Here is a 72089-nt window from a genome sequence, read left to right as displayed (position 1 = left end):
CTCATTTCAAAAACCATTCTCTGCATACACAGTGTAATGTTTTGGATGTGTGGTATCCCACAAAATCTCATGTGTGAGACAATGCAAGAAGGTTTAGAAGTAAAATGATTGGGTTATGACAGCCTTAGCCCAATCAGTGAATTAATTCCCTGATAGGAATTGACTGAGTGGTAACTGAAGTCAGGTAGGGTATGGGTGGAGGAGGTTGGTCATTCGGGATGTGCCTCTGGGGTATGTCTGGCAAATGAAGTCTCTCTCTGCTACCTGTGTGATTTCCTGAGCCACTTTCTTCCACCACACTCTTCTACCATGATATTCTGCCTCCCCTAAAGCCCCAAGGAATGGAGCTGACCATCTTTGGACTGAAATCTCTGAAACCCTGAGCCCCAGAATAAACTTTTCCTCCTCTAATTGTGTTTTTCAGGTTTTTTGGTCACAGCAGCAAAAAAGTTGACTAAAACACATAGGTACCTGTAAGTGCACATTCCCTTTCCACAAATGATGGCATAGTATGCATTCTGAAGCTTGCTTCTTTGACATTGCGTATTTTATGTGGCAGCAGCAATTTTCCACCATATTTAAGTATATTTAGACAAAAACATCCTTAGAATATTTTGAAATACATATATAAAAGGAATGCAAGCTTATAAGTTTCTTTAAAACTACAAAAAAACGTAAGTGTCTTAAATGGTCATTATAATTTATAAGAAAGGATTAAGAATATAATTTTGTTCTAAATGTTGTAACAGAGTTTTGTGATAATTGGCTTCAAGAAAAGTGTTCATAAAAAATTTATGATCATGTTTGAGAAAGAACCCTTCAGTGATATTACCTACACCAAAATTAATTCTCCTGTCATCTGAAAGCCAAAGGTGTTGAAGTCAACAGATTCTTAAACAAGAGAGAGAGAGTCAAGCATGAGATTGAGGTGGAATGTATAACTAAAATAGGGTAGGACTAATTTTGGACACTTGAGTTAAAGCAATCAGCTTAGAGAAGACTCAAGTTGAGATCCAATCAGTATGTGATACAAGCAGGAGGGTATTTCTAAGGAGAATTGATTCCCTCTGGACCTGCTGTTCAGAAGAACCTTGTGTGTCCTCAAAGTCCTCATTAGTCTTTTCCCTCTAGCACTCCTACCCTGTCAACTACATAAAACTCTGGACTCTGGGGTAGAACATCTAATAAAATGTCTGCTTATATAATAGACATCTAACAAACACAGTTTGGTCACATGAATGAACAAAAGGACAGTGCTCGTATCTGGACACTTGACAGCAACTTTAGAAAAGATGAAAACTTTCCTCACCGTAAATGTTTAATGCAATCTGATGTACTTGATTTTTATGTGCCTTCCGGGAGAAATAGTCTTAATGTGTTGTTAATTCAGATGAATGGCTGCCTAAAGAAGGCTATTAGACTCATAATCAAGAATTTTCTGTGCAGTTTGGAGTGAAGAAACAGAATTATAACTCGATATTTTCCACCCAGTATCCCTACTTTCAACAACTATAAATATATGTGATTATAATATAGAATATGAAATAATATAAAAAGTAATATATGGTTTCCGATTTTATGGTTGCTATTAAGCCATATGTGTAGTAAGTTTTAACTTTACATTACAAACACAGAAAAACAGTAAGTTGCTTTCATTTTTATATCACTGAAGATAATCTCTGTTTCTAGCCCTTATTTTATTTAATCCAAGCCTTTTTCCATCAATTTAGATTCCCTCCACCTTCACCCATGTTGTGTCAAATTCTGGGAGCCTCTATATTATCATGAGGTCAATGGGTTTTGCTGGGGTAAAGTGGGGAGTCATGGGGAATCTGCCTTTCCATCATTATCTATCCACTTTTGCACTAAGTGAACAGGGATTGCCATTGTGACCCCAATATTGAAATGTTATTTTAAATCTCAATAAATTGTTCTAATTTTCTGTAGTAAAGGCATTGATAAAGAACAGAAGGAAGAATATTCATCAGTTGATATGTGAAAATAGGTCTTATCAGTTCTTGACTGATCCTTTCTTAGTAGCTAGAGCATGAAGTTTGTATGGGTAAGGATGTTTGTTTACTTGCTTGTTTTCCTGTCTTGTTCCCTGATAAATCCCTAGTGTCTTGATGCCTGGTAAAAAGTAGTCACTCGGGCTGGGGATATGGCTCAGTTGGTAGAGTGCTTGCCTTGCATGCACAAGGCCCTGGGTTCGATCCCCAGCACTGCAAAAAAAAAAAAAAAAAAAAAAAAAAAAAAGTAGTCACTCAACAAATACTAGCTAAAGAAATGCACCTGATGTATGTTAAATTTACTCCCACATTATGTACATATTGCATACCCCTATAACCTTTGGAAGTAATATTAATGATAGAAATAAACACAAAACACAAATTTAGATTCATCTAATCAAAGTCATTTTGCATATTCATCTTTCCAAAGGAAGACAGTTGTAAATTCTTATAATTTGTAGGCCATCTTCCCATTTAATGGATACTTGTGAATGTCATCCAATTCACAGAAATAATCTAAAACATTTTCACCGGTACTAAGTGCATGCTTTGTGTATCTGTTTATCAACCAGAGAAGCAGAACCAGTTGGGGGAAAGTAGATTCATTAGATTCATTACTTAAAAAAAAAACTGATTCATTATTAAATAATTAGCATTATGCATTTGTGATAGCTGCCTAAGCAAATTTGAAGTACAGAGCAAGCAGGCAGGAAGGGGAGCTCACAGAGGCTGGAGACTGACAGATACTAATTGAGTTCTCTGAACTCAGATAATTCCTATGTTCTAGTTTAAAAAGACTTCTCACTGGTTATGTCAGACCTACCCAGTAGTCTCCTCTTTGAATAAAGCTAGCCATTAGAAATTTTAGCAATATCTGCAAAAATCTCTTCACAGTAATACCTGAATTGATGTTCATTTCAATTACTAGGAAAAGATCCTTATTTGTTCAATTTTTGCTAGAAAATGATTGTTGTCTTCCTTCTGTCCTCCAACACTCAGTGTGCTTAGTATAATACAGAGCCTGCCTTGGATAAACTTATAGATAAGAAGGAAATATCAAGGCAAAATAGGGGAATTAACACATTTGTTCAAGAACAGGAAAAGGGTTCTGAAACCATATAAATTTTTATAACTTGAATAACTACCAAAAACATTGTTCACTCCCTCCTTTAATAACATAGAAACTAAGAATCCAAGAAGTGAATAATTTCCAAGATTACATAACTAGCCTAAATGATAAGTAGTAAAGAGAAGGGAACAAGAAATTTAGACATGCCAGGAAACTATGGTAAAATTTTGCAATACTGCACTACATTTGTAATACTACATAAACTTTGCAATAACATATTGAAGTATAGCAGACATTTCTCTCTCAATTTTATTTATCTTTGTTTTATAATTCTTGATAGAAGCTACAATCTACTACAGGGGTATTTTATCATTCTTTGGCAAATTTAAAGCATTAAGGCCACCAGTTTTTAAATAGATTCTCATTTCTCCAACAAAAAGTATAATTCTAAAACCAAGTAAAATATTCAAATAATTATATATCCTAGAAAAATAAATAATACTTTGGTAAAATTTACATAAAATTTTGATTGAAAAAGCAAGCTGTCTCTTTCAAAAAAGCAGAGAAAATATGTATTTCCATAAGAAAAAAATACTACTATAAAAATCCTTAGCTTCTATGTAATGGGAAGAATTAAACATGAATTATATATTCAGTAAGGCAGCAATAGAACAAAATACACTTTCAACTAAAATAGTACTGTTTGCAGAACTTAAGCATAATATTACAGCTTGTATAGTGATTTTTTAATGTCATCTGAATGTTATATCATCTAACTTCTGATTACCAAAAGCAACTAAATATCCCATTAAGTATGGTTTCAACACAGCATTTAGTCTTCTACTTAAAATTGTGGAAGTTGGAGGGTCCAGTGACATTCAGTTGTTCAATCATGTTGTGGTTCTGGTTTCACATACTTGAGATTCTCTTAGTCTTTTCTTTATAGTTGCAGCAACAAGTTTCATGTCCAATGTAAGAAAGAAGAAGTTAAGCAAAATAGAGGTTTTTCTTTTGAGTAACTCTATTGGTCAGGAGAGGAAATTTTTCCCAGCCACTTCACGTGGTAGTTGGTAAGAAAAAAGAATGCAACTCCTTCTATCAAGAGGTGGAATCCATTTCTGAAACCCTCAAAACCCATGCTGCGACTTGCTTTGGCCAATAGAAAGCTCGGAGTGATGAGAGTTTTAAGTCAGACCTCAAGAAATTTCATATTTCTACCACTGGTTTTTTAAACTTACAATGTGAAAAAGCTTACCCTAGTCTGGTTGAAGAAAGACATGGGACCCTGTAAGTCATTCATTTTGCCCTGGCTGACAGATTACCAAATACTAGACATGTGAGCATGGTCATGCTAGATCTTACAACCACCTGCTGACCTGCCAGATGAACACAGACCAAATCAACTGAAACTACCTGGACCAGAACCACCACCAGTAGAATCCTAGAACCACGAAGCAAGTAAATCATTGCCGCTTAAAACCAGTAGGTGCTATGGTTTAGATACAGGAATCCCCCAAAAGCATTGTGTTAGACAGTGCAAGAATGTTCAGAGGTGAAATGATTAGATTAGGAGAGTCGTAACCTAATCAGCAGATTGATTTACCAATATGGATTAACTTGGTGGTAATTGTGGCAGGAGGCAGTTGGTCACTGACGGTGTGCCAGCCCAGAGCAAAGGAGTAGGCCATCAATGGACTGAGACCTCTGAAATAATGAGCAAAATAAATTTTCCTCCTCTAAAATTGTTCTTGTCAGGTTTTTTGTTCACAATGGCAAAAGAAAAGAAAAATGACTAAAACACTAGGTTTGGTAAAGGCTTGTAATACAGCAAAAGTTGCCTAAGACATCTCTGAGAACATCAATGCTCTCTGTAAATATTTTTGGTCAGAAATCAAGTGCTCCCAGATCTAGTGTGAAAAAGGAAGAATTATAGTGACTGAAATAGCACTTCATGCTTCATCCCCTGGCCATTGTACAGCCTACCATCTGAATAAAAAGAGAGATCCATTAGCAAGGAAGTGGAAGATTGACTATCCACAAGCAAACAATGATATCAGCCACTGATATACCGAGGTTTTCAGAGTGAGAGAGGATAAAGTTCAGAGGTGATTAATGAGTCATAAACTTGACCTTGATATAATCCCAGTTATGAGTCTAATACGGAATAACCCACAAGTGTCATTATTTAGAATACAAAAATATTTGATTACTGGAATTTCTGTTAGTTGGTAAAGGCAGTTACTCTCTGCTCTTTCTTGATGACTGTTTAAATTGTTATTTTCTCAAAAGCTGAACTTAAGATAATGTCTATTTTGAAAGAAGTAGATGTAGTGTTATATTTTCCAGAGGAAGAAATACAGGAAATATACACTTGCACACAAATAATTTTCCCATGGTACTTCTCTTTCCAAAAATCTTTGAAATTGAATTTCACATCACATTACTGTATCTTCACAGTGTTCAAAATATATGGTGAATAAAATAATTCTTTTACTAAGGAGAAGAAATGTGTTTTTCTTATAAAATAAAATTATGATGACAAAATTTGTTAGTTTTATCCCGGTTCTTTATTTAATTTTATCAATTTTATGTACTTAATTTCTTACATACTATATCTCATCTTCATAAAAGACTCCTAAAAAAGAGACTCCTAAAAATTGTGTGGCACATACTTCCAAGAATATTACAAATAAACCATATTGTAATAGTTTAAAGTAATATGTTTTCCCAAAATTGCTCATAAATTTGCATATTTCTTCTCCCTTAATTCATATGAATTTAAATGTTGGATAAACTAATATTAGAAAAGTTGGTAGAAAATACATCTTTAAAGAAAGAGCATGGTATATGTAGGTGGTGAAAGATTTTACAACTGTAGTTTGAAAGAAAACAAAAGAAAGAACCCTCATATATGGAAATTAAAATGACAAGAAATTGCCATTACATTTTTGAGAATAACTAAATATATTGCAAAATACTCTTTTCTATTATCTGAAAACTTCAGAAGAATAGTGTATGTGTGTTTTTAGGAGACACATAAAGTACAGTCCCTGTAGTCATCTAGAGGACTTGAAGGTAGAGGCCATGTTAAATGTTAGCTTTGTAGTATAGCCTTCTTTTTTTTTTTCTTTTTTTTTTGTAGTATAGCCTTCTGTAAATTATAATCCATATCAAATACAGCACAGCCCTTCTAAATGGACAGAAGTTTTTGTTAAGGCTCATAATTACAAAATTTTTCGAGCAGAGTTTAGGAATAAAATTTATTCTGTTATAATCAGTTGCACTTGAAATATTCTTCTATTAACTGGTATAGATGATTAAAGGACTGAAGACCAGGGTACAGTATTCAGAGTAAAGAAACTAATGTGTCTAATCTACCACAAAATGCCTTTTTATAGCAAATATATACATTTTAACCCAAGGTGCATTATGACCTCCCTTCTAGTAAAGGAAAACTTGCATTGTATTTATCTGGCTAATAACAAAAACACTTCTATATTACAAGGGAGTCTCTTCTGCCTCTTGCTGTTCACAGCAGCATCTACATGGGGCCACCAAAATTATGATGTTATCAATTTGAGCAAAATAACCAACTGCTTTTTCTATGAAATTAGATATTTTTACTCTTATATTAGTGAAGCTTAGTGGAATGTCTGTCCAGAAATAATAAAATATCATCTATCTAACCCAATAATTAAATCAAGCAAATGATCTGAAGCTAACCCTTGAAAAAACAGAAGAGTAATATTTAAAGTGATGAACTGTCCTCCCCTTGGCCAATAGAGGAAAATAAATATTGCTATGGATTATAGCATTCTACTTTTCCACCTCTTCTTACCATTTATCACCGTCTGAGAATGTTGAGAGAGATTGTATCCTGTCTTCATTCTTGACTGTCTTATTGACCCACTACTCCTGCTACTACAAATCACCCAGATGTGGCTCCACTTCATGTTCTCTTGCTGGTACTGACCACGAACATTAGCAAAATCCTTTTCCTCAAATGTGACTTTTCTCTCTACAAATTCTTCATTCTTTATGGAGAACCTAAGAAAACTCAAAACATTCATATTGCTGATTCCTCTAAGAACTATAAAATTCTTCATTCTCTTGTCAGGTGTCCACATCACTCCTGTCTCTGTCTCTTTCTCTGTTGTCACATTACCTCCTCCTCTTCTGTTAACATTTCTCTGCCTCACCCTTTTTTTTTTTTTTTTTTGGTACGGGGATTGCACTCAGGGGCACTTGACCACTGAACTACATCCCCAGCCCTATTTTGTATTTCATTTAGAGATGGATCTCAGCTTTTGCTGAGGCTGGCTTTGAACTCATGATCCTCCTGCCTCAGCCTCCTGAGTCGTTGGGATTACAGGCGTGCACCACTGTACCTGGCCTCCCTCTGCCTTACTCTTAAGAAAATTTGTCATTGAATTTAGGTGCTACCTAGATAACTCAGAATAAAATTCTTTTCTCGAGATCCTGAACTTTAATCACATCTGTTTACATTATAAGGCTTCTCTGGCCTACATCACCATATTTTTCCAAACTCTTCCTGAAAACCAGTTCCAAAGGATACTGAACCAAATGATCATATATAGTCACAGCAACAGGCTCACTTCTGTTAACAATTTCTCTGTTAGTAAACTTTTTACCACTGTGACAAAAATAGCTGACAAGAACAACTTAGAGGAGGAAAGACTTATTTTGACTTACAGTTTCAGTCCATGGTCAGCTGGTTCCATTGCTTTGGGCCTAAGGAGAACATCATGATGAAAGGACACTGTGGAGAACAGCTGCTCAGCTCATGGCAGGCAGGAAGTAGAGAGAGAAGAAGGGGCCAGAGAAAAGTTAAACCCTTTCAGGGTACACTGCCCCCCATGACCCACTTCCTCCAACTAAGCTCTACCTCCCAGTAGTCCACTCAGCTGTCAATGTATTAACCCACCAATGAGGCCAGGTGATCCAATCACCTCCCCAAAGTCCCAGCTATGAACAGGAGACTCTGGGGGACATTCTAGATCCAAACCATAACTTCATGATACTCTTCTAATGCCTCATGTCCTTCACTTGCACTCTCATGATTTTAACCATCACCTTGGTCCTCATGGTTCCTAAAAATATGATTTCTCTTTATATTTCTTTATTTTCAGAATCATTAATTCACTGGCTGTAAGACAACTTCTCTTTATTACCAATGAACACCACAAAGACCATATGAGAAAATCTAATTTCTTCTACTCCAGACATTCTTATCTACTCACATTGAATATTCAGATCTGCTTAATATTGGATACTCAAATAAGAAAGTTGGACATCATCTAGCCCTCCCTTAACAGTTTATTGACTAAACCTCACTCATTTTACATTCTTACCATTTGATAAACTTGTCCTCTCTCCTTTATTCACTACATAAGGACATGCTACTGAGGCCTTCAACTATGTCGATGAGTGTATGATTATCATTGTGTGTGTGTGTGTGTGTGTGTGTGTGTGTGTGTGTGTGTAAATGCAATACACTAGAATTCTGTTCTTTTTACTCTTACCATCTGAAGCCCACTCATCACACTGCTTTGAAAATGATCTTCCCCAAATCATATTACTTCCCTGCTTAAAAGCTTCATTAAATCTAGGCACAATGGTAAGTACCTGTAATCCCAGCTACTCAAGTTCAAGGTCAGCCTGGGTAACTTAGTGAGACTCTGTCTCAAAATAAAATATAAAAAGGGCTGGGAGTGTAGATGTAGCTCAGTGGAGGGCAGCTCGGGGTTCAATCCCAAGTATGAAAAAAAAAAAAAAAAGAGAGAGAAAGAGAAAGAAAGAAAAGAAAAGAAAAGAAAAAACCTTCTTTAGCTTCTAGACAATGAAAACCATTTTATGCATTACCCTTCCTAAGCTAACGTTCTCTGTTATTATAAATTTGTTTGTTGTGACTTAGTTTCTCTTTATGCTTTATTATGCTACAATTTGAGCCTTTGTTTTCTCAAGCCTGAAATACACATCTTCATATTTTTTAACTCCTAATAACTACTCTCCCTTGAAGCTTATCTTTTCAGGAAACTGTGGAGTGCCACCCCTTTCTGCCACCACAGATTTCTGTGCATATTTCTATCAATTAACTTTCCATATTTCATTTAACATGTTTACACATCTGACTTCTCCTCTAAGCTATAATATCTTAAAATACACAAACTGTAATTCATCTTTGTTCTCTATCTTTGCACATAGCACAGGTTGGTTCATAGTGTAAACTTCACAAATATTAGTTTAAATGGACTGTGGAGATGGTGAATAATTAGAATTATTACCCAAGGAATAACCTCACTCTGTTTGCACAACCCTTTTGAGCCTGCAACTTCGAAATTAATGTTCTGAATTGTTTTTGTGTTCTGGCCTTATTGAAAGGAACCTATTCCTCTGTGTTCCAAAACAAGTGTTTTAACTCCTCTCGATTGGAAAACTGACTTCCTAATGCAGGGCTATTTTAGAAAACAGAGGTCCCCATTGACTACAACTAAGGATACCATGACATTTTTTGTGTATTATCACTAACTTCCCCCTGCCTACAAATTTCCAGCATATAAAAGTTTAATTACACCATGCTGACTATTGAGAAACATCTTGCATTAAATTCTACATTACATTTCTAAGATTGTAGAAATTGAGTAAACTTAGAATTATAAACTTATGATGTACAGGTACACCTAAATGGAAGATTATGAGTTTTGGAATCAAGTGAAATGAAGTTCAAATCTTGTGGATAATCATTACTAGTTGTACAAATTTTGTAAGTTACTTAACTTCCTGAGCCTCAGTTTTCTAGTCTGCAAAAGAAGAGCCTACTATATAATTTTAAAAGTTATCTTAGATGGTTTAACAGGCAACTAATTATCAATCAATTGATACCAGGTAATTCTAATCTTATACCAGTTCTTTTACATAATCTTAAAGAGGAGACATTTCCTGTGCCTGAAGGTACCCAAGAGCACAGCTAGATTTGATAACTCACTAGGAAGATTCACAGAGCTCAGTCTACAGTAATAGTCATTACTATTATTTATCATAATAAACAAATACAAAAAAGTCATAAAACGAAAAATAGCATAGCGTCTGGAGAAAATCAGGTACAAGCCTAAAAGATTCCACAGGCTATGCCTAATTGCTTTGGCAACAGAAATTTGTAACAAAACACATGGAATTTTGTCAACCAGTAAAATTCACTAAAGACTCAGTACTCAAGTTCTCTTGGGACTGGTGACTGTAGACATCATCTGCCTAGCATGAACCAAAATTCCAGACTCCCAGAAGGAAAAGAGGTATTCAGAATTAGTCATATTCTTTAGACACAGTGAGCCACACTTACCTTTGGAAAGATGTGTATCAGCGTAAGAAATAGGTTACCATTTCTCTGCAAATGCCATAATTTTATTCTTTTTTACAGCTGAATAATATTCTATTGTGTATTTATACCACAGCTTCTTTATTCATTCATCTGTTGAAGGGCATCTAGGTTGGTTCCACAATTTAGCTATTGTGAATTGAGCTGCTATAAACATTCATGTGGTTGCATTACTATAGTATGCTAATTTTAAGTCCTTTGAGTATAAACTGAGAAGTGGAATAACTGGGTCAAAAGGTGGGTCCATTACAAGTTTTCTGAGGAATCTCCACACTGCTTCCCAGAGTGGTAAAAATTTTTTAAAAAATAAAAAATTTTAAAGAAAAAAGAAATAGGTTACCATTCGAATTCACAGATATAGCTAAGGGCCAACCTGGCAAGTAGCCCCTTCTACGGATGAGATTATTCTTTTTAAAAAATGGGTTTTTTAGTTGTAGATGGACACAATACCTTTATTTTATTTATTTTTATGTGGTGCTGAGGATTCAACCCAGTGCCTCACACATACTAGGCAAGTGCTCTACCACTGAGTCACAACCCCAGTCAAAGGATGAGATTCTTTTCTTTTTTTTTTTCAGAGAGTTTTCATAGTTTTAATCATAAAGAATTTTTGTAAATCAATAACAAAGAAGATGCATATCTCCAAAGAACATTGAAAAATTACATGGGAGAGTAGTTAAAAGTACTCAACTTTTGACAATATGGGAGGTCACACTAGTAACCAGATTAGTATAATAACACAATGAGCTATTAGTATTCAACTAAAAGTTTTTAATTGTTCTATTTAGTTATAAATGATAGCAGAACGCATTTTGATTCATTGTTCAGGGTATATATATATATATATATATAATGGAATATTACTCAGTCACAAAGAAGAATAAATTTATGTCATTTGCAGGTAAGTGGATGGAGCTGGAGAATATCAGACTAAGTAAAATAAGCCAATCACCAAAAAACAAAAGGCTAATGTTTTTTCTGATAGGTGGATGCTGATACATAATGGTGGGGGGTGGCAAAAGTCAAGGATGAGATTCTTATGTTCACTGAATTAACTCCTTTCTTCCCATTCTCCAAATTACTTTGTGATACGCAGACCATAATGGCTAAGAGCATAACCATGTGACCAAAATGCCTGAGTTTAAGCCCCAGCTTTGTTACTTATTAACCTCTTTATGCCTCACTTGCATAATAAGTGAAATGCAGACATTAACAGTATTTGTGTCATTTGGTTGTTCAATTAATTGTTAAATGTAAATTATTAAAGTTCAAGTATCTCTGACAAATAAAATGCTGGTAGCAAAAATAACACAAGCATCTGTGGCAGTGGTACTGGTGCTTAGGTTTCGAGAAGGGTAGACTGGCAAGTCAGTTCCAACCAGAAACTTAGATAGAAAGATATCTCACAATATTTTAGAAAGCTACAGGTGGCAATGTGTCAAATGCATAACATACCTTTACAAAGTCAGGTTTCCTGCAGTAATAAATGATGACTCCATGCGCACGCACACACACAATGTGTTACGGTATCCTAACATGTAAAATAAAATTTGATAAAATTTAACATCCATTTATGATTTTTAAAAAGTCTAAGCAAACTAGAAGACATTTCTTAACCTCAGAATCACCTATGACAAAAGGCAGAAAATAGTAAAACAGAAAAGGTCATAAAAATTTAAAGGCATTCTAAAAATATGAAACAGAACCTATTTGCTCTCTTTTGAATTTTTGTTCAACATTATACTGAAGTTTCCAGCCAGCACAATAAAAGAATGAAAAAGAATAGGTTTGAAGGTTACAAAGGGCAAAACCAAACTGTCACTATCATTGATATCTAAGAAATAATCTACAAGTTAATATACTGGTGAGAAGATATAAAATCAAATGCAAGATCAATTTTATTCTATAAACCAACAACAAAGGTGGGAGATTGGAGTTTTAAAAATATAAGGCACATGGGAATAAATCTAATTTAAAAAAATCTTCATGTAGCAAATTATAAGATTTCTGAAAAGCACCAAAGAAAATTAAAATACATGAAGATACAAGGAGATACAAGAAATAGAAGATAACATCTTTTTTTAAAAAAAAAAAACAGAATAAATAGAATTTCAATCAGAAATCCAAAGAAAAGTTCTGGGGATGTAGCTCAGTGATTGCCTATCATGTACCAGGGCCTGGGTTCAATCCCTAGCAACACACACACACACACACACAAACACACACATCTACACCATACTAATTACAAAGATCCCAAGACAGTGTTTTATAGAATCTAAGAAGCTGATTCTAAACTTTTTATAGAAGAGACAAGATATCTGTGAAGAAAAAGAATAAAGTGACAGATCAGTATACCAAAAGGTAACTATAAATTATTATAAAAAGATGCTGTGGTATTAACAAAAGAAATATCAAAAAAAAATCAATGCAATAAACAGCAAGCATGGAAATTGATTCAAAACGTGCAGAGGTGTTTTAGTCAGCTTTTTGCTGCTGTGACCAAAAGAGCTCACAAGAACAATTGTTGAGGAAGAAAAGTTTATTTAACAGCTCACAGTTTCAGAGGCCTCAGTCCATGGACAGCAGGCTCCATTCCAGGTCAGGCAGAACATCATGGCAGGAGTGTGGTGGAAGGAAGTACCTCACATGATGATCAGAAAGCAGAGAGAGATGTTCCACTACAGATACAAATATATACCCCAAAGCCATGCCCCCAGTGACACACCTCCTCCAGCCTATACCCTGCTCACCTTCAGTTACCATCCGGGGATTAATTCACTGATTGGGTTAAGGCTCTTATAACCCAATCATTTCTCCTCTAAACCTTGCATTGTTTCACACATGAGCTTCCAGAGGACACAACACATCCAAACCATAACAAGAGGAGTTTACTGTGCCATAGAACATAGACTGAGGAGGAAAGTGTGTTATTTGAAATATTGGTGATTTTTGTCAGAAAAAAATAAACTGGATTCCTCTTATTCATGCCAAACACAAAAATTAAAAATTTTGAAGAATTCAAATATGAATGGAAAAGCAGTAAAACAATTGTTAAAAAATACAGAGTCAGGCATGATGACTCAGGCCTATAATCCCAGCTACTCAGGATGCCAGGAGGTCCTTAGCAACTTAGAGAGATCCTGTCTCAAAATAAAATAAAAAGGGCTGGGGACGTAACTCAGTCCCTGGTTTTTATATGTCACACACACACACGCACACACAAACACACACACACAATGTCTTTATTACCTTGAAATAAAGAACTACTTTTTAGGACTCTAGCTAGATGTATGGAAAGTAGAAGGAAGGAAAGAAGGAAGGGAGGGAGGGAGGGAAAGCTACACAGAAGCAAAAAACCACAATTTCAGGCTAGCAAATTCTCTGAGGAAGGAGGAAGATGAGATCCAAAAGAGTTACATCAGAGATACCAAAGATACTCCAAGAAAGGCAATCTATATTTTAGGTTGGATAGTGGGAACATAATTTTATTTCATTTGTTGATTTTACTATTATTTTTCACCAAAAATTGTCCACCTATTTTAAACCATTAGGCATTTCTAAATCATTTCAAAAATGCTCTGGGACTGATTACCAATTTCCAGAAGAATGAAGCCAAAAGTCACTACTCTATGTCAGTTAGGGGAGATAATGTTAACATTTCCCCAAATTGCTTTTTTACTCTGCTTTCCTAAAAGGACAAGTAGAGAAAGGTTTTCTGTGGATGAAGTAACATAAGAACTCTCATATATGCTTTGGGCAATTTATTTTAAAAGATATATAGGAGATGAAAAGCTGCAGATTTTCTAACTTTACATTTATGCATAGTTACATTTTTTCTGCATTACAACAACCAGCAGGGCATCGTATTTTATTTTCCTGAAGTCAAATGAACTATTGTGTGTAAAATCTGAGCTTTTACAAACCTTTCAATAGAGTAAAACTCAACCTGCTAGTTTCAATTATTCCTGCTGGATACTTCAGGTAAGTATTTCAGTGTCTACAAGGGTAATGCTAGAGAAATTCCAGTTTGAGAAGAAAATTTAAAAGAGCCTCAAAGAGACAGTTTTAAAAATGCTTTCAATGAGACAATAGAAATTTAATCAAAATAACATTTATCTAATAAGCACCTTCTGTTTCATTTACCATGGGTAATCAGGGTGAGTATGATTTTGCTGACAGCTGTTACCACATTAGGTTTATTCAGTTCTGCTCCTCTGATACTGTAACTCTATTAGAATTCACTTCGCTAAAAATATGAAATTAATATGTAACATAGAGCCTTGATAGATAACCTATGTATCTATAAACTGTCTATCTCCTTAAAGCGTGGGTAGAAATGATCCACCATTATGTACTGAGGGGCTGTCATGAAACCGAAACTTTCCTTCAAATGTAAGAATACAATTAAGTTGCAACCAGAGTAAAATTAATGGCCATCAGATTACTGCCACTCATTTGAATACTGTGAGATGGAAGATTTATAACAGAGTTCCATAAATGTTGAGTTAAATGTATGTCATTCAATTCCTAACAAACACTCATAAGGAATTCTCAAAGAGAAAGCACTGTACTAAACACTAACGCAACGAGCCCAGGCTTTTCCAAAATAAAAAGGTGCAAGTACAACATATCCTGATGCTGCTTTATTGCCCAATAAACTACAAGGTTATAGATTAGTCAATCTGATAAATCCACTGATGGTTTTGTGGTTCTATGATCAGTGTGCAAGAATTTTTATAGCTCAGTAAAACATAGGACAGCTTTACAACCCGAGACTAAACCTGTGATAAAGAGAAAAAGAAAAAAAAAAGCATACACATATTAAAAGAAAATCCTCAAAAGTCACAGAAAGATGTATTTACACATTAAAACCACACATATCTAGAATCCAAACAACTGCAAAGTGCAGAGAATGGGAATTTTTTTTTGAGATATGAAACACACATAATTGTCATTCCTTGTAATAAACCTATGGAATTGTTTAATCCTAAGTGCCTTCAGAAAACAAAACAAAAATTAAGTCTTTTATAGAATTAGTACTTTGTATTTTTTTATATTCTGGTTCTTTTAAAAACTAAAACCTTGTTTTATAATGGTTATTAAAAGAGTCAATTAACCCATATAGCTCATTTTTCCTTATCATTTAGGAGCAATATGACTTTACTTGAGAAATTTGAAAAAGGAATTTTAAAGATGTCCCTTCCAAAAGGAGGAAGAGGAAGAGATAGAAAAGGGGGTAGGGAGAAGGAAGGGGAAGGAGAGGTCCTGGGGTCTGAAGTAGAGCAAGATATACTCCATGTTGTATAATTATGTCACAATGAATTCTACTGTCATGTATAACTAAAAAGAAACAATATAAATAAATAAATTTTAATAAAAGAGGAGAAAGGGGGTGGCAACAAGAATAACTGGCTATAAACCTGCTATTTCATGTCCTTTCAGAAATGCCTACAGTCTTTCAGGGTGGTAGTTTTAGCATTGATGTTTATTAATTTTTAAACATACATGCAAATTTGAAAAATATATTGAAGTTATTGACATATTTGGGAGATTTTGAGTATTCAACCAATTTACCATATGAAATACAAGACCATTTTAAAAAGTGTGTTTATATACATTTTTTGTCTTTTCAAAGACTGTTTGGAAGATGACATTTTAAAATACCATTCATTCCATTTTAAAAATATAGTATTTTAAGAAAAGATAAAACAAGTGAAAGGAATTATATATCACTGATCTAGCTATTAAAGTTAAAAGGGAGCCTTACTAGTTTTTTCTTTCCAATAAGACATAAGATGAACCTGAAAATGAGATAGCATTATATATGCATATGTTATTTGAATTATGAATTTTACTAACTCTCTAACAAAAGTAAGTGACTGATCATAGAATGCCCAAGGAAAGCTATCATATTGAATGATAGAAGTTCCCAAAATTCCTTTGAATAAAATGTCCATTATTCTTTGGATTATTAATGATAACTCTATACTACTGAAAAATAATGCCCCAGAATGCTTTGTGCTCTCTCTAGAGATAAACTGATTACTCAGAACACTGAAGACATCTATTTTACTGAATAGGAATGAATCACCTAAGGGAACCAAGAACTCACTACCTGGAAGAAGTATTGTTCATACATTTTCATTCCTGTTAGAAAATTCAACATGCCTGCCTTATAAAATCCCATCATGTTAGATTAAATCAGAAGGGACTGCTTTCTTTATTATACTGCTTTTGCTTTGCCTATTTATACTTTAAATATCTCAGACTTTTACTTTAAATTTCACTTTAGAATATATCATAAATTAACTTGTCAGAAACAATTCAAACCAGAAAACTTAGATATTGTATTTAGAATGAAGCTGGTACACTTAAAAACTCTGGCCTACAAAGATCCATAAGATAAAACATACAGCATTTGACATAAGTAATCCAACTACAAGGGGGTTCTATTCAAGACCTATCTTTTTTTCCTTATTGGGTATGAAATTCACATTTTTCTGAGCCTCTTCAAAACTGAATGAGGGGGCCAGTTTAATACTTTTTAAAAATAGTGTCATACATATATATATTTTAAAGTAAGCTAGTTATCAGCAAAACTAAGTAAATAGCTTAAGCACTTGCAAGTTCTCAGTCAGGATTTTTAGATCATCATCTGAACTCTGCAACATTTGTCAGTGTTTCTCAACTGGTTGCATTCTCTTTAGACAAAAGGGGAAAAAAATGCCATTTTTAATTTGGATACTTTGGTAACAAACATCCTCCAATCTTAAAACTGTTTAGTTCACGAACTAATGAACTCTGAAGAAGCTCTTTCTTTCATTTTGTCTCATACTTCTAGATTTTAAAACTACTTTGATGAGTTTCTACAGAAGAATCTTCTAATTTCTACCTAATTTCTCTGTAAAGTCACCTAATACTGTACTTCATGATATGCTTTGCATTGAATCATTTCCTGATCAAAGTGATTTTTTAGATTTCTGCATAAAACTGTTTTCATCATTAATTACATAAGCCATGAAATGTGATTCTAAGCCTCAATCACAATTCTTTTTGTCTTGGAATCTTAGACTGAAAAAGTGAATTAAGTGAAAATATATAAATGATGGAAACCAATGTGTCAATGTTATTGGAAAAAAGTAATTTAAAAATATATATTCTGCTACTGTCATTTTTGCATACTGTGGTCAGCATCTTCTAAACTTAATGTACCTTGAAATATGATTAGTAAAGTCAGTGGAATATTTTTAACTAAAGTATTTTTAAATTTTATAATTCTCAATTTATCAGCTTGCCTGATAATAGTAAGAAAAAGCAGCAGATTCTCAGTATCTCAAAATCTGTAGACACTGACAGATGAACAAGTTTAAAGCCCTAGTCAAACATAGCCCTTTGCTGTCCTTTTCTTAAAAGGTAAATATCTTGTAAATAATTATCAAATTTTCTCCCTCCTTTTCCCCTTTATGTTCTAAAATGCAGAAGTTTGGGGGACTTGGACTAATTATCTAGACCAATCCTTTCCCTCCAGATTAAACTGTCCGCTAAAGCTGTTTCATATATTACACCAATTCCAATTAAGAGATAGGAGCTTTGCACTAACTGCTCAGATATTAGTAATGTTCCATTATAACTGAGTGAGAAAGGAAGTTTTATGCTTTTACAAAGTCATCATCTTCCTTACTATGAATTATAAAATTTTCAATTACTTCATTTTTCATGAAGGAATTGTCAATATATTCTTGTCAGTCACAACATGTTTAAAATGGAAAAAGAAATCTTATTCCAGTAGAGAATTTGACAATTCAAAATTTTCAAAGCCAGATTAAATTTTCAACTTTAAATATATTTCCAAATAGCATAGCAAACTCAGGGATATATTTAAAGAAATGAAGAGTATCATCATTATATCATCAAGAAATTAAGAACAATTTAGCAACAAACTCTGGCATCTCCCTGGGGAGTATCTTATCTCTAAAAATTTCCGCATGATGACATAAGTGCAAATCCATTACTATTTTAATTATTTAATCCATTATACTTAAGGCTTTTCTCCCTTGCTAACAATTGGAGTTCTCCAATCTCATGCAAATATGAGCTGGGAATACATTTTGAGGGATCCTTGGGGATTACATAGATATGTCATTTTTCCCAGGCACAAGCACTCATAATAAGGATAAATTTCAAAAATAGCTTTCCTATCTAATGGCAATTTTAGTCCTCTTGGTTGCCCATTGTATACATCCTATAATTCTTAATACTCATGAAAATTGGACCACTGACATTCTATTAAAACTTACTTCTTTCCCATTTTCTTAACATAGTTATACATATGCCAAATCCTGAAAAATAATTTCAATGATATTCATGCTTTCTTTTTTATTGATGTATTCAGGAATCTCACTATGACATACCCGTGGGTTCATGCAGTCTAGACATATGACAGTGTTATAATGAGGCTAAGCTGGATTTGGACTGAATGTTTGCTTCCTCCCCAAATCTGCACAATGAACTTCTGTTCCCCAGTGTGTTGGTTTAGGAGGTGTGGTCTTTGGGAGCTGATTAAGTCATGAGGGAAGAACTTTCAAGAATAAGGTTAGTGACCTTATAAAAGAGATCTTGGAAAGAAACATTGTTTTAATTTGCTAGTGGTTTGATCTTGGACTTTCCAGAATCTAGCACTGTGAGAAATAAATTTCCATTGTTTATAATCCACAGCATCTATGCTGTTTTGTTATAGCAATTCAGACAGACTGAGACATACTGCCTCTGCCACTGAAGTTTGAAGTATTTGAAAATGTACAAAATAAATTTGCCATTTACTAAATTCTACTTAGGAAAAAAATAATCCATTGTATAAAGCCATGTTTTAACATGGGTTTTTCACAGCAATTCAATTAGATAATAGTGAAATGGCAAAAATGAGTATATGCCTCCAAAATGCTAAGAAATAATAATAAACACAACTGGCAAATGAAGAGGCCAGAATTTTATTCCAGAGACCTGCCAAATTTCATCCCAGAAACATGGAATGGTGGATACCACATCCCAATGGGTATGCGAGCCAGAGGATAAATACCTCCAGTTTTTCTGGATGATTGATTTGAATAAATCTCCTACATGTTTCTCAGTAGAGCCTAGTAGAGTGGAGCCCTTATTCCTCAAGACATTAAACTTGAAGCTGTACCATAAAACTGGCTTTTCTTTCTGACCTCTCACTCTCCCCAACTTCACAAGTGCTTCCTTGAATCATTTTCCTGTAAACCACATGCAGTCAGGCCCTGTTCTCAGACTCTGTTTTGGGGGAAATATATACTGATATAGACATGCATGTAAACCATCATCTGCTGCTTCCTGTAGAAACTGATCCCAACAGGATTATATTGGTTTAAGCATTCATCTAATTTTACAGACTTTTGAAAATTTCATGTTGCAAGAACAAAATTCAGTAAAGGAGGTAGATGGCAGTGAAAAGATTGTTGGGTTGGCAGAGTGATAACCTGTAAATACCTTAAGAGGCTTTCAAGCAGTTATTCAACTCTTTTGGCCCCCACTTCCTCATCTGGAAGGATAGGACAACAGTGATATTGACTACTTCCTTCCCAGGACTTAGATTTAATTATTTTAGTCTCTAGAGTAAGAAGGATATGTGTGATTAGTCCAAACTGGAATGCTAAAATGGTAAGATTAGTTCTTCTTTATGATTAGTCAATGACCCATGGTCCAAGTGAGGTGACATGAGAACACTTTACTAATTTCTATTCACTTTTTTGAGACCTTTGCTTTGTCAGTCATAGTGAAATTTAGGGAACTCTATTTCTATGGACATTGTTTAAGAGAATTACTCTCCACAGCTGTATAGAAAGAGAAATACTGCAATGAGATATGCTAAAGTTAAGCATGAGAAAGATGTAAATTTAGCAGATAATATATTTGCCTATACAGAAAATTTTTTGCTGATTATTGAGATGACAAGAGAATAATTAAAGGAAACATTGGTTCTATAACCCCCACATTTTAAGTGCACTTACCAATGGGAGTCTTAAACCACATCAAATTTGGAATAAAGAGAAAGTGGGTAGGAAAATCATTAGACTCACTGTTTCCTAGGTTCTTTCCAGTGGGTCATAAGTAATACAATGTTCCATCTGACTAGAATGAGACTTGTTTCCCAGAAGGCAAGATGATGATGGACTGGACACATTGTAATGGTCTCTTCCAGACAACAGCTTCTGAGATAAAGCTGAAAAATACTTTAATTAATTGAAATGCTACATATCAGTGGGTTTTTTTTTCATTTTGAGATTTGGTCCCCTCCTAATGTTATTTTCTTATAGCATATTCATGATTTTCCATTCTGAGTTAACTTTCTGAAATTTCCACTTCTACTGTAAATAACTTTCCTCTGTTCCAAATTCATGTACCCAACTATATGCCAAACATCTCCTTCAACTCCATAGACACTCCACTCCAGTATGCCCCAAAGGAGTACTCACCATTGTCCTTCAAACCACTCTTTTACTTTTCTTCATTCTTCCAATAATTCCTTAACTTAAAAATGTTACCACCATCCTTAATTTTTTTAGACACTTCAAAGTAATACCTGCATCTGCCTTCTCATTGTCTCTCATAATCTGCTTGGGCTGTTACAACAAAATAACAAAGATCAGATGGCTTAAACTATAGGCATTTATTTTTCAGAGTTGAGGGAGAAGGGGAAACACAATGTCAAAACTTTAGCCAGTTCATTTCCTTCCTTTCTTTCCTGGTGAAGACCCTCTTCTTAGCTTACTGATGGCCACCTTCTCATTGTGTCTTCAAATGGTAGAAAGAGAAAGCTCTGGTCTCTCTTCTTATAAAGAATCCCATCATGGGGTTCCTGCCCATAAGGACTTCATCTAAGCCTCATAACCTTCCTAAAGACCTACCTACAAATAACATCATATTGGGAGTTAGAGCTTCAATATACAACTTAGGAGATACATACTTGAACTTCATAACATTCCAATGCTGATCCCCTCCAAATTCATGTCTTTTTGTGTGAAAAAATATACTCATTTTGTCCCAATCTCCCCCCAAATTTTAACTCATTCCACCATAAACTCAAAAGTCTATAGTCCAAAGTCTGGTTTTAATGTTATTTAAATCAGTTCTGGGTAAGATTTGAAGTGCAATTTATCCTGAGGTAGAATTCCTCTCCAGCTGTGAACCCATGAAACCAGGTGTACTTCCAAAACACAATCTTAAGACAGGCATAAAATAGACATTCCTATTTTAAAAAGGAGAAATCAGAAAATAGAAAGGGATGATGGGTCCCAAACAAGCCTAAAACTTACCAACGTGAATACCACTATATCTTAAATCTCAAGAATAATTCTCTTTATTTTGATGTTCTATCTTCTGAATCTACTGGGTGCCAGTTCCACCTTCAAGGCCCCACTAGAGCCTTGGTCCACCTCTGTGATTCTGCTCGTACAGATAACACCCCCAAAGCTACAAGCAGCTGCTGCCTGGACTGTTGAAATACAAGTTATGCTCCCAATCCTACTGTAACACTGAGGAGACAAACTTGATGATCTCCAATCACCTTCAGGATCATTATTTGTCTTGAAGAATTGTGCATGTTCATAACCAGGTAGCTCTGTGGTCTAGTCTGATAGGACTGAAAGATCTGACAGCCTTCCTTCATTTTATCCAAATTCTGTTCCCTTCTGTTCAGCCTGGCAGTATTTCTGCTGGGGTAGCTCATTAGGGCCACAATTCACACTCACACTCATACTTATTTAGTGTTTGATCATACCTGTAAGTTCTCTACAAAACATTTTTTCTTATTTTTTTGTGATATGAACAGGCCAAGAATTTTCCAGAACTTTGAGTTTCAGTTTCTTTTTCCTTAACAATTCCTTTTTCAATCTATTTCACTCTTCCCATACTTTATTATATTCAGTCAGAAGGAACGTGTAAGGAAAAATGCAGCTCAGTTCAGGACCCATGGTGGTTCCAGTCCCTCCCGCGGAATTGCCACTGTGCACGCTTGTCTCAGTTGCAGCTCCACAATAGCTCCCAGAAAAATTCACAGCGGACACAAGGCCTCACGCAAGAGACTTTATTATGCAGACGACTAGCGCGTCTGCTCCAGGGTGAAAAAAAAGGAAAAACAAAAGATGGCGTGGAGGCTTCTCCCAGATATTGGAATCTCCCAGGCTGGAAGGAACCAATAGCAGAGGAGAATACTTGCAAGCTGACTGATGAACCAATAGCTAGCTAGCATGTTAGGACATAATGTGGGAAGCAGGAAAATGGCTGTAGTGTAGGCTAGAAATTCCAGTAAGTAAGAGGCGGGTGGAGCACAGATTGACAAGTGGTTGGGAGGCGGGGAGAAAAGGCCGCACCTGAAAGAGCGAAGTATCTGTTTTGTATTACAGAACCAAGTCAACTCTTTCAACACTTTGGTTAGCAATCTCCTCAGCTAAATATCCAATTCATCATTGACAAACTCTACATTCCACAAAATACTAGAACAAATATAACCAAAGAGCTTACCACTTTATACCAATAATCACCTTTTCTCCATTGTCTAATTATGTTCCTCATTTTTATCAGAGACATCACCAAAATGACATTTACCATTCATATTTCTACCAATATTGTTTGTGATTGTTTATACATTCTCTAAGATGGACACTTTCTCTCCAGAGCTTCTCTTCTCTGAGCCTTAATCAGAATCCCTTCACAATCCCTTCATAGCAATCTTCACTTTTCTAGCATGAACCTGAAAAATTCTTCCAGCCTCTATCTGTTACCCAGTACCAAAGTCAAGGCCACATTTTTAGCAGCACTCCACTTCTTGGTGTCAAAACCTATATTAGAGTTTCCTTGGGAGAAACACAATCAATAGAATATGTGTAGATTGATAGAGATACAAATATAAATATATAGAGAGGTAGAGATATTGATAGAGATTTATTATAAGAAAACTTGCCCATGTAATTTTGGATGCTGACAAGTCCAGACCAAGAAAACCAATGATATAGTTCTAGTCTGAATCCAAAGACTTCAAAAACAGGAGAGCCAAAATCCTAAGTTCCATTCCAAGACCAAATTCAAAAGTAGGAGAAGATCAATGTCCCAGCAAACACAGCCAGGACGAAAGATAGAGTTCTTTTTATTTTCTTCAGGTCTTCAGTGGGTTGGTTCAGGCCCACCTAATAGAGACAGCAATCAGTTTTCCTTAGTCCACCAATTCAAATGTTAATCTCATTCAGAAACATCCTCACAAACATGCATAAAATTAATGTTTCTGGCTGCACCGTGTTGTGAAACCAACAAAGCAGACAGGCAGCTTCTCTGCAAGGCAGGTGAACAAAAAAAAAAAACAAAAACAACAACAACAAAAAAAAAAACGAAGAGCAGGGGGACTTTACTGGAACCTAAAACTGGACATTCAAAGCAGACAGGGGACACAGGAGGTTGGATATAATAAAATAAGGGGAAATCCCCAGCTGCACAACTGCTGCCATTGGGGCCAGAAGCTCCAACCAGAGAGGGCCCCCCATGAGCATAGTAGAGGGATAAGAGAATTAAAGGAAACTGCGTTTGGAGAGACCCAAGGTGTGTCTAGGTATGGAACATTTAGAGACCAACAGACATTGCCCAAGAAACCTGGAGGATCCGCTGCATGATGTCCATGTGCGGGGAAAGAAGTTGCCATCTCTCCTAACGGCATGCAGAGGAAAAAGGAAGGAATCATTTTGTATCCATGCTGCGGGGCCAGAAAATGAGTTTGGCCTGAAAAACAGGTCCAGTAAACACACACTGCACAGCATACAGTGTGCTTAAGTGACCAGAAGAAAATTGAACTTGGAGAGAGGTTTACACAAGGGACAACTGGTCAGAGAAACCCATGGGGCTTTACACTTCCCCCTCCAATTCCATTGATTGCAGGACCAGCTGTGGGAGATTGATCTGGCCTGGAACTCAGAAGGGCAGGGATGGGCGAAATTGGAGACTGAACCTGAGAGCAGGAAATGTGGGGTCTGCAGGTGACGGACTAAGAATTAGCTCCCCTACCACATGAGTGGAACCCAGGAGAGATCCCTGGGGTAAAGTCTTCCAGTGTGGACCAGCAAGTACTGGGCATTGGAGGTGCCCTGATATAAAATCTCCAGACCAATTAGCATTCCTTAGGTGGGCATTAGCCCACCTAAGCCTAAACCCTGCCTCCAGGAGCTCCATCTATGGGATTACCTCTCTCACTCCAGCAATCCAGAGGGTAGAGTATCACACTTCAGAAGACCCCACCTAAAACTGCTAAGAAGAGAAGCTGAGAATATTTTGAACTCTAAAGGAAATAATTCTTTAACTTTTCATCAAAATTTTTTCTCTTTGTTTATAATTCTTTTTCACTGTTTAATTTTGACCTTAATGTTTCATGAATGTTTATACAGTTCCTTTTTTTCTCATCTCTAGCATTTTTGAAGTCAGTTATTTTACATGATTTAGTTTTTTGTGAACTAGGATGCTTCTTTAGTATATTTTAGTTTTATTTTATATTATTTTTATTTTTTTAATTTTTGTTTTATTTTTTCTCCTACCTTTTCCTTGATTCTCTTTCTTCTGCTAACAGCCAATCTCTATTGTTCTATCTTTAACTCTTTCTTTAATATTTGATTCTGTCTTCTCTCCTCCTCCCTCATAATCATCACAACCTATATCAATTCTGTTCTCTCCCCATCCACCATTTGAAAATGTAAACACTTTTGCAAACTTGCTATTTTAATTATAGGTAATAACTGATCATATCATTTCTGTTTATTGTGATAATTAGCATTGTAGACAACACAGTAGGAACTATTTGATTTAATGCTGTAAACTGTTTGCACTGGTTATTGATCCTTGTCTCCCCATAAACAGTGAGGTACTCAAAATCTTCAGGGACACTATAAGTCCACAAGGTGGAAACTCTACTGCCTCAGATCCATACTGTTAGATGGGTAGACACACAATGACATGAAAAAGTGAGGGAACAAATTAACCCAAGCAAACCAAGATACGCCAATAACAAAATCCATCACCACCACAGTGGAAGAAATGTCAGAGAAGGAGTTTAGAATGTACATAGTTAGATTGATCTGTGAAGTACAGGATGATGTAAGAGCCAATACAGGTAGCAAAAGATCTCTTCAATAAAGAGATAGAGATTCTGGGAAAAAAAAAAAAAAAAAACAGAAATAAAGGAAACAATAAACCAAATTAAAAATTTAATAGAAAGCATCACCAACAGACTAGACCACTTGAAAGACAGAAACTCAGACAATGAAGACAAAATTTATAATCTTGAAAATAAAGTTGACCACAGAAAGAAGATATTAAGAAACCATGAACAGAACTTCCAAGAATTATATGACAGCATGAAAAGACCAAATTTAAGATTTATCAGGATGAATGAAGGCTCAGAGATACCAACCAAAGAAATGCACAATCTTTTCAATAAAATAATATCAGAAAATTTCCCAAATCTAAAGAATGAAATGGAAAATCAAATATAAGAGACCTTCAAGAAATCAAGACTTACAAGAAATCAAATGTGCAAAATTACAACAGACCCACAACAAGGAACATTATAATGAAAATGCTCAGCATACAGAATAAGGATAGAATTTTAAAGACTGCAAGAAAAGAATATCAGATTACACATAGGGGGAAACCAATATGGATACCAGCTGATTTCTCAGCCCAGACCCTCAAAACTAGGAGGTCTAGGAATAACACATACCAACCTCTGAAATAAAATAGATGCCAACCAAGAATCCTATATCCAGAAAAAGTAAGCTTAATATTTGAAGATGAAATAAAAACCTTCCAAGATAAACAAAACTTAAAAGATTCACAACCAAAAAGCCTGCACTTCAGAATATTCCCAACAAAATATTATATGTAGATGAAATTAAAAAAAAAAAAAAGTGAAGACCAGCAAACAGGAAGTACACTAAAGGAACAGTCAATCAAAGGAGATACTAATTCAAATTAAAAACTATAAATAAACCAATGACTGGGAACACAAATCATATCTCAGCAATAATGCTGAATGTTAATGGCCTAAGCTCATCAATCAAAAGACATAGACTGGCAGATTGAATTAAAACAAACAAAAAAAACTCAACAATAGGCTATCTCCAAGAGACTTACCTCACAGGCAAAGACATCCACAGACTGAAGGTGAAAGGATGGGAACAAAACATATCACTCACATAGATTGTATAAACAAGCAGGGGTTTGTATCCTCATATCAGATAAAGTAGACTTGAAGCCAAAATTAATTAGAAGGGATAAAGAAGGTCATTTCATTCTGCTTAAGGGAATTATACACCAACAAGACATAACAATCATGAATATTTATACCCCAAACAATAGAGCATCTACGTACATCAGACAAACCCTTCTCCACTTCGAGAATCAAATAGATCACAACCAATAATACTGGGTAACATTAACATACCTTTCTCACTACTGGAAAGATCTTCAAAACAAAAACTAAACAAAGAAAGAAGTAAATGAGAATAGTGATACCACATATCAAAATCTCTGTGAAACCATGAAGGCAATACGAAGAGAAAAGCTCATTGAATTGAGTTCATTCATTAGGAGAATAGAGTGTCAATAAATAAATGATCCAACGTTACATCTCAAAGCCCTAGAAAAAGAAGAACAGATCAACACCAAAAGTAGTAGAAGATAGGAAATAATTAAAATCAGAGCTGAAATCAAAGGTATTGAAACAAAAGAAACAATTAAAAAATTGACAAAACAAAAAGTGGTTATTTAAAAAAATCAATAAAATTGATGAACCCTTAGCCATGATAGCAAAGAGAAAGAGAAAGAAAATTCAAATTACTGAAATTACTGATGAAAAAGAAAATATCACAATGGGCACTACTGAAATACAGAAGATAATTAGAAACTATTTTGAAAAAGTATACTCCAATAAAATTAAAATTTTTCAAGACATCAACAAATTTCTAGAGACATATGACCTACCTAAACTGAACCAGGAGGACATAAACAATTTGAACAGATCAATCTCAAGCAATGAAATAGAAGATGCCATCAAAAGCCTAACGTCAAAGCCCAGGACCAGATGGATTCTCAGCCAAGTTCTACAAGACCTTCAAAGAAGAATCAACACCATTACTTCTCAAATTATATCATGAAATAGAAAAGGAGGGAATCTTTCCAAACTCATTGTATGAAACAAGTATCACTCTGATACCAAAACCAAACAAAAACTCATCAAGGAAAGAAAATTTTAGACCGTATCATGATGAACATAGATGCAAATGTTATCAATAAAATTCTGACAAATTGCATACAAAAACATATTTAAAAGATAGTGCACCACAATCAAGTGGTGTTCATCCCAGAGATGCAAGGTTGACTTGACATATGGAATCCAATAAACATAATTCATCACATCAATAGACTTAGAGATAAGTCTCATGTTATCCCCTCAATAGAAAGCATTTGACAAAATACTGTACCGCTTCACTAGAAAACTAGGGATAGTAGGAATATACCTCAACATTGCAAAAGCTAACTATGCTAAACCCAAGGCCAACATCATTCTAAATGAAGAAAAAATTGAAAGCATTCACTCTAAGAACTGGAACAAGACAAGGATACCCTCTTTTAACACTTTCATTCAACATCATCCTTGAAAGTCTAGCCATAGCAATTAGAAGAAGAAAGAAATTGAAGGGATACAAATAGGGAAAGAAGAACTCAAACTATCACTATTTTCTGATGACATGATTCTATATTTAGAATATCCAAAGAATTCCACCAGAAATATTCTAGAACAAATAAATAAATTGAGCAATATAGCAGGATAAAAAATTAACACCCAAAAATCAAATGCATTCCTACACATCAGTGATGAATCCACAAAAAAGAGAAATTAAGAAAACTATCCCATTCACAATAGCCTCAAAAAATAAAATATTTGGGAATCAATCTAACAAAAGAGGTGAAAGACTTCTACAATAAAAACTACAGAACACTAAAAAAGGAAATTGAATAAGACCTTAGAAGATGGAAAACCCATGTTCCTGGATAGGTAGAATTAATATTGTCAAAAGAATTATACAGATTTAATGCAATTCCTATTAAAATTCCAATGACATTCTTCATAGAAATAGAAAAGACAATCATGAAATTCATTTGGAAAAATAAGAGACCCAGAATAGTCAAGACAATCCTTAGCAAGAAAAGTGAAGCAGTATACATCACAATTCCAGACTTTAAATTGTACTACAGAGCAACAGTAACAAAAACAGCTTGGTATTGGCATCAAAACAGCTATGTAAACCAAAGGTACAGAATAGAAGACACAGAGACAAAGCCACATAAATACAGCTATCTCACTAGACAAAGGCACCAAAAACATACATTGGAGAAAAGACAGCCTCTTCAACAAATGATGCTGGGAAAACTGGAAATCCATATGTAGCAAAATGAAATTAAACACCTATTTCTCATCCGGCACAAAAATCAACTCAAAGTGAATCAAAGACTTAGACATTAGAACAGAGATCCCCCACCTAATAGAAGAAAAAGTAGGTCCAAATTTCCACCATGTTGGCTTAGGAACTAACTTCCATAACAAAACTCCTAAAGCACAAGAAGTAAAATCAAGAATCAATAAATGGGATGGAATCAAACTAAAAAGCTTCTTCACAGCAAAGGAAACAATCAATAACATGGAGAGCCTGCAGAATGGGAGAAAATCTTTACCACACATGCCTCAGATAGAGCATTAATCTCCAGGATATATAAGAAACTCAAAAAACTTAACACCAAAACAACAAATAACCTGATCAATAAATGGGCTAAGGAACTGAACAGACATATCAAAGAAGAAAAAATACAAAGGGTCAACAAACATGAAAAAATGCTCAACATCTCTAGCAATTAGAGAAATGCAAATAAAAATTACACTGAGATTCCATCTCACTCTAGTCAGAAAGTCAATCATCAAGAATACAAGCAATAATAAATGTTGGCAAGAATGTGGGGGGAAAATTTCACTCATACATTTCTGGTGGGACTACAAATTGTTGCAACCACTGTGGAAAGCAGTATGGAGATACCTAGGAAAACAGAATGCAACCACAATTGGACCCAATTATCTCACTCCTCAGTTTATACACAAAAGACTTAAAATCAACATACTACAGTGATGCAGCCACATCAATGTTTATAGCATTCAATTCACTATAACTAAGCTATGGAACCAGCTTAGAAGACCTACAACAAATGAATAGTAAAGAAACTGTGATATATAAACACAATGGAATATTACTCAGTCTTAAAGAAGGGTGAAATTATGGCATTTGCCAGTAAATGATGGAAGTAGAGAATATCATGCTAAGCAAAATAAGCCAATCCCCAAAATTAAAGGCCAAATTTTTTTTTCTGATATGTGGATGCTAATTCACATGGAGGGGGACAATAGAGGTAATTTGGACTAGACAGAAGGGAGTGAAGGGAGGAGAGGGGGCATGGAGGTAATAATGATAGTAGAATGAATGGAACATTATTACCCTATGTGCATGTATGATTACATGACCTGTGTAACTCTACATCATGTACAACCAGATGAATGAGAGGTTATATTTTATTTGTGTACAATGTATCATAATGCATTCTACTGTCATGCATAACTAATTAGAACAAATAAAATATATTAAAAAAGAATTAATGCTTAATCAAATAAACGGGCACCATATGGCCCAGTCAAGTTGTTATTATCTATGCAACTAGAAACATTAAACTCAATTTTTCATTACTAGTGCCTAAAATAGATAGTAACTGGACTAGTTCTCTATATCTAGTTTATAACTTCTATAAATATGCATCTATAATGTAAACTGATACTTATCATCTTAGGATATAGCATCCATGTAAATTTTCTATTCAATCTAACCTATCATTTTTCCTCACTCTTTTTGTTAACTAAACTATTAGCTTTCAGCTGCCAAAGTAGTCTCTATCTCTATACTCATATAGTCTCTCATCTCTTTTACTTTGTAGGTTACTTGTGAAAAATCGAGACACCTCACTTATTTCTTTATCTAGTAAATCATATAATTGTTTTAAGCCTGTTTATATAGAAAGAGTATAATAGATATGTCATTAAAAGAAGAGAGTTTTGAAAAGAAAAAAATGTGGAGAAAAATATTCATATGCCCTCTATCTTTGTTATATTTTGATGGCAAGCTCTGTGGACACATCCAATGTGTTCTGAAGGCAGAAGAACAACAAGAAGCTACTATCATATATCCTACCAAATGTCAGTGAACACTTTGAAGTTTTTCATTGAAGTTTCTAAATCCTTAGGTTAAGATGCACCATCTTCAATAACTCAGAGTAAATGAAATAAAGTTTCAGACTTGAGGATCTCTGAAATTATGATCGATGAAAGAAAAGGTCTGAAGTTTTCTGTCTTTAGCATGCATTTTCTGGGATAAGGGGATCATACAATGGGGAAGTGAAGTCACTAGATGCTACAGTTAACAGAAGATACAGAGAGCTGAAAAGGAAGACTGCCCTCCTCACAGACTTGCATGGGAATAAGTGTGCATTCTTCCTACCTTTAGGTATGCTGCATAAAAGCAAATAAGAGATTCTGTTTTACAAATTTCAGAAAAACAATAGAATATTCCCTCATGTTTATCTTGAGCAACTATGTCAGTTCATGAAAGGTACACAAATATGTGTTTAAGATTAAAGAAATTAATTATTATCAAGAATACTAGCAATTCACCTCCCCTATTCTTAGTAAACTATGAAATTCCTAATGTGGATCTTTTCACTTTTCCATGTAAATCCCTTACCTAAATAAATATAAGGAATAATTAGCATTATAACTTTTTAACCATTTTTTTGACCTCGTTAACCTTAATGAGTCTTTAATTTCCTTTTCAATGCTGCCTCAAGAAGCATTTCTTTGCAGTGAATCAAGCGAATATCTAATAATTATGCAAACTACCATTTCTTCCTGTTATGTATCACTTTTAAATTTAAGGAATATTAAATTTCTGATTTTATTAAAAATCACTGAGATAACTAATATTTAAAAATGGAAAATATGTGTTTGCAAGCATCCAGGGTGTGAACTTGTCTGCTTTGGGCTAAATCCAGGCCTGCAAATAACCACTGTGTCAGTTTAGGTCAACAAAGAAACAGAAAAACAAGATGGGGTTGGTGTACAAGAGATTTATTTTGCAAATTCCTATCAAGCATATAGGCATAGAAAGCAGTAAAGGGACTTAGAGTCTTCAAACAATAATGCAAGTTTGACAACTGTGAGAGAAAGGAAGAAAAGAAGGAAGATGTAGGATTTGGTAGGAAGAACTTCAGACTGCAGTCAGCTCTGAGAAATTCTCTTCAAAGCAAAGGAAGAGTCCTCAAGAAAAGGTGGCAGATAAGGAGTTCCACATTAGCAAAAGGGTCCCTGCTCTAGCACCCTACCATTCGGTGTGGTTGGCAGCACCCTTTGGCATATCCAAGGGCATAGCAGCCAGGGCATGTCATTAACCGTGCTCTCTATAGGAAGTGCTCTTTAAGAGATATATGAATGGCACAACTATGATTTCTAAAGTTCCTTATGCCCCACAAGTCTACTTCTCCATGCATGTTTTAGGAACAGCTCCTCCAGGGTTCTCACATACTCTCCTTCTGAAAATAAACTTAGAAAACACAAGTTTGTGTCTGAACTACTTCCACATCACTGCAGATGACCTATGGGCCACAATGGCTACTCATCATCCACCTCTGCATTTCTCATCCTAAATTCCTTCGCTTGGCATCTGTCACCTTGGAAGGTAGATTACCTGACAATGTTATCCAAATCTTTATTTTTGAGAAACATAAGCCACTGAGAATCATACCCTTCTCAGGGTGGAATATCTTACACCATCCCCCTGGCTGTTAATAAGCTTGTCTCTGTTACTTCCCCTCTTACTGTCCCTGGGTTGCAAAAGAGAAAAACCCCTGCCAAAGGTTTGGTGCCTCTCTCACCTGCACTTGTGTGTGTGTGTGTATGTGTGTGTGTGTGTGTGTGTGTGTGTGTGTGTTGGTACTAGGGATTTAACCCAGGGACACTTTACTATTAAGCTACATCCCCAGCCCCTTTTTTATTGGTTCTTTTTAGTTACACATGATAATAGAATATACTTTGGCATAATTATAAAAGCATGGAATATAATCTTTTCTAATTCAGTCCCCAGCATTTCCCCTTTCCCTCCCTTCCTCGCCTCCCTTTTCCTTTCCCTCTACTCTATTGATCTTTCTGTTATTTTCTTACGGTTTTTAAAATATTTTTTAGTCGTAGGTGGACACAAGAACTTTATTTTATTTATTTATTTTTATGTGGTGCTGAGCATCAAACCCAGTGCCTGACACATGCTAGGCAAGCGCTCTACCACTGAGCTACAATCTTTAGTGTCTTGTGAATGTACATGATGGTGAGATTCACTGTGGTATATTTATAAATGTACATAGGAAAGTTAGTTCAAATTTTTCCACTGTCTTATTTTATTAAGAATTTTAGCATCTATGTTCATCAGGGATACTGGTCTGAAGTTTTCTTTCCTTGATGTGTCTTTTTCTGATTTTGACTTCATAGAATGAGTTTCATAGAGTTCCATTCTTTTCTATTTCATGGAATAATTTGAGGAGGATTGGTGTTAGTTCTTCTTTAAAGGTCTGGTAGAACTCAGCTGAGATCCATCCAGTCCTGGACTTCCCATTGTTGAAAGGTTTTCAATGACTGCTTCAATTTCATTAATAGAAATACATCTATTTAAGTTTTTTATGTCCTCCTGGTTCAATTTGGGTAGGTCATATGTCTCTAGGACTTTTTCCATATCATCAGGTTTTCTAGTTTATTGGAGCATAAATTTTCAAAATAGTTTTGAATTTCAGTGTCTATGTCGATGTTTCCTTTTTCATCTCAGATTTTGATGATTTGAGTTTTTTCTTTCTTTTAGTTGGTCTAGCTAAGGGTTTACTAATTTTGTTTATTCTTTCAAAAAACCAATTCATCATTTCATTGATTTAAAAAAATTTTTTAAACTCTCAATTTCATTGATTTTGGCTCTGATTTTAATTGTTCCCTCTTCTCCACTGATTTGGATGTTGGTTTGTACTTCTTTTTCTAGGGCCTTGAACTGTTAATGTTAGGTTATTTATTTGGTTTCTTTCCATTTGTTTAATGTGTGAGATCAATGCTATGAACTTTACTCTTAGAACCACCTTCATAGTATCCCAGAGGTATTGATACATTGTTTCACTGTTCTCATTTACCGCTAAATACTTTTTTATTTCTTCTCTGATTTCTTCTGCTATCCACTTATCATTTAAGAGTGTATTATTTAATCCCCAGATATTCAGTAGTTTCTAGTTTTATCTTATCATTGATTTTGATTATCATTGCATAATGACCTAATAGAATACAAGGTGTTATCTCTATTTTTTATTATTTGCTAAGAGTTGCTTTGTGACCTAAAACATGCTCTATTTTAGAAAAAGTTCTGAAACATGAAACACAAAAGTGAATTCAGTCATTGATGGATGAAATATTCTAAAGGTGTCTGTTAAGTCCAAATTATTGATTGTATTTTTTAGTTTTATAGGATTTTTACTTAGTTTTTCTTTGGATGATCTATCCAGTGATGAGAGAGGCATGTTAAGGTCACCCAGTGTTATTATATTATTCCCTTATGCAGTATGAAATATCCTTCTTTGTTTCTTCTGATTAATTTTGGCTTGAAGTCCACTTTAGCTAACATGAGAATGTAACCCCTCCTTGTTTACAAGATCCATGTGAGTGGTATTTTTTGTCCCATCCTTTCATCTTCGGTCTATGGATATCTTTGCCTGTGAGGTGAGTCTCTTGCAGACAGCATATTATTGGGTCTTGTTTTTTAATCCAACTTCCAGTCTGTGTGTTTTGATTGAAGAGTTTAGACCATTTACATTCATATTATTATTGAGAGATTATTTTTATTTCCTGCCATTTAGATTTATTCTTAGTGTTTAAATTGGATTTGATTTCCTCTGATTGACTATTCTTCTAGTGTAATGCTTCCCTATGCTGGTTTTCATTTATATCTTTCATTCCTTCTTCATAAAGTATTTGATTGAGTATGTTTTGTGGCTCAGGCTTTCTGGTTATGAATTCTTTCAGTTTTTGTCTATCATGGAAGGTTTTCATTTTATCTTCAATTTTTAAGCTTAATTTTTCTGGGTAGTATAATATTCTTGGTTGGCATCCATTATTTTTCAGAGCTTGGTATATATTATGCCAAGACCTCCTGACTTTAGGGTCTGGGTTGAGAAATCAGCTGAAATATGAACTGGTTTACCTCAATACGACCAGTAATTTTTCTCTTGCAGCTTTTAAAATTCTATCCTTATTCTGTATGTTAGACATATTGATTATAATGTATCTTGAAGTGGATCTGTTGTTATTTTGTGTATTTGGAGTTCTATATGCCTCCTGTATTTGAATTTCCATTTCATGCTTCAGGTTTGGAAATTTTTTTGATATTATTTCATTGAAAAGATTGTGCATTCCTTTAGCTTGTGTTTTAGAGCCTTCATCTATCCCAATGAATCTTAAATTTGGCCTTTTAATGTTATCACAGACTTCTTGAATATTCTGTTCATGATCTCTGAACATCTTTTTTCTATGGTCACTGTTATTTTCAAGATTGTATACTTCGTCTTCAAGGCCTTAAAATCTGTTCTCAAAGTGGTCTAATCTATTGGTGATGCTTTTCATTGACTTTTTAATTGGATTTATTGATTCCTTCATGTTGAGGATTTCCATTAGATTTTTCTTCAGAATACCTATCTCTTTATCGAAGTACCATTTCTCTTCTGATTTGCTCTCTGAATTCACTCCTTACATTGTCTTTTATATACATAAGAGTTTAACTATGGATTTTCTATATTCTGTCTCTGACATTTCCTCCACTGTGGTGTCAATGAAGTCTGCTATTGAAGCATTATGGGTTGTTTGGGATTTTTTGTTTCCTTGCTTTTTCATATTATTTGTGTGTCTACCCATCTATCAATATAGTTCTGACTTCATGTAAGTAAAGAGCTACTATGTGAGCTTTTTCTTAGGAGCCTTGGGTTGGGTGGATATCCAGATTATGATATTTTAATTCAATGTGCAATATCTGGTGGTCCCAATATCAGCTCCACTTTAAGAGATATCACTGAGCACTATTTACTATAATTACTTCTGAGCTGAGCGTCATACTTGTAAGAGCAAAAACTTGTAAGAACAAACTTATAAGAACAAAAACGTTTTGCAATCATTCTCTTAAATTCCTCAAATTCAGGTATAAACATATAATAAAGTTCTGATATAATAAACAGGTCAAAAATTAGTACTTGAATTGAGTAAGCTTACTATAACCTTAAGCAAGTGCTAAAAGGGAGTAGAAAGAAAGTTTGTGCAAATAAGGGTGGGAAAAAGAAGGAAAGAAAAAGAGAAGCTATAAAAGGGTAATTTATTCCAATGTAGAAAGAAGAAATAGATGAATTGGTATTATTTGAGGTAGTAATATATTGTGCAAGAGCATTTGTAGGGGGTAACAGAAGAAGGTATAATTGAGAGCTAAGAAAATAAAGATAGGAAGATTGATTCCAAGTAACACTTTAAATCATTAGATTCAAATGCTTTGGAGGTATAATGTTAGCTACTGGGTTAACAATTATCATTGAAGCTAAGGAGTTACTTATATGATCAAGGTGACATTATAGTCTCAGAGGGTGCAGTGTTGTGAGTTGGCTGATTCTACTATTGCAGTTCAGGATGCAGGCTTTAATGTGGCTCTGTTTGCTGTGGGTCACCAGTGTAACTGCTCCCCTCTACTAGATTCTTTTTGCCATAGTGAAGATCCTGATAGATATCTGTGTGAGCCCGATCACTTGTTCCTACAGGGTTCTGTGGTGCATTAGTATTCCCCTTGCTGCCTCCACTCTCTGAGGTGCTGTAGTGAAAGGTCTCTGACAAGTCACCTAGACTCTAGTTTCCAATACACCAATAGTGGGCACTTATTCCCCCTGCTTAATAAGTCTGGTGCAAGGTCCTACACGTTTCCTGGGTCATAGAGGCTGTGTGGGACTAGACCTGCACCTCACTTAGTCCAGATCTCCTCCAGCGAGTTCCTGTTCTCTTTATTTGCTGTGAGGGGGAGGGAGGTGGGGGTTTTCGAGGTTTATGCTACTAGTGGTCCTTCTAGAATTTCTTTCTGGACTGTCTTAAGAAAGTTCACTGCAAATGACTTCCCTCTGGTTTAATTTGAAGCTCTCTAGGCATGGGAAGATGCTGTGCTGCTTTAAGAGGGTGACTGGTTGGCTGCGGACTCCACAAGAGGGCTGTGGGGGCCCCTGGTCTACTTTCTTTACATGATTTGATTTTAAGTGGTTTGTGCTGTTTTAAGGAACATTCTGCATTTTAATTTTTGTCTGTCTTTTCAACAGTTTTCCAAGTTTTTCAGTGGGTGAGCTTAAGAGAATGCTCCCCTCTCTCTCTCCCTCCCTCACCTCTCCCCGCCTGACGTTCCCCTTTCATCTGAGGTTCACCTTAGGATGCTGAGTTTGGTTTTCGACTCTAGTAACCTATCTTTCAGTCTTTCAGTGTCTCAGGACTATGTAGTATGGAGTCATAGAGCATTTATTTTGCTACCTACCTCTCAATTCTGCTTTTATTTGCTGATTTCTTTCCATGGTTGAGGAGATCAGTACTTGCTGTCTAGTTCATTCACTTCTGCCCTCTTCTCTGAGTCTCCTCATGGAATACAGACCTCTAGTGGGTCTTCTTCTAGCCTCCTAGAGTATATTACTCCTGTATACTCACTTCCTGTGGCCTCTTTCTTCTTTATTCCTTCCTTACCATCTGCAAGGGCAACTCAGACATTTCTAATCTGCTCAGAGTGGGCCATCATCCATTTGACAAGATTTATAAGGGTTTTTTTCTTTTTCCACATTTTTGTTGGTGCATTATTTGTTGCTACATACATTATACCAATATAGCATATTACTATATTATGCCAATATAATTTGTTATATCATTCCCCAGTATTTCCCCCTTTCCTTTTCTCCACCCTCCCTGATCCCTTTCTTCTATCTCCTCTCTCCCTTTGATTTTCATGAGACTCCCCCATACCTTTTATTTTTTCATTTTTCCTCTCTAGTTTCCACATATGAGAGAAAATATATGACCCTTGACCTTCTGAGTTTGACTTATTTTGCTTAACATAATGGTCTCTAGTTCCATTCATTTTCCTGCAAATGTCATAATTTCATTTTCCTTCATGGCTAAATGTCACTGGCTCTTTGTGGTACCAAATCCACGGATATTTGTCACTGCCTGCAGCAACAATTTGCGCGGGTCTTTATCGGTGGTGGACTAGAAACGAACTACTTTTACTATCTTTCTTTAGTGGGCTGCCTTCTCGCTTATTCACTTGTTCCCTGGGCTATAGAGAAAGAAAGGCTTTTCTTAGGGAGAGAAAGAGGGACTTTGCATAAGAAAGAATCTTTGAGGGGAGAGAGACTGAGAGAAAGAAAGGTTTCTATGCTTATCAGAGATCTATTTCTTCTTCGGCTTCTGCAACTTCTTCTTAAAGGTGCATCCTGCATCCTATGAACTAAAGGTGCGTGCTAGGAGTATGTGCTAAAGGTGCGCTGTTTCTCTCTGCTTGCCGCTGCCCCTACTCGCTGCTTCTCTTTCTGCTTGCCGCTTTTCTCTGCTTGCTGCTGCTCCTTACTGTCACGCCCCTGCCTACTGCCCGCTTATATTACCTCCAGGAGGTGGAGAGTAGGGCCATGCCTCTTATGCAAAGATTAGGCAAGAAGCTAGATGTCGGAGCAGGCACAATAGGAGTGCTCGAGAACACATGCGCATGCATTGTGTGCGTGGACAATAAATCACCTGAGTGTGCTTATGTCAATTAACCTCCTCACTGCCCACAATTAACCTCCTGACTGCCAGGCGCCATCCTGGCACCGTCCGCATGGCACAGCCCCCAACAGCTAAATAAAACTCCATTATGTATATATACCACATTTACCACTTTTTCTTTATTGATTCATTGATGGACACCTAGGCTATTTTCTTAGTTTGGCTGTTGTGAATTCTGCTGCTATAAACATGGTCAGGCATGTATCACTATAGTAATATAATAATTCTTCAGGATAAATACCAAGGAGTGAGATAGTTGGGTCATATTGTAGTTCCCCACACAGTCTTTTTTGTTTGTGTGTTTGTTTTGTTTTACTTTTACACAGCCTTTTTTTAATTTTTTTTTTTATTTCAGACTGCATTTTGATTCATTGTACACAAATAGGTTACATCTTTTCATTTCTATGGTTGTGCACGATGTAGATTCATACCATTTCACACATAGTCTTTTGAGGAAATTTCATAGAGGTTTCCATAGTGATTGCACAAATTTACAATCTCACTAATAATGTAAGTGTTCCTTTTTCTCCACATCCTCTCCAGCATTTATTGTTGTTTGTATTTTTGATGACTGCCATTCTGATTGGTGTGGGAGGAATCTCAGTGTAGTTTTGATTTGCATCTGTTTAATTGCTAATGATGTTGAAGTTTTTTTATGTATTTATTGGCTATTTGTATTTCTTCTTTTTGAGAAGTGTCTGTTTAATTCATTTGCCCATTCATTAATTGGGTTATTTGGGTTTTGGTGCTAAGTTTTTTAAGTTCTTTATATATTCTAGATATTAACCCTCTGTCAGAAGAGTAGCTAGCAAAGGTTTTCTCTCATTCTATTTGCTTCTCTCTTCACAGTATGAATTGCTTCCTTTGCTGTACAGAAGCTTTTTAATTTGATGCCACCCAATTTATTAACTCTTGGCACTATTCTTTTTAATAGGCTTTAGGAGTCCTATTGATAAAGTTGTTAACTGTTCCTATATGCTGGAATGTTGACGGTAGATTTTCTTCTAAGAAACATAGTTTACATAGTCCCTGGTCTAATTCCTAGATCATCAATCTGTTTTGAGTTGATGTGCAGAGTGAGGGATAAGAATCTAGAGTCACTCTTCTACATATGGATAACCAACTTTCCCAATACCATTTGTTAAAAAGGCTGTCTTTTGAGAACCTAGATTTTGATCCAAGATGGCGGACTAGAGGGAGGCTGCATTCCTTGTCGCTCCGTGACTCCGGATTCAGGAAGAGGATATCTGTTTCTCGGTGAGGCAGTTTTTGCTGCTTATCAATCCCCTGGTGTTTACCCTTTTGTCTGCTGTGATGACCTGCAGTCTGCCAGCATATCGACGCCTTTTTTGAGAGCAGATTGCTCACTGTCAGGCGTCTATCATCCACTATTTACCTGCCCCTCGCCTGTCCATCGCCTGCCTTACACCTTTCCATCACCCAACACTCGAGGTTCACCTCCCGATCATCCGACAACAGTCAGCAAACTGATCGCGAACCGCCAGGGGAGCACCAGTTGCCTCCTGCCGCCTGGAAGTTCACTGTTACAGTACCCGCAGGTTTGATTACACATGGCTGCCGTCATTTTGAGACAACAGCCAGGCCCCGTAGGACCCCTGGCCAGACTGACTGAGCCCCGTCTCCAGGATCCCTCAGCACAACCAATCACTCCCTGCTTCTGGGGCCCTCACATCGACTGTTCCCTGCCGCCAGGACCCCCAGACCAACTGACTGTACCCTATCCCTGGGACCCCAGACCGACTGATTGCACCCAGCCTCCAGGATCCCTCAACCACACCAAACATACCAGACCTCCAGGACCCCTGCCGGACCGACCACATCCCGTCTCCAGGACCTCCAGCTGAGCACGTCCACCCCTGAGCTACAGCTACCCATTTGCCAACACATTTCAAAGCCAGAGCAGCCATCTTGGATAATCCTGGAAGCCGTAGCTCCAATCTTTGGGTGGGGCAAATCCCATTCTGCAATGCTTGCTGGAGTCTTGAAGCTCATTGTCAGGTACCTCTCATGCATCAGGCGACTGAACACTGGGAGGTTTCATTAGTATATGACTGTTATACAGTAGATTTTCTTTTTTCTCCTTTTTAAAAAAATTAAGTTTTTATTTCTTTACTTTTCTTGCTCTCTTTTCCTTTTGTTTACCTGTTCCCTCAGAGTCTCTTTCTCCCTTTTTTGCATGCTAACATCCAATTTCTTTTGATTACACTCTCACCCTTTCTATTATCTAGAACTTCTGTATATTCTTTTCTTATCCCATTAACAGCCACATTCTACATCCCTCTTCATCCTCTTTGTCCTCCATTTGAAACTTGCAGACCTTATTGCAAACCTGTTTGTTTTACCGAAGATAATATTTGAATTCATTTTGTTTATTATGACAATTTTGTTATTGTCCCCATAGGGGCTATTTGGTCTAGGATTGCATAGTGTCTGATTTGGGCACTGCTAATATTGATCTCCCCTTAAAGAAAGGGTTTTGGAAACCTATAGGGCCACTATAAGCCTCTAGGGGGAAATCTGCAATACCCCAGATCTGCACTGCTAGAAGGGAAGACACATGAACAAGATGAAAAAACAAGGGAAGAAAATGATCCAAGCAAATCTAGATTCTATATTAATAGAATCCAATGACAGTATGTTAGAAGAAATGTCAGAAAAGGACTTCAGATTATACATGATTAAGATGATTCATGAAGCAAAGGATAAGAGAGCAAATGCAGGCAATGAATGATAATACCAATAAGCTGAAAGAGCACCTGCAGGAAGCAAAAGATCATTTCAACAAAGAGATAGAGATTCTCAAAAAAAACCAAACAGAAATCCTTGAAATGAAGGACACAATAAATCAAATAAAAAACTCAATGGAAAGCATCACCAACAGACTAGACCACTTGGAAGACAGAACCTCAGACAATGAAGACAAAATATTTAATCTTGAAAATAAAGTTGCCCCAACAGAGAAGATGGTAAGAAATCATGAACAGAATATCCAAGAACTATGGGACATCATGAAAAGACCAAATTTAAGAATTATTGGGATTAAGGAAGGCACAGAGATACAAACCAAAGGAATGAACAACCTATTCAATGAATAATATCAGAAAATTTCCCAAACCTGAAGAATGAAATGGAAAATTAAATACAAGAGGCTTACAGAACACCAAATGCACAGAATCACAGCAGATCCACACAAAGGCACATTATAATGAAAATGCCTAACATTCAAAATAAAGATAGGATTTTGAAGGCCGCAAGAGAAAAGCATCAGATTACATATAGGGGGAGACCAATACGGATAGCAGCCGACTTCTCAACCTGGAATCTAAGAGTTAGAAGGGCCTGGAACAACATATTTCAAGCTCTGAAAGAACATGGTTGCCAACCAAGAATCCTATACCCAGCAAAACTCACCTACAGATTTGAAGATGAAATAAAATCCTTCCATGATAAACAAAAGTTAAAAGAATTTACAAATAGAAAGCCTGAACTACAGAATGTTCTCAACAAAATATTCCATGAGGAGGAAATGAAAAAAAAACAATGTAGGTCAGCAAAGGGAGGAACTACCTTAGAGAAAAACCACTCAAAGGAGAAACCAAGCCAACTTAAAAGCCAAAAATAAACCAAATGATGGGGAATAAAAAAAAAAAATCATATCTCAATAATAACCCTGAACATTAATGGCCTAAACTCATCAATCAAAAGACATAGACTGGCAGAATGGATGAAAAATAAAGACCCAACAATATGCTGCCTGCAAGAGACTCATCTCATAGAAAAAGACATCCACAGACTAAGGTGAAAGGATGGTAAAAAACCTACCATGCACATGGACTCAGTAAAAAAGCAGGGGTTTCCATCCTTATATCAAATAAAATGGACTTCAAGCCAAAGTTAGAAGGGATAAAGAAGGACATTTCATACTGCTTAAGGGAACCATAAATCAGGAAGACATAACGATAGTAAATATTTATGCCCCAAACAATGGTGCATCCCTGTACATCAAACAAATCCTTCTCAATTTCAGGAATTACATAGACCATAACACAATAATTCTGGGTGACTTTAATGCACCGCTGTCACCATTAGATGTATCTTCCAAACAAAATCCAACCAAAGAAACATAGAACTCAATAACACAACCAATAACCTAGATTTAATAGACATATGTAGAATATTCCATCCATCAATGAGCAGATTCACTTTCTTCTCAGCAGCACATGGAACCCTCTCGTAAATAGACCATATGTTATGCCACAAAGCAGCCCTTAGAAAATGCAAAAAAAAAAAAAAAGATACTGCCTTGTGTTCTATCAGATCATAATGGACTGAGAGTAGAAATCAATGACAAAATAAAAAAGGGAAATTACTCCAACACCTGGAGACTAAATAATATGCTATTGAATGAAACATGGATAACAAAAAACATCAGGGAGGAGATTAAAAAATTCTTAGAGGTCAATGAGAATGATGATATAACATATCAAAATCTCTGGGACACTATGAAAGCAGTACTAAGAGGAAAATTCATTGCATGGAGCACATTCCAGAAAAGAATGAAAAGTCAACAACTAAATGACCTAATATTACAGCTCAAAGCCCTAAAAAAAGAAGAACAGAATAACAGCAAAAGTAGTAGAAGACAGGAAATAATTAAAATCAGAGCTGAAATCAATGAAATTGAAACAAAAGAAACAATTCAAAAAATTGACAAAACAAAAAGTTGGTTCTTTGAGAACGTAAACAAAATAGACAAACCCTTAGCCACACTAACAAAGAGAAGGAGAGAGAAGACTCAAATTACTAAAATACATGATGCAAAAGGAAATATCACAACAGACACCACTGAGATACAGAACATAATGAGAAGCTACTTTGAAAATCTGTATTCCAACAAAATAGAAACTACCGAAGACATTGACAAATTTCTAGAGACAATATGTTCCTCCCAAACTGAACCAGTAGGACATACACGATTTAAACAGATCAATATCAAGCAATGAAATAGAAGAAGCCATTAAAAATCTACCATCCAAGAAAAGCCCAGGACCAAACGGATTCTCAGCCGAGTTCTACAAGACCTTCAAAGAAGAACTCATTCCAATACTTCTCAAAGTATTCCAGGAAATAGAAAAGGAGAATACTTTACCAAACTCATTCTATGAAGCTAATATCACCCTCATACCCAAACCAGGAAAAGACACATCAAGGAAAGAACATTTTAGACCAATATCCTTGATGAATATAGATGCAAAGATCCTTAACAAAATATTGGCAAACCATATCCAAAAACATATTAAGAAAATTGTGCACCACGATCAAGTGGGATTCATCCCTGGAATGCAAGGATGGTTCAACATTCGTAAATCAATGAACGTAATCCATCATGTCAATAGACTTAAGGATAAGAATCATATGGTTATTTCAATTGATGCAGAAAAAGTGTTTGACAAAATACAACACCCCTTCATGCTCAAAACACTAGAAAAAATAGAGATAGTAGGAACATACCTGAACATTATAAAGGCTATTTATGCTAAGCCCTTGGCCAACATCATTCTTAATGCAGAAAAACTGAAACCATTCCCGTTAAAATCAGGAACAAGACAGGGATGTCCTCTTTCACCACTTCTATTCAACATTGTCCTCGAAACTCTAGCCAGAGCAATTAGGCAGACTAAAAAAATTAAAGGGATACAAATAGGAAAAGAGGAACTTAAGCTGTCACTATTTGCGGATGACATGATTCTATATTTAGCAGATCCAAAAACCTCCTCCAGAAAACTTCTAGACCTCATCAATGAATTCAGCAAAATAGCAGGCTATAAAATTAACACGCATAAATCTAAAGCATTTTTATACGCAAGCGACGAAACAGCTGAAAGGGAAATGAGGAAAACAACTCCATTTGCAATAGCCTCAAAAAAAATAAAATACTTGGGAATCAATCCAACCAAAGAGGTAAAAGATCTCTACAATGAAAACTACAAAACATTGAAGAAAGAAATTAAGGAAGACCTTAGAAGATGGAAAGATCTCCCATGTTCTTGGATAGGCAGAATTAATATTGTCAAAATGGTCATACTACCAAAAGTGCTATACAGATTCAATGCAATTCCAATTAAAATCCCAATGATTTACCTTACATAAATAGAGCAAGCAATCATGAAATTCATCTGGAAGAATAAGAAGCCCAGAATAGCTAAAGCAATTCTTAGCAGGAAGAATGAAACAGGGGGTATCGCAATTCCAGAACTTCAACTATACTACAAAGCAATAGTAACAAAAACAGCATGGTATTGGCACCAAAATAGACAGGTAGATCAATGGTACAGAATAGAGGACACAGACACAAATCCAAATAAATACAATTTTCTCATACTAGACAAAGGGGCCAAAATATGCAATGGAGAAAAGATAGCCTCTTCAACAAATGGTGCTGGGAAAACTGGAAATCCATATGCAACAGAATGAAACTAAACCCCTATCTCTCATCCTGCACAAAACTCAACTCAAAATGGATCAAGGACCTTGGAATCAGACCAGAGACCCTGCATCTTATAGAAGAAAAATTAGGTCCAAATCTTCAACTTTTTGGCTTAGGATCAGACTTCCTTAACAGGACTCCCATAGCACAAGAAATAAAAGCAAGAATCAACAACTGGGATAGATTCAAACTAAAAAGCTTTCTCTCAGCAAAGGAAACTATCAGCAATGCAAAGAGAGAACCTACATAGTGGGAGAAAATCTTTGCCACTCATACTTCAGATAGAGCACTAATTTCCAGAATCTATAAAGAACTCAAAAAACTCTACACCAAGAATACAAATAACCCAATCAACAAATGGGCTAAGGAAATGAACAGACACTTCACAGAAGAAGATCCACAAGCAATCAACAGACATATGGAAAAATGTTCAACATCTCTAGTAATAAGAGAAATGCAAATCAAAACCACCCTAAGATTGCATCTCATCCCAATTAGAATGGCGATTATCAGAATACAAGCAACAATAGGTGTTGGAGAGGATGTGGGGAAAAAGGTACACTCATACATTGCTGGTGGGGCTGCAAATTAGTGCAACCACTCTGGAAAGCAGTGTGGAGATTCCTTAGAAAACTTGGAATGGACCTACCATTTAATCCAGCTATCCCACTCTTGGCCTATACCCAAAGGACTTAAAATCAGCATACTACAGAGATGCAGCCACATCAATGTTCATAGCTGCTCAATTCACAATAGCCAGACTGTGGAACCAACCTAGATGCCCTTCAATTGATGAATGGATAAAGAAACTTTGGTATATATATACAATGAAATATTACTCAGCTATAAAGAATAATAAAATTGTGACATTTGCATGCAAATGGATGAAATTGGAGAATATCATGTTAAGTGAGATAAGCCAATCTCAAAAATCCAAAAGATGAATGATCTCACTGATAAGCAGATGATGACACATAATGGGGGTTGGGAGGGGGGCAAGAATGGAGGAAGGAGGGACTGTATAGAGGGAAAAGAGAGGTGGGAGGGGTGGGGTGAAGGAAAAAAATAACAGAATGAATCAAACATCATTACTCTATGTAAATGTATGAATATGCAAATGGTATGCTGTTACTCCATGTACGAACAGAAACAACATGTATCCCATTTGTTTACAATAAAAATAAATTTAAAAAAAAAAAAGGCTGTCTTTTCTCTGAAGTATGTCTGGGAACTTTGTCAAGGTCAGCTAACTGTATCTGGATGGGTTTGTTTCTGTGTCTTCTATCTTTGCACCATTGGTTTATGTGACTGTTTTTATGCCAGTGCCATGCAGTTTTTGTTATTATCATTGTGTAGTATAATTTGAAATCAGGTGTTGTGAAACCTCTAGCACTGCTTTTTTTTTATTTTTAACTTAGAATTACTTTGGCTATTCTGGGTCTTTTTTTCTTCCAAATGAACTTCTTTTCCTAGTTCTGTGAAAAATATTGGTATTTTGATAGGATTGTATTGAATCTTTATATTGCTTTTAGTAGCATGGTCAATACACTATTAATTATGCCTATCCATGAACATGGAAGGCCTTTCCACCTTCTTCTATCTCCTTCAGTTTCTTTCTTCAATGTCCTATAGTTTTCTTTATAGAGGTCTTCCACATCCTTGGTTAGATTTATTGCTATGCATTTTGTTTGTTTGTTTGTTTTTTGAGGCTATTACAAATGGGATTATTTTCCTTATTTCATTCTCTGAGAATTCATTATTAGTATAAAAGAAAGTTATTGATTTTTGTATGTTGATTTTGTAACCTACTACTTTACCAAATTTTTTTTATCAGCTCTAGTTGTCTTTTGGTGGAGTAGTTGGATTTTCTAAGTGTAGGATAATATCATCTGAAAAAAGTGATAATTTGACTTATTTTCCTGTTTTTATCCCTTTTATTTCCTACTGTTGCCTAATTCTTTTGGTGAGAATTTCTAGGACTCTATTAAGTAGAACTGATAAAAGGGGACATCCTTGTCTTGTTCAAGATATTAAAGGAAAGGCTTTTCACTTCAGGTTTTTCATATGTATCCTTTATTATACTGAGTTATGTTTCTTATAACTCTGGTTTCTTCAGTGTTTTCAACATGAACACATGTTGAATATTAGGCTTTCTCTGCTTCTATGGAGATAACAAAGTGATTTTGGTTCTTAATTCTATTTACGTGACTATTTATTGATTTGCATATGTTAAACCATTCTTGCATCTGGGATAAAACCAACTTGGTCATGATGTGCAATCTTCTTAATATATTGTTGAATATGATTTGTTAATTTTTTATTAAGGATTTTTGCATTATCAGGATTATTGGTCTGTAGTTTTCTTTCCCTAATGTGTCCTTATCTGGTTTTGGTACAAGTGTGATACTGGTTTCATAGAATAAATTTGGAATTGTTTCATCTCCATTTCACGGAACAATTTGAAGAGCATTGGGATTAATACTTCTTTATAGGTCTGGTGGAATTCAGCTGAGATATATCTTATCATGGAATTTCCTTTGTTGGAAGGTTTTTTATTACTGATTTTATCTAATTGCTAGTTATTCATCTGTTTAGATTTTCTGTGTTCTCTTGATTCAATTTTGGCAGGCCATATGTGTCCAAAACTGCATCCATTTCTTCTAGATTTTCCAACTTATCAAGTATAAATTTTCAAAATACTTCCTTAGGGTCTACTGGATTTCTGTGATGTCTGTGATGATTTCTCCTTTTCCATCTCTAATTGTATTCATTTGATTCTTCTCTCTTTTCCTTTTGGTTAGTTTGGCTAAGGGCTTATCAATCTTATTTATCTTTTTGAAAAACAAAATTATTGATCCTTTGTATTATTTTTATTCTCAACTTCACTGATTTCAGCTTAGGCTTAATTATTTCCTTCTTTCTACTGGTTTTAGATTTCATTGGTTCTTCTTTTTCAGGGGTCCTGAGATGAATCAGTAGGTGTTTCTTTAGGATCTTTCTGATTTTCTTATGTAGGCACTCATGGTTATTAACTTTCCTTTTAGAACAGCCTTCCTGGTGTCTCAGAGGTTCTGGTATATTGTATAACTATTCTACTTGAGTCTAAGAATTTTTAAATTTCTCCCCTGAGTTCTTCTATCACCCATTCATCATTAAAAAGTGTATTATTCAATCTCCGTGTGTCTATATAGTTTCTGTAGGATATTTTTTATATTGACTTCTAATTTCATTCCATTACAATCTGATAAGATGCAAGGAATTGTATCAATTTTTGCATTTGCCAAGAATTGCGTTGTAACCTAAAATGTAGTCTATTTTGGAGAAAGTTACATAGCCTCGGAGAAGAAAGTGTATTCAGTTGTTGTAGCTGTTGTTGGATGAAACGTTCTGTAGATGTCTATAGATGTCCATTTGATCTATAACATTTTTCATGTCCAAAGACTCTTTATTGAGTTTATGTCTGGATGACTAGCCTAATGGTGAATCAGCAGACTTTTTTCTTCTTACCAGTGTGGCAGCCAGTACAGGAGTTGGGGCAGCCGAATTGGAACACTTGAAACATTGCTGCAGAGAGGCTTCTGCACCATCTTTTCATACAGCAGGAATTTTAATTCTTACTAGGGAGGGGTAAGGTTCTTCTGCAAACCCAAAGGGTTTGAGGGTATCTGCAAAGCCAAAATTCTAAAGGGCATCTTTACAGGTTTCCCCAGATTATATTCCAGTGTCCCAGACTTTCCAAACCACAGTCCTGAGTTGAGTATAACAGAACTGGCTTCACTAAATGTTTAAATATCTCGGACCATCTGAGACTCCAAACTTCAAGTTGCTCTGCTCTTCAGTTATGTCCACTATACCTCTGTAATCCTCCAAAACATGCCCTCTGACTCTCACACTTAGCCTTTAGCAGTGTATTAACCACACTGTTTCTTTAAGCCTCTTACTACTTTGTAATAACCTTCTGACTCCGCTGTCTTCATAGGCATTACCTTGCCCCACTCTCAATATTTCATCTTTCAGTCGCTTAAATAATCATTCCAGAAACATGTTTCTCTCTTCTAGCATGTTATTTTAGATCACAAGCAATTAAATCTTCAATAACTAGGCTGCTGCCACATTCTAGAGATTTTCCATGCTATATATTTCACTCTTAATAGGGCCTTCCTAGGAAACTGCCTTGTAAGATTTTGAGTAATCCTGTTTGGAGAGTATCTCAGTGAAGCTGACGGAGATTCCTTGAGTAAAGTTTATCATTAAAGGACCACCACACTTAGCAGAAATGGTCACACCTCTAGTGATCCAGTGTGATCCATCATTGGCTAGGAGTAGCCCAGGAAGAGTGTGGTCTATGAATGAAGTGGACCCAAAAGTGTGGTAGTTGGAGACTGCCAGGCTACTGTGTTCTCAGTAGCAGGTTCCCTCAGAGAGACCTTAAAGGGGGAATGACACTATGTGACATCCAACCATGATAGTTACCATAAAATTCCACCCATTACTCTTGAATATCTGTCCTTGAAGCAGGTGTCCATGTGGGCTAGGCTCATAAATTGATGACAATTATAGAGCAGGAAGCCCTTAACCTTTCTAAAGAGGGAAGAGACTGCTAGGTCTACCTGATGATTGACACTTCGGAGTGCCAAACCAGTGCTAAGAGTTTCTCAAGAGAAGCCAGATTATTTTTGTCACTAAATACTTTAGTAGGAGTCGTTGATTAAAATTCTCTTAAAAGACTGAAATAATAAATATAAAGAATTAAATAATAAAAAATTGGTGCGATTTTTTTCAAAACCATTTGAGTCACAACCCATTCTGAAATCTCCTACAATTTGTTATTTGTTATTAATAGCAGAGGACCAAAATTTGTCTAGTTTATTTTTTTAAAATAATTGTTTCCACTTCTGGATAGAATGTATAAATTTGCTATCATTGTAAAAACTAGAAACAAATGGATTATTATAAAATCATATTGTGTTTAAAGACTTCAGAGAACTGTTGATGCTAAAGAATTTTAAAGGAACTAAACTCCAGAGGGAAATAAGACATTTCTAGGTGGGACTGACTGGGCTTCCTATGACAGAGTATTTGCTGAATCTGAGCATGGGCTAGCAGAGGCCTTTGCTAATGTGAGGAGCCCCACTTGGTAAAGAAAAATTAGCTTTTAAATAAGCTATTGGTATAATGTATTGAAACATGGAAAGAAGTCATGTTGTAGAACTTGTTTTCTCCATGTTATGAGTTTGCCCCTCGAAACTGTGGCTGACTTCATGACTAAATTGTTAGGACTGGGCTAGAAAAATGGAGGGCACAGTGTTTTGACCACAAAATCTTCATAGAAAGGCTTACAATAAACCCAGAAAGGACTTTTTCCTCAAGTAATTTGCAAACAGAGAGTAACTAATACAAAGCTACAATCCGATCCCAAACCAACTCAATATCTGATTGAATCCAAGTGAAAAGCCCCTTCTCTAGATTCCCGAAAAAAAGAGTTCTCTTTGAGGAAAAATAATATCTACTTTAATCTCAATGATTCTTTCATATCGAGTGTTCACCAAATAATAAGTAAATGTGACCTACAACCAAGGGAAGAGTCCCAACAAGTAAATCCATCTGTGCTTCAGACAACAGAATAACAGAAAATGTATTTAGAATATTTATTGTAAAAATGAAGGATGAAATAGAAGATGGAGAATATCAACAGAGAATTTGAATCTTAAAAAACTAAGTGATGACACAGCTAGTTCAGAAAATAAAGCAGGAAATTTAGAATTTGGGATCCTAGTTGAACAGACTGAGCAGTAAAGGTGTTTGAAGGACACCCAAAGGCCATCCACGTCACTCCAAGTGCAGGCACCTGGGGGTTCGGGGACCACCTTGCCTCTCCAGGTGGCCTTCTGCATGCCAGTTTTAGGACCTAATTCTTTGTTACTATTTGCCAGTTTTGCTTAGATACTAACATTATAGTGTGAATTTTTATAATTAATGTTCTGGTAAATAAAATATGAATCTAAAATTTTAAAATTCTATGTTTTTTGAGGAATTTAATAAAGCTCTTATTTTTTTTGAATAAAAATGTGAAATGGTGAAAATTATAATATCTGAAATGAAAATTGTGCTAACAAAAGAAGTGATAGGTACAAAAGACATGATCAGGGAACTTAAAGACACATCATCTAAACACAGAGTAAAGTGCTTTAAAATGATCATTTAGAATTGATACAGAATTCATGTTACTTCTATTTCAATATACTTAATCGGGATGGAAAGTAGAATTGTACTTAATTCTCTGACATTAGGCAATATTGGCCAAGTTGAATTTGTTTATGCCAAATCATAAGTAATAATTATAACTATAAACAAAATATTGAGAACTTTTTCTACAGGTCAGTGATACCAACTTTGCCACTACCTAGATTTTTACCTTTCTAGATCTGTTTCCAATTCTATAAAACATCATTATTAATGAAATAATGGTTTTCTAGCATGGAAATGCAACTGGTGGGGTGCACAAAGATTTTCAAGAAATAACTTGAAATAATGTGCAAAGATAACTCCATATGCACTCTGTGTAGAAAAAAAAAAAAAGATCTGCTTGAGAAAGCATTATTCTGGTAGCAATCACGCAGGTCGCAGCTCTATTTCGCAGTAGCTAGTCCCTCAATTTACAAAAGAAAAGCATGCATCTTACTCAACCCCTATCATAATGTGGCACATTGCATAATTGGGAGTGGAAATGCTAAAATGTGAATCTTAAAAAAAGGGAAAACTTAGAAGGTTGTGTAACTGAACTCTAAAACTAGGTAACAACACTTTGCTGGCCAGATGATATCTAATCCAGAGCAATCAATAAAATTTAAGAATACTTGGAGCTGTGTGTTGCTTGATCTTTAATAATAATATTGAATAACATATCATAATATTTTACACATATCTAAAAGAGAAACAAAAAGATGATCGACAGTTTAGTTCATTTTTTTTCTAAACTTTAACTAGTTTTCTTAGTATTAATCTGTAATAAAAAATAATAGAATTGATGTTGAATAATATTCTATCAAAAAATAACTGCAAAAATATAGAGATTGTTTTTCAAATTCTAACATATTGTTATGAAAATAATACTTAATTATCCAATTTTTAATTTATTTAGGCCATTTTGATCAATATATTCTAACAAATATAAGATAAAAAGAATACGAATTTTGATACTTAGAACTTTGACTATGGTAAAAAAAGTTTCTTCAATCAAGGAAGTTTTAAATTTTAATTTGTCTCAATATTTTGTTAAAAACAGTAGATAGGATGATCTAAGAAGGAAGTTTTGTATTAAAGTTATTATTTTAATATAAAGTTATGAGAAAATTGGAAACACAAATCCAAGAAGAAAGAAAAATGACAGAAAATTTCTGAATATTAAATAAGAACTTATTTGCTTATTTTTAAATTGACAATGATAAAATCACTACAGATTTTACATCGTACATGTCATAATTGTATTTTTAATGTCAATATTTATAAAATACTAGAAATTATACCCTCATATTTATTTTAGCTTATTGTTTAAAAATAGTTGTCAACTTATTTTTCAAGAAATTTAGGTCCCAAAATGCAAAAGTTTTGAAAATCATTAAACTAAATGTTGTCGAAGATTATTTCTTGATGATCCATGAATATGAAAATTATTCTCAATGAAATTGCTACTATCTATAAGTGTGTTTAGCTAAAGAAATGTTATGCTTTAATGATGTTATTAGCAAAACAAAAAAACAAACAAGAACCTGCCATAGGGATACATGTTTCTAAAAGGTGATACTCTGTATGTGACAAGTTTCCATGATATGAGATTGAAAGAGCTGTCCTGTTGAGGTTTTAAAAACAATAAAGCCTTGATTTGAACTCTCATGAGCAAGTTTCAGAAATTTTAGAGAAAATGGAAGTTACTCTTCTGATATCAAGTTGCTTGAAATCCTGTTAAGCAATGTTATGCCTCCCCATTCTGTGCCTTTACTTTTTCCTAATGTCCCCCAAGAGAATCTGGAAATAAACATTCCCGACAAATACTGTGATTCCATTGGGTACCAGTAAATTCTTCAGTCTGTAAATTCTCACAGTTTCAGAATTTTTTAAATTTTATTTAGAGACAGGGTCTTTGAACTCATAATCCTCCTGCCTCAGCCTCCTGAGCCACTGGGATTACAGGTGTGTGCTACAGCATCCTACAGTTTCAGGATTTTTAAAAAGTATGTGGTAGGCTGGGGTTGTAGTTCAGTTGTAGAGCACTTGTCTAGCCTGTGTGAGGCACTGGGTTCAATTATCAACACTGCATATAAATAAATAAAACCACATCCATAGACAACTAAAAAATATATACTTTAAAAAAAAAGTATTTGGCTATACTTAGCAAGTAAAAACTTTTCCATTCCAAACTCTTGGAAAGATTAGAAACAGAATACTTTGAAATGAAAAGGAAAAAATATTTTCCCTTGTGTGTCAGTCAGATATCCATTGCTATAAAAAACACCTCAACTAAATCATCTTAGAAGAGGAGAGGTTTATTTTGACTCATGATCTCAGAGGTTCATTGCATGATCACTTGGCACAGATGGTTTGAGAGAGTGATGGCAGAGTGGAAAAGAGGGGACAGAGGGGGCCTATTCAACTCCTGTACCTTGGAAGCAAAAAAGAGAGGGAAAGACCAGGGTCCCCATATCCCCTTCAAGATTACATCCCTAGTGGCCTAACTTCCTTCCACTAGTCCCCACCTAGTGCCACAGGATGGAGACCATGCCTGCAACACATGGACCTTTGGGCAGCGTTCAAGATCCAAATTACTGGTACAGAATAGAGAACACAGAGACAAACCCACATAAATACAGTTATCTCATACTAGACAAAGGTGTCAAAAACATTCATTGGAGAAAAAAATAGCCTCTTCAACAAATGGTGCTGGGAAAACTGGAAATTCATCTGCATAAGATGAAACTAAACCCCTATCTCTCACCCTGCACAAAACTCAACTCAAAATGGATCAAGGACCTAGGAATTAGACCAGAGACCCTGTACCGAATAGAAGAAAAAGTAGGTCCAAATCTTCATCATGTCAGCTTAGGATCAGACTTCCTTAACATGACTCCCAAAGCACAAGAAATAAAAGCAGGAATCAATAATTGGGATAGATTCAAACTAAAAAGCTTTTTTCTCAGCAAAGGAAACAATCAACAATGTGAAGAGAGAGCCTACAGAGTAGGAGAAAATCTTTGCCACACACACTTCAGATAGAGCACTAACTCCAGAATCTAAAAAAACTTACACCAAGAATATAAATAACCCAGTCAATAAATGGGCTAAGGAAATGAGCTGACACTTCACAAAAGATCTATAAGCAATCAACAGATACATGAAAAAATGTTCAACATCTCTAGTAATAAGAGAAATGCAAATCAAACTAAGATTTCATCTCATCCCAATTAGAATGGCAATTATCAAGAAAATAAGCAACAATAGGTGTTGATGAGGATGTAGGGAAACAGGTACACTCGTACATTGCTGGTGGGGTTGCAAATTAGTACAACCATTCTGGAAAGCAGTATGGAGATTCCTTAGAAAACTTGGAATGGAACCACCATTTGGCCTAGCTCTCCCACTCCTTGGTCTATACCCAAAGAACTTAAAATCAGCATACTACAGTGACACAGTTACATCAATGTTTATAGCAGCAAAATTCACAATAACTATATTGTGGAACCAAGTTAGATGCCCTTCAATGGAGAATGGATAAAGAAATTGTGGTATATATACACAATGGAATATTATTCAGCCATAAAGATGAATAAAATTATGGCATTTGCAGATAAATGGATAGAGTTGGAGAATATCAAGCTAAGTGAAATAAGCCAATCCCAAAAAACCAAAGACTGAATGATTTCTCTCAAAAGTGGATGATGATACATAATGGGGGGTGGGAGGGAGGCAAGAATGGAGGAAGGATGGATTGTATAGAGGAAAATGAGGGGTGGGGAGGGGATGGGGGCAAGGAAAAATAATAGAACGAGACAAACATCATTACCCTATGTACATGTATGATTACTCAAATTGTGTGACTCTACATCTTGTACAACCAGAGAAACAATTCATTGTACTCCATTTGTGTACAATGAATCAAAGTTTTTAAAAGATCCAAATTACAGTACCTTCCTAAATAAATGACATTTTTCTCATTATTTTGCTTGATGAACTATATTATAACATAATAAAGTGTCTTCCTTAAAAATTAAAATATTAATGACCAGCATATTTCTGTAAAGCATGATTTCCAAGGTAGATGAATGCCTCTGTTTAACATCAATTATGATTTACTTTCTTAAGTGACTAATATGGAGCTAATAATTTAATTGTATTTATTGCATTTTATAGCATACATTTTTTCTTTTATTTCTTTTTTATTATTTTTACAGACTGCATTTTGATTCTTGTACATCTAGCATTTTGTTTTTCATCCCGTCTTCAGTTAGTAAGAAAGTTTAAGTTAGATAGAAAACTCACTAACAAAGGAATTAAATGGGAGGTTAGCAACACCCAATTCTATGTCCAGAGTTCTCTTAAATCATAAAACACATAAAATCTATAATTTTAGCCCTGAAGCATCACTATAGAGGTTCTATGATTAAAAGGCCTCCAGGTAGGAGTGGCTCCATTTTGGAAGGAAGACAGCATTTCTTTAAGCAGGTCAAAGTCCCCTATAGGAGGCAGCTTCTACCTACTTTGAATGTTATAGGTGCGGTGTTTGCCTTCAGACATTTTTTTCTAACCTGTCTTCTTATTAACTCTCTATGGCAACATAGTTGTCCAAATTAATCTTATACTTCGATCAATATTTTCAAAAATCAATCACCTTAGCAAAATGTCTTTTAAAAATTTCCTATCACATAATAAATATGAACTGGCATGTGAGGCTGAGACCAGAGGAATATGAGTTCAAAGCCAGCCTCAGCAACTTAGGGAAATCATAAGCAACTTAGTGACACCCTGTCTCAAAATAAAAAATAAAAAGGGCTGGGGATGTGGCTCTAGTCAAGCTCCCCTGGGTTGAACCCCTGGTATATATATATATATAATTTGTTTGTTAGTATATATATATACACACACACACACTAACCTTCAAAGGCTACTTATGACTGGTGTCAGAATTGCAAAGACTTTTATTCATTTGTACTTTTCATCAAAGTTATAACCATGATGTTCACTGGCTTTTGTATAAAATGCTGAGAAGAACAGAATTGAAAACTCTGGGAAATGCTGACTTTTATTTCTAGTGTTTATAGGGATTTTTTAGAAAAAAATGATTATGAGTTTTAAATGACTTTATCTTTTATTTTCCTTTTTTATTTCTTTTTTTTTCCTTTAAGGAAACAACTCCATGGAACCAATAATTGAATGCCTGATAAGAAAACTCTAACCTGGTAAATATATCCTTCTCCAAGGAAATTAAACTGTTAAACTGTTTCAACATCATACACTTTAAAAAAATAAATAAATAAACCCATCTTACTATGTTGCTATGTTGCCCAGTCTGACTTCAAGCTCCTGGACTCAAGTGATTCTCCTACCTCAACATCCTAAGTAGCTGGAACTGCAAGTGTACACCACCATGACCATGCCTAGCACTCAATGCTCTGGACTATCAATGCAACTTTAAAAAGTGTTCATAAATTCCAATCACCAAGGAAAATAAAGAAAAATGTACATTCAAAAGACAACTACTGGGTTAGGGATATAGCTCAGTTGGTAGAGTGCCTGCCTCGCATGCACAAGGCCCTGGGTTCAATCCCAGCACCACAAAAAAAGAAGAAAAAAGAAAAGAAAAGAAAACTATTGAAAATAGAAGGGAGCCCAGGAGAGTTGAGGAAGGGGACCAGAGACAGAGAGGAGGGGAGGAAAAGGGGAGATACTAGGGAATTGAAATTGATTTAATTATGTTATGCACATGTATGAATAGGTAACAACAAAGTCTATCATGTACAATTATAATACATCAATAAAAAAGATCTTGAAAAAGGAGAAAATAAATAACTAAACTAATGTTAGAACTTTCTCAGTTCCTTTGCTATAGGTATAGCAAACTACCTATAGTTCTTCCCACAAATCAATTGACCCATTAGAAAACATCTAAATACATTTCTCTTTATCTTTCCATATTTTCAAATTTTTCTCACCATTATAATAAAAATACACTAGCAAGATTTGCTTTCATCCATAGAAATGAAATAAAGTACTTAATGAAAAACTTTATGTTCAGGGTGTAGCCAAGAATGCTATGTGCACACATTTGAATCCTTTTTCCATCCATGGATTAGAGTTTTACAATGAACCATAAGACCAACTTTCTTTGTGGAATCAATTTCACTACTCTATAACTACAACTTAAAATTAAATGAGACAAACTTTCTAACCAAAGAAAAAAATGAAATTAAAACCATCGTGGGAGTAGAGTGTGAGTAAACTTATTGGTGTAGGTGGACACTTGCATTTCGAACAAATGCGTTACCAGTCCACCGTAATGCACTCTGTGTCCTCTCTGGAACCAAAGGCTAAGTTCACACCCACCTGGGAAAGGCAAAAAACAGAAGGCAAGTCTTAATTTTTCTTATGTGGAATAATAAGCAAGACATTACAGAACTATTTGATCCACTGTACCTACTTGTCCACAAATATCTAGAATATCAACTATGGAATAATAATTAAAATAGTAGCCCTATGAAAATACTGTCAACCTTATCAAATAAAATTAAAACTCTGGCAGATTCTAATCAAGGCATACAATCCATGCAAAGATGGTTGTGAAGAGAGCTGGAGCTCTCGCTGTGCTGGAAGAACATAAAAGTGGGCAGAGACACTTGAGTGTCATGTAAGTCAGCCACCAACTCAGAATTTTTCCTCTCTAAATAGCTGCTTCTCCATCCTCAAAAGAGGAGTGTAGTAAACTAGGAGCTTTGACAATGCCACTGAAGTCACTGTGCTGAGCTCTTTAAGCGGCGTGGTGCATAACAACTGCTCCCCTTTTCCTTCAGCAGAAACAATTGTTTTCCTAACAGTGTGGTGTCCATCTATCTCCTGAAGTAGTCTCAACCTCTGCCCGTCAACTGTTTTCTCTCCTTCTCCCCACCACTCCATACAAGAACAATGTAGACTTCTTGAGGAATATAGAAGCCATCTTATAATTATATAGGAGAAGGACTTTTATAAAGGCTCTTAGGAAGTACTGACTGAATACTGAGAACTGTAGGTATGCTGAAAAAACAACTTTCCAGTTTTCCCATGTTTCCATGACTCCCAGTTTTCCATGACTAGTCTCCCTTAGGGTAGGAATGTTTTACCTCTAGGGGACACCTGATTTCCATCCTCTGTGGACTGTTAGGTGGTCTTGGACTGCAAAGGGAGACACTGGCACACATGCTATCTGCATCTGGTGCTGCCCTCTGCTTACTATGCTGACTAGTTGACAGAGTTCATCCTAAACAAGAGTTAAAGAAATAAGCAGAAGCTACACATCCCCAGCCCTAGACTAATTTTTTCTACTGTGGATAATCAGTTTTCTGGCAGCACTGTTTACAAAGGCTGCCTTTTCATCAAGGCATATTTTTGACTCCTGTGTCCAAGATCAGATAACTGTTGATGTGGGGGTATGTCTGTGTGTCTTCTGTTCTGGTCATTGGTGTAGCTCAGTTGGTAAAGTGCTTGCCTCACATGCATAAAGCCCTGGGTTCAATTCCCAGCACCACAAAAAAAAAAAAAAAAAAGAAGAAAGAAAGAAAAGAAAAATTAGTCTAGACCTGTATCTCTCGCCCTGCACCAGAATCAGATCAAAATGGTAACAAGACCTCAGAATTAGACCAAAAACCATGTGACTCCTACAGGAAAACTTAGGGTCAACACTCCAGCTTTAAGGCACAGACACAACTTTCTCAGGGGGACCCCTAAAGTGGAGGAAATAGTGTGAAGAATCAATAAATGGGATGACTTCTAAGTAAAAAGCTTCTGAATACCAAAGAAATATTTGAGTCTGTGAAGAGAGAATGTGGAGAATGGGAGAAAATCTTTGCTAGCTTCTCTTCTGACAGAAGAATAATATCTAGACTGTATAAAGTACTTAAAGACTTAATACCAACCTCTGCCCCCAAATGAGCCCTTAATAACTGGGGAAATGAATTAAACACTACTCAAAAGAATAAATAAAGATAGTTTGTAAATATGTGAAAAATAGTTCAACATAATTATTAATTAGGAAAATGCAAATCAAAACTACCTTGAAAAAAAAAGAAATAAACAGAAATAACTCATCAACAGTCATTCAGAGTAGATTCAGAAAACAAATATGAGGGGTAGGGTGGGAGGATGTGTACCTGTGTGGGTGGGTGGGTGAGTTTCATAGAAATAAACTTAAGAAAGAATAAAGAGGTCATACTATCTAGAGGTTAATGTGCAATCTCTGGAACCAGAACACCTGGATTTGAATAACTCCACTGCTAATTATGAAACAATGGCCAAGTTGCTTAACTTCTCCATATTTCATATCTAAAATGAGGATAAGAAAAGCATCTACATAATAGAGTTCTTTTAGTGATTTAATTAATATGAAAAACAGTTGATCACCCCTAAAATACTGTCGAGTATTAGTAGGCATTAAACAGGGACCTACCCTCAAACAAGGCCTTGCACATAGGGGAGCCCTGTCATTGGTTTAATGATCTGCTATTGCTATCTTGAAATTCTTAATAATTTTCAACAAAAGGTTTTGCATTTTCATTTTGTAGTGTCCTACAAATTATGTAGACAGTCTTTGAGTGTTCGCGGTAATACTATAATATTTTCCCAACTCTATTGGAATCACACATTTGCACTCTATTGGAAATGCTCACCAGACTATTTTTGTTAACACTTGAAGGTAGAAAGTTTCATTAATTCTATATCTTCACAAAATAATTCCTCTTAGATGAGTCAACAAAACATAACACATTTTCCTAATTCCAAGAACTTATGTAGGAAAACCCCATGTATGTAACTCATATTGAGATATGCCTTAGTTATGATTGTTTCCTATCTTCCACCTAGTACCCATTCTCAAATAAGGGTAGATTCAAATTCTTAACTGTGGCCAGAGAAGAACATAAATGAAGGATAAACCCAGGAAAATAACAGTTGACATATCTCAGGATAGGTATGGAAATGTAGAGGTGAGGTCCTCTTTTCTAGTCTTTCTTGTGCCAAGGAACTGGAAGATTTCTGAAATTATTGTCACTCTGCTGGAGTTCCTGTCAAGTAAAAGACTCCAGAATCCTTCCCTGATATTTAGGCTAAGACAGATAACTACCACCAGATGGCGCCAAAATACAAAACGGGTTTGATAATGTGTTCCACCTCCAGCTCAGAAATCAAGGTTTCCCTGAACTTGAGGTCATCAAACTCATTCATTTCATTAATCTTTCAATATGCCCATCTATTTAATTGATATCACAATACTCTGTCTTTGTTCCCAGTTTATTTGGTGGAGACGTCATAGCTAGAAAAATATAAAACCAACAAGAAATTGATGAAAAACAAGTTACAATTGAATGACTTCTTTAAATGCGTGTCACAGAACATAATCTTATAAGATACATAGTTTTTAAATAGTACATACTATATTCTTTTGTTTCAAGATTAACATTAGCCAGGCACAGTGTTACATACCTGTAATTGCAGCGGTTCAGGAGGCTGAGGCAGGAGAATACAAGTTCAAAGCCAGCCTCAGCAAAAGCGAGGTGCTAAGCAACTCAGTGAAAACTTGTCTCTAAATAAAATATGAAATAAGACTGGGGGTGTTACTCAGTGATTGAGTGCCCCTGAATTCAATCCCTGGTACTCAAAAAAAAAAAAAAAAAGTAATATTAACATTAACCAATAATATAGTAAAAGCCTTGAGAATTTTTTTACAGTAAGTGAAGCCATTTAATTGTGACTAAGCCATATATTTTCAAATTAAACTAATAGACATTTTCAAACAGTAATTTTTGGCAGAATATATATATATATATATATATATATATGAGAATACTAATATAATTATCAAAATATATGAAAGTTTAGACACAGGAAGACCTGCATGGCCTGGGAAAGTAAGAAAAACATTCAAGTTTAACATTTTGTATCTCTGTCACTAATTATTTTGTGAAACAAGTGGTATTTTGTCATAGCCACTGAAACTTTAAAGTCAACAAAACATTTAAAAATAACTATTTTACTATTTTATGCGAAGAAATTTTACTATTTCACATGGGGGTGTGGGAGCATTTTTGTCAGGTATCACACAGAAAAAACAATAAATTTTCCTGTAGATATTTCTGTGTTTCATTCTTCCCACCTAAAGTGCTTTTCCTAACCCATCCCTTTAGATTCTTCTTACTCATCCTACACAAAGCTTTCAAGAAATGCCCACACTTGTGTTGAATAGCTCAGTTCTTTCCTAAACTTACTTACCCCATCCTACAGAAGTGTACTAAACACCCAGGCAGGATATAGGGATTGCTATGGTTTGGATATGAGGTGTTCCCCAAAAGCTCACGTGTGAGACAATGATTCAATTTGGAGAAGAAATGACTGGGTTATAGCCTTCACCTAATCAGTGAGTTGATTTCCCTGATGTGATTAACTAACTTAATGGTAACTGGAGGCAGGTGGGGTGTGGCTAGAGGAAGTGGTTCATTGGGGGCATAGCTATGGGTATATATTTTGTACCTGGAGAATGGAGTTTCTCATTCTCCCTCTATCTCTATCTCTATATCTCTATCTCTATCTCTGCTTTCTGAAGCAATTACCATGTGAATTGCTTCCCTCCCTTAAACTCTTTCACCATGATGATCTGCCTCACTGATGACCCAAGGAATGGAGCCCAGCCTTCTATGATCTAAAACATCTGAAACCTTGAGCCCTCGAATAAACTTTTCCTCCTAAAATTATTCTGGTCAGATCCTTTAGTGACAACAGCGAAAAAGCTGACTAAAACAGGGATCATCTAGTTTTTCCTCATACAAGCCCCTTCATGTTTGTCTTCCTATACAATTGGCTTATCAAAGGATTTGCTTCAAATCTCTCAGCTGCAAACATCTATTACAAATAAAGTAAGATTCCATGTATATATATATATACACAGAGAGAGAAAGAGAGAGAGTTTTCTGATATCTTGACCTGAGGATAAATGTTTGATTCCAGGTCATTAGGGAGGGAATTGAAATGGGTCAGGGGACTGATGACTATTTAATGTATGTGTCTATTTTTAAAACACTAATATCACATTATATATCAGGCATTATTTTCAGATGCTTTACAAAAATTGACTCATTTGAATTACAGTCTTACAAATCTCAACTGCAATCCCAAAAGGCAATATCTGGGCTTCGGCATGACTCTTCTCATGGCTCAGTGTCTAAATTGGGACCCTGTGCAGAGTTCAGCTGGCAAAGTCAGTGGCAGCTCCCTTCACTTACATTCTCCATTGTATCTCCCTAAACTCCTCCATGCCTCCATGGGTCTGTAGTTACCCAAAAGTGTCTTACAGCTTAACATTGGCATGCCCAGGAACTCGGTTCTTGAACAAGTCCTGACATCTCCATCTCTCTTACCTACTCCATTTTTCCATGGCACTTTTATCTCACAACCCACTCATACATTGTTTTTTGTCTTCTACTCTCTACCAGAATGCAAGCTTTTTAATAAGCAAGTATTTCTGGTTCACTGAATCTGTGATAATAAATTTTAAAATGTTGGGTTTTTTATTTTCTATTGGTTAATTGCCATCTTCATAGAGTCTAGAGAGAGACAAGAGATGAACACTTGGGAAACACCTCAAAACAGCCATGAGATAGTCATCTGCATGGTAATTTGCTTTTTCTGATGGAAACAAAATTTCTCAAAGAAAGTTTCTCTTCAAATTCAGATTTACAAGTTGTACTTTTTAAATTTCTTCTAAACAAATTAATCATATATCTGGAATAAATACCTTCTATGTTTTCTGTGGAAAACACAGAATTATGTAATACACAGCTTAAATTTTTGGATGCTTGCACTGGTGTTGTAAATGTTTAATTTAGCTGCACTAAATATGTGATTATTACAACATTTACAATATCATGGCAGTTTAGGTCATGTGAGAATTCAGATTGCATTTTACGCTCTGTTTAAAAGGATAGATCAGCATGTGGTTCTGTGGTAGAGCACTTGCCTAGCATACAACAAGCCCTGAGTTTGATCCCTAGCACTACAAAACAGAAGGAAAGAGGAAAAGAAAGGGTACAGGACTTGTTTCTGAAATTTCCAAAGACTAGAAAGTTGATATCTGAATCAATAGAATAAAGTCATTGAGTAATATTATCCTTGGAGTCTAAAATTTGAAAGTCAACCAGTAGTAATGAGAGCAGATGATATAACACACAATTTGCTCTATGATAGACCCACTGAGTGTATGCATGTAAGCGCAATCATGCAAGCATTCAGTACTTTGTGACCAACAAAGTGCCCAAATTAAAACTATTTCCATCAAAATGATAAAGTAGTTTTTATATTCAAAAATCAATTTCTCTGAAGGATCATTAAGTTTAATGGAAACCGTCCTTTGGCATTAAAGAACAATATGCATGGGCTTTATTGAATGTCTTTTATAAGCTGTGCCCCAAAAGCCTTATGAAATAAAATAAAAATAATTAAATAATATAATGGGTAATCATATAAATTATGTAAAGTAGTGCAATGCCATTACACAATGAATAAATCTAAGTCATTCATTCACCAATTCAATTATGAAAGAAAGCAATTAGGGAAGAGATAAGAGGGAACTGTATTTTCAGATAAATTTGAAAAGCAAAATAACAAGTTGACAAAACGCGCTTAGAGGCTTACTGGTATTGACACCAAAATCCTTCTACCAAGGAATAAATGATGGCAGAGTTTTTATATACTCCAAACAAGAAATAGGAGTATTCAGATCTTTATAGATTAAAATATTCACCAGATGGTTTAGTCAGTTATTCTGTCACTGTGAACAAGGACCTGCCAAGACCAATTTTAGAAGAGGGAAAGTTTATTTGGGGCTCACAGTTTCAGAAGTCTCAGCCCATAGATGGCCAACTTCAATCCTCACGGCCTGAGATAAGGCAGAACATTATGGGGAAGAGTTCAGGGGAGGAAAACAGCTGGAAACATGGAACCAGGAAGCAGAGAGAGAGTTCCACTCACCACAGACAAAATACAAACCCCAAAGGCACACTCCCAGTGACCTATGTCCTCCAGTACACCCTACCCGCCTACAATTACTTCCCCATTAATCTCTATCATGGGATCAGTGAACTAATTATGTTAAGATTCTCATAACCCAGACATTTCACCTCTCAACTTTCTTGCCTTACCTCACACATTAGCTTTGTGGGGACATCTCTTATCTAAACCGTAACACCAGATCTAACTTAATGAGTTTAGCAGCCCTCAACTTTTTTTTTCTTTCTTTCTTTCTTTCTTTCTTTCTTTCTTTCTTTCTTTCTTTCTTTCTTTCTTTCTTTCTTCAGCTCTTAATTTTGGTTTATTCTCCTTATTTTTCTTCTTTTTTCCCAATTTTTTTTCCTAATAATTGTTCTTTCAGTTTCCCTATCGTGTTACATTTTTAATATCTCAATCTCTTGCTCTCAAATCTTCTTTCCTTTTTGTCTTCCCTTCCCTATTGTATTGCTTTTCTGATCTTAAATTCTTTCTCAAAGTCATAAAGGATAGTATCAAATGAAAAGTTCTAAAAGTCCTTCTACATTTTAATACTGGTTCTTACAAATTCTTAACAAAATTATCGTGGATTATGTCAGGTGTGTATCATTAGTCAATTTATTTTAATTGGGTATTTACAAGATAATCCTTGATAATGAAATAATTCTCCACAACATGGATTTCTTATGAACTGTTGTCACCAATGGTCAGTAGTCAGAAAAACAATAAAACTTAAGGATGATGTTTCTAATATCCAAAATAAGTACGACTGACTTTTTAGTAAATAACTCAAATAATTTTTCTAATAGATATGCCTTTCTTCTGATTTCATTTTGGAGAACTGAGAATTCTTCAAAGAGGGAGTCTTATCAAGACAGTGTTTGTGTAATAGAAACGTAATTTAGATGAAGTTTAGGGTTTCAGAAAACAGTCACTAACATCAATGGAAAAATCAATATTCAATGTTTCTAAGTCCATAGCATAAAAATCTTTATGTGGCTTTTAAAGTTTTTCTATATGTTTTTCAAAAGAAGCAGCAGCCGTTTTGGATCTTAGAAAGTTTAACCAGATAAATTTTCACATTACAAGTCTTAAAACTAGAAACCATATTATTAACTGTGAAACTATGTAATTAGTTTCTTTATGAGTCTTCAATTTTTTGCTAGATAAAATTAAAACTGCCACCAAAAAATGAGGCCATTATGAACATGACAGATCATTTGTTGAGAAAAAGGTTACGTAGAAATAGCATCTGATAATTTGTTGAAAATATTAGCATATAGATGGTTATGAAATGTGTGAAGTATTATTAGAAGAATTTTAATCAAAAAATTTTGCAAAGTAAGTCAAATATGGTTCTATTCCAAATGTAGTTAGGTCCTTAGCCCTAATGGCAAGTAGGATGTGCATTTACCTGAAGACAAACTTATGAAAAATTCACAATTCCACCAGTTTTTAGTCACAAGAAGAAAATTACATAGACAAAACATCTACAACAAAGAAGAAAAATATTATGTTTCCACACGGAGTTAAATTAACATTTTTTTTCAAGAATGCTAGCAGCTTATCCTAAGCTTTCTTAATTGATAAAGTGTTTTCTATCATTAAGGAGGCTGTGAATTCTAAGTGTGGCCTACTGGCTCTGTATCTCTTCTTGTAAACCAGACTCCAAGTATCTTTCAAATTATCAGGTACGTAGCAGAACACACAGAAAGAAGAGCATAACCATGTGTCCACATTCAAAGTGCTGAACAACTCTGAAATGTATGTCCCCTACCTCTTTTCTTTAAGTTATCCAGTTCATCTATCTATTCGGAACTTTTGCAAAAACTCAACAGTAATTGTAATAGGATACTCCAGTACCTTATTTAAATGAACAACAGCTAGTTAGTTTGAGCAAAATTTTTAGCAATCTGTGAGATCTAACTTCAAAGATATAAATGTAATGTTAGCAAGGAAGTATCATTTCCAGAACAGGAAAGAAATCTCTTTAGAGGAGATTCTTAAATGACTAACTCAAGAAATTTACTCACAAGGCATTAATACATTTCTGTAGTGCAAAACAATATGATTTCCATCTCTGGAATTCTGATAATAGAGAGGGGTAGTGTGGCTTATCATATGTCTTCCTGTAAATGTCTTGGGTTAAACTGTTGACTTCTGACTGTTTAGGTTTCAATTACTCAACACCAAAGTCATAGGATAAATGCTTGCAGCTAAAATGCATCTTAACATATATTACAGTCTCTTTAAGTTACACATTATTGGTTTTATCTCTTTAGAATATACATGCAATTATAAAACAAATTTCAAAATTGTAAATTAATTAAAGGTAGATGTGATAGACAGTTGCCATCAAAATCCCTTTTCCCCATTTTTCATGGTAATAACATTTCATTTAGGAATGTAGTCAGCCAGAGGAAAACTTTACTTCTCAGCTTTCTGCAGAAGTATAACTATCTAGGCCTGGGGTAGCTCAAAGGTAGAGGACTTGACTAGCAGGTGTAAGACCCTGGGTTTGCTCTTCAACACAGCAAAAACAAAACAAAAATTACAACTGACTGTGTGTTCAAGTTCTTACCAGTGGAATGTGCAAGGAAAAGGAATAATTGATTCCTACATCCCTTGCCTTCAAAGGAAAATTGTTTTTTTTTTTTTCCTGTCTTTCCTTTTCTTCCTGGCTGAAAATAGCTGCAACAACTTTGATGTCCCATTCTGGGGACAAAAGAGCAGACCCATCAGTGTGAGACCTTGACTGACTGCACTTCATGCTGTGCAGCCCACCTGCCTCCCTGAGCTACTGACTGAGAGAGGAAAGATGTGCTGTTTGGTTTGACGCCCTCCACTTGGGGGCCTTTGGTGCCACAGCTTAGCCCATACCCTAACTAATCTATGCCAGCCAATAATATGAATTACTTTCTTAATTACTGTGAAAGTTTAACTTATGAATATTAGAAAAATAAAATCTTTATTGTTAGTTGCAAATTCATCTGAGGGGTTACATATTCCCACAACTATGAGCAATTATTATGACACTCTCTTAACAAGGATATTTCAGCCTTCAAAATTATGAGATTTTTCAAAGGAAAAAAAATAAATTGATTATGTTTAAAAGCAAAAGATTATTCCTGAATCAGTGGCTGGAAGAGTTTTATGTTCTCATTTGTAATCTTCAGTGAGATACTAGAGTAGTATGATAAACAGACAAATATTTCTTGCATGAATTATGCATAAGTGAGAAACAATTGCCCTTTGGGTTTAAGAAATGTTGTAAGTGTTGCTGAGCTGATGAAGTACTCATGGCAAAGCTCCTGAGCCTTATTTCATACCCTAAATCAAATGCATGATCACAAGAAGAATAAAACAAAGTATTTAGTGCAATATTCTAGGAACCCATGTAGTTCCCCAGGACACCCTGCTTTGCCCTAAGAGAGAGAGTCCAGGCTCCCCCACGCCGATGGCACCTTCCCCTGTGTGGCTATTGGAAGACCTTAAACCCTTACAAGCTAAATTTAAACCAAATTAAGAAGAATTATTCTTTTAAACAGGAAAGGCACAAATGTGTGCTTCTTTTGTAAATAAACTACCATATACATGTAAATAAGATTGCAAGAAAAAAGAAGATCATTTTTATATGACATTCTCTGCAGAGGCAATTTATTGAACTAGAAGGACATTCTTTTTCCTAAGCAGTTGCCCCCAGCAACCTTAACAATTACATACTGAGACTTGAACTCAATTCAAGTGAATAGATTCGACCACTTGAATAACTTTGAAAAATTGCAATCCCTTATAACCTTGAGTGTAGGGAGAATGGGGGTTGTTTTGATGCTATATTAATAAAATTGCATAAATCTTGGCATATAGTATACACAGGACATCTTGGTTATTATTTTATTTATACAAATGGGAGCATCACACATACACTGTCTTGAACTTCGGTTTTGTAACATATCACAAAGATATTTTCAAATCATTACATTCAGATTGGCCTCATCCAGTCAATTTATATAGATTATCACTATTCATGTAGTCAGTGTTGACATTTAAGTAGTTCTCCATATTTTGGTATTATGCATTATGGTATATGTATAATACATGTGTGTATATGTGTGTGGTTTCAAATATAATCAATAGTGGTAAATTCCTAACCATGCATTTATTTGGTTAAAAATTGTATGCCTTTCTATTGCACATATATTACAAAATCACCCTTTAAAAAGTTTGCAGACACACACTACACAATGACTCATACCTGTAATTCCAACCACTTGAGAGGTTGAAGAAGAAGGATCCCTTGAACCTAAAAATTGAAGCCAGTCTGGAAACACAGTGGGATCTCTATCATTAAAAAAATAAAAAAGTTATCAGAAATTTACTTCCCATAACTGACACTTTTGCCAAACTTGGTAATTATAAGCTAATTTCCCCCAAGATATGATTAATGGATTTTGTTCCTTTCCTTTGCAGAGATTAAAGTATGAGTGTGCCTTAACATCTTTTTGTAGGTTTGTAAGATAGCTGCATTTCTTTTTTTGTAAATGGCTTTGCATGTCTTCTGCCTCCTTTGCTGAAAAAGAACTTATATATTAAAGAAAATGGACTTTGACATTTGTTTTTAATCTTTGTTCCTATTTTTCTTTTTGGCTTTTCCTTTAATTATGTAAGTGAACACATGGATCTTTTCCTTGAAGATGTGTAATAAGATGATGTGTAGAAAATTATTCCTATTATTCTCAAATATACAGTTTTTACATTTACTGTTTTTTGGAATGTACATTGATTACTTAGAACTTGAGAAATATGATTTCCATATTACATAATTGATGTACTTATCTAAATGTACTAGCAGTTATGGACAGATAAAAGTATTCAAGTGTATTAATCTGTTTGGACTGCTGTAACAAAAATACCATAGACTGTAAGTAGTTTATTCACATAACTCCTATAACATCCATATAAAGTATCATTACTTCAATTTCATGCTGTTTCAAAAAGCTTAAGTAAGAAACATTTGTCTCTCAAGGTTCTTGGAGTTGGGAAGCTCAAGATAAGCTATCAATACGTTCTGTCTGGTGAGGAACTCTCCTCTAGTTCAAAGACCCTCATCTCTCTGTGTCATCATGCGACAGAAAAGGGGCAAGAAATCTCTCTATAAGGGCAGGAATTCTACTCAGAGCTCTAGCATTGTGACCTGTTCACCTCCAGAAGTCCCTGCCTCCTCAGGTGTCACATTCAGGACTAAGACTTCAGCTTTAGAATTTGTGGAGAACACAAACGTTCAGTCTAGTACCCTGTGTGCAATCATAAGAAAAGGATTCTACTAATCAACTAAGTATTATTAAAATTATCTTCTGGGTCCCATTTGAATTTCTTAGTACCTTTTAAAGCTACAAAATGCTACCTATAAATATTTGAATAACAGATACTCTTAGCCAAATAAAACGATGATTTCTTACATCTTTACCAAAAATCTCCTGACCACTGCCCTTAATGATCTAAAATATTACACATGGAGGTTCCCCAAATCAAATAGGGTTAAGTGATGCTTAATTTCCTACAGGCCTTTTTTCTTTATTCTTAAGTTAGTGATCTTTGGCAAACACAGGCAACATAATTCAGTTTGTGACAGGAAACAGATGCTCAAGCCTACAGAAATTAAAATTAAGTGCTTCAAACAGCTAAAATTTTATGGTCAGATTTATTATTTATATTTCCCCAAAGTAACAATAAAACTGATATGTTCCAGAACTCTTTGGGAAGATGTAAGTAGTTTATTCATATAAATTCCTATAACATCCATTATTGCAGTAATAATATAATATAAAGTATCTTTACTTCAAGAAAAAAGCACAGGCCAAATTCCTGTATTGTTCACACTATAGTACAGAAATACAAAAATATCACACATGCAGATTTATGCATGAAAGAAAATTTATGTAACTAAGGTAGGGGGACTGATTTTAAACAATATGAGGGTTTGCTGTATGGAGAGACCTATCAGTAATGAGAGCTTTCAGCATACCCAGAAATTGAATATGAACATGTGCTCTAGAGAGTTACCTGAACTTGAAAACTCTAAAAACAACCATATTTGTGTTATATTCATGCTGTTTCAAAAAGATTTTCTGTCCAATAACATGAAATGAACAGACTGCTAAACTCTCATTTATTTTTCTTATTCTTTCCTGCTTTCTCTCCTACTTTCCCTAGTGAACAGATATTCATGTTTTCAGATATATGTAACAATCTGAACCACAGTTAGTGAGTCAGTTACAAAGACCCAGAGGCTTGCAGTTGTGATGGTGAATTTCTCACTGTAGTTCTGGCTCAAGCAGATGCTGGCCTAGCAGCTATCTGCAGACATTAAGGATACAAAGAGAAATACAACAGCCAATGGCTGTGGGGAAAAGCCTCATGATCTGCCAGCTGTTGTACCTCAAATGCCACATGAGGATGGGAGGGATAACGTGAGCAACACTCAGCATGGTATAAGCGGGTCTGCTAGAAGATGTTCTGTTTGAACCAGCTGGAGAAGGGTTTACACAGAGGGACATAGCAAGATGGACTGCCCTGAAAATTACATTAAATGATACTTCTATATCCTTGTAGATTAACTGAAATATGCCAAGTTGACCAAATCTCCAAGTTGCACTCAAATTGCTGTATTTGTAGCAAGCTAGCCAAAATATTACACTACCTAATGTTAAATATATCATGTATTGTATAACTTATTTTACTAGGATTATATCTCTTACAATTTTAATCAGTGTTTTTTTTTTTTTTTTCTTACTGATTAACATTTCCTGATAACTGAATTGCTGGAGAAGGGGAGGTTTCACTGTCCAGCTTCTTTAAACTGTAGGAAATAGTCTAAAGCTTCAAACATGAAAATACATCAGTGTGTCTAGGTTAAAAGCTCCACATATGCATATTCATATTTTGACACTTGAGCACTGTCCACATGACACCAAAAATCAATACCAGTCAAAATTTAACCAATTATTTTATGAAGTTTTCAAAATTGTTTTTGTCTTCTTGTAAAAACTATTTTGATGAACACAGTAAATAACTTCCAAACATTTTGTAAATGTTATAAGATGCTGATATAAAATTTGCTTTTTAATCAACATATAAATTATTTCATAATCTCACTTTTAAAAAACATATTAAAAACATTTTAAGTAACCTATCAATTCATCATTAGCTAACAAAATATGTATTGATTTGATAAAATAACTGATCATTTAAAGAACACATAGTTTCACTGAATGATTAAAATATGAGTTCACTAACAGACTAAATTCATCAAAGTGATAAAATAAATTACAAGGTCTAAAGTCATGGATAATTTGCAGTATTTAGTACAATAATTCCTGCATTTTAAGAATCTTTCATTTTCATAATGCAATTTACTGGGTGGCTTTATTATCATTGTAATAAAATTGCTTTCTTCTGTAATTAATTTTTCTATAACATTGTATTTAATCTTTAAATTCCTCATCCCTGTGCATCTTGTCATCAACAGACAGCATCACGTTTCACCAACCATTTAATCTCTGGGAGCCAAACTCTTCTCACTACTTAGAAGTTAAAGTAGTTGGATTTAGTTTCCTCTAACTAAATTGTGGTGCTCTCTTCCTTTTGTAAATCTATATTTATGGAAATGTTTGGTCTTCCATTTAAATCATTTATTTTTCAAGATTATTTCATAAAGCAAATTGAGAATTTTTTCATTTTTTCTATCATCTGCAATAATTAAATACTGTATTATGTCTCTAACAATATGGAATGGCATT

This window comes from Sciurus carolinensis, chromosome 7 (assembly GCF_902686445.1).
Source record: "Sciurus carolinensis chromosome 7, mSciCar1.2, whole genome shotgun sequence".
NCBI classification, from domain to species: Eukaryota; Metazoa; Chordata; class Mammalia; order Rodentia; family Sciuridae; genus Sciurus; species Sciurus carolinensis.
Note: the sequence above shows the minus strand (reverse complement) of the source record.